Below are 72,089 nucleotides of genomic sequence, written 5' to 3' on the forward strand. Positions count from 1 at the left end.
TTGAGTAAGTACCCAAATGCTATGTTGAGTATGCCGACCGGAGAATGCTAAATACGAAAGCATATCTTTCTTTTTTGTGAGTTCTTTACTCGCGCTGCAGTCATCTATTACGAAAAGGGTTGATTCTCCTTTGTATTTTTCGTGACATACTCGGAGGCAGTCTTGTAAACGATCGCCTGGATCGACTCTGTGTACCCCATTGTCATTCATTACCCAATCTCTCGATAGGTATGTTTTATTAACACTTATAGTCGGGCATAGAATAATGATATGATTGAAAACGTCCTGATAATGACTTTCTAAAATATCTAGAATAAAGGCTGTTTTTCCACAGCCCGTTTGCCCACATATGATAGCGCAGTGTGGATCTTTAGGTAAAAGATTATCAATAGATTGCTTGCACGAATCTCCCATTCTGTATATTAAGTTGCGCATCCATAATCACGTACAAATATATGTTTAATTTACCAGCTGATTCCTGAAGCTTTGTTATCTGTATGGTGGCACCCTCGCTAGCATTTTCTATTCTCCTCCCACTACCGTGTAGTTGGTCATCATCCGTTGTTCGCATGTCTAGCCATAGCGCGTACTTCGTGGTGAGGTATTCACCCATCGATACACTCCCGAGAGACAGATCTTTCACGACCGCGAGGGAGAACGTTTTATAGAAGGAAGTTTTTTAATCTCATCCCACTGGTGATACGCTAGCATTCCTTGGCTATATAGTTGATTAGGAACTCCCTCGATAGTCAATTCTACTTTTGTAATCTTAGGATTGTAGAACTTCTCGGTATTTCTTTTAAACACATCGGAGGGGTCCTCGAACAACATTAAAATACCCTTCAACGACCTCGTGGGGACGTTTAGATTGATATTCCACATCGTATCTTTTTTATCCCTCGTGATCTTTCGGTGTCGCAGCACGCGATCGTACAAAATAGCTAAACTTCCCGAATACTGATTACGAATTTGTCTAGCTAATTCGGGATCCGTTATCATATCGTACTCCAGAGAGATATTATCAATGGAATATCTAGCATCTTCATTAACAGATCTGATTACTCTACCATAATCATTAAAAGTGAGTTCGTATTCTAACCTATCACCTAGGGATGCTTGATAAAAGGGCATGTGGGAATCTAGTAATTCAAAGTCTAGGGGAACATAGAATCTGTTACCTAATGCGTCGGCAACAGCCTTATCTTTTTCGTTGGTATCAACACCATTTTCAGCACCCACGCGCAGTCTCAATGTGTTCTTATTACAAATACCTTGGTACTGTAAGTTTTCCCGCTCTTTATCCGTTCTCCAGAGATCCATGTAGCAATAGTATACATCACTATCGTCGATACTCAAAACCTCATTACCACTAATTTTAATGGCGATTTTCTTAACGATAGCACGACCTATGTTCTGAACGGGCTCCCTGTTAACGTCTGTAGAAGTCAAACTAATCGTAAATGCTAGTCGGACAGTTCCCGGAACTAACACATCGTGTGCGCCGAGATTAGGAAAGCGAACCAGAAGGGTTTGATTCTGATCTATGGTACTAGGGTTATTAGTTATAGTTACAGACTGACGAATTGCTTTGACCCCTAATGGATCTCGAAGTCTACGTTGTGGGTTTAACTTGCGTCCATATTGCGAAGACATTGTTTATATTGAAATTATGTACCTTATGTTTAATATAAAAATGGATAATTTTGAACATAATGACTTTGATCTAAGTACCTTTGATGACTTTGATAACCCAATCGAAGAGGGTACTGATGAAACCAACTTTGGTGCCACGAATCTTAACGATGAACTTTTACAATCATCCGTCAATGATTATTATGATGCCTTAAAAGAAGATACCCCAATAGGTCGTGACTATTCAAAGTTTGAGATAGATAGTAAAGGAATATTGCGACTGCGTGGCGCTCTGGATATTGATCTTATGCATTCTCGTACTCGTAAGCCCCTAGCCTCGTCTACGATAGCTGCTAAACACGGCATCAGCACTGTTCGTGATAAATTAGGTTTTGTGGACTACCGACGACTTTCCGCGAAGACTACTAAGGTTCTTCGAACCGTGCGTACTGAACTCGTTAATACAGATGATTTGGAAGCTGCTTCGATGGTGGCCTCGGACGGACTCGGAGAAATCTTAGATACCTATTACGATAATTCCACGTTACAGGTACCATCCTCTGAGTTCAGTATTAGGGAATTACGAGGTCTTGACAAGGCAATGCGAACAATGCGGGGAGAACTCATCAATAATATAGCCAAGATATCCGAAATCGACAAGCATATAGCTCAAGAGAAAACAAAACTCGAACAGGCGGGCGATGAGTTCAGTAGACGCCGCGTAGCAGAAAGATTGCGTAACTTAGAAGACGAAAGATCGGCCCGCCTCGAAGCTGCTTCCAGTAATAGAAAGGCACTTCGTTCGCAAATCAGTCGTATTCGAGAAACTATCGATCAAGTCCTCAACGATGACACTACACTGGCCGATAAAATTAAAACATTGTTCAGAGAACAGGGAATAACAATTGCCAGTATTTTAACCGCGTTTGGTTTTATTATATCGACTTTGACTCTCTCGTTAACAGGTGGTGGTACAGGTGGAGGTACACCACCCAGCGATAAAAACGGTATAAAAGAGTGGATAAAAAAACATTTAAAAGCATTAGGTTCAGCACTGGGAAAGCTCGCTGAGAAAGCCGCGGCCGCACTTCCTGGTATAATAGGGAGTATAGTTTCCTGGCTATTGAATTTATTAGCTAAGACCACCACTTGGCTTAGTCAAAACTTGTGGGGGCTGATCGTGGCAATTGCAGGGCTGTTGTACGTATTCGCTAAGAACTATTTAACCAAATCATGAGTAAACCAACCGAGACTCCACCCACTACAAGCGCTGTTTTTTCATCGATATGTTGTTGATTTTTAGCCTCAATATGTGGTGGTACTTGTGTGTGTGGGTTAGTAGATGGTTGATCGATAGTTGGTGTTTGTGGCTTGACTATTCCCTTTTCGCCCGTGATCGTTTGCGTTATTAATTCGACGTTAATATCTGAATTAATACCTGGTTTTTGTTGATCGGTAGCGATAACAATTTTATTATTATAGCCTATCACTTGACCGATCTTAAGTTCCATATTACTCGGAGACATGTATAGTCCCGGTGCATAAACAAAGTCCACTTTGGATTGAGCGTACTGTAATGCATCTTGAAAACGTTTTATAGACGATGGTATGTCAACTGATGAATTAATGGCGTCCTCCACGTTTGCGACAAACTGTTTTTGCGCATCGAGCGCCGTCCCAGAACCGATAATGGATGTTCGTGTTTGCGATTGTGCACCGAGAATTGCCCATACATAAGTTCTTATCGATTCATTAAATCTTACAAATCCTGGGTTAGTAAAATTATTTTCCGTTTTATCATTAAGAAATTCATTCCAAGCGTCTCCAGGTGGTTGCTCAACCTTTTGGATGGTGAAAGCAACACCACCCTTAAAGTTAATACGATCATCTCTCCACTCGTTACTTGAGAGAGCAAAGCTCGGAAGTAGCCGACCCCTTTTCAATAAATCATCGCTGACTTCTTTAACAGAGTGTGCACCAGCGTACGGAATACCTAGACCATGGTTTGCTCCTTTAATACGCCAATCTTTACTCGTAGAAACATTAAATTCATTACAAATACGTTCATACACCCCCCTATTATACGGATTATTTGATACATTCCACGCTCGATCTTGTGGTAATGGAGCATTAATTTCTTTAAGTATACGTCTAATCTGATAATACACATGAAATAATAAAACAGACTTATTTAGCATATATCCTGGAGCATTAACAGATACACCACATCCCGTTGTGGCACACCATATGGCAAAGTTTAACTGATTCTGCCAAAATTGCATCGGATTGTGAAACCAATCGTGCACCATTTTATCGCTAGTTGCCGTGACCCTGTACTTTTCAAAGATATCTGGGAATTTAACGAAAAATTCAGAACCGGAGGCAGTTACTATAATCGATTGATTAGTAATATATCTCGATTTCATATTTAAATTATGATATAGTATCATTGTATATTTAATATGTATGTTACACTCCCAGGAATAACAAATGGTCAGTCTATTGAACTGCTTCATACTATCGATAACTCGGATGGACAACTCGAAGTAGCTCTATGCGATGTAACGTATTACCCACGGTGGACCAATATAAATGCTGCGAAAGAAAATAATGAATTATTAATAGTTGAAAATGATATTCCTAAAATCATTACTATACCTGATGGGTATTACAGCGTATGCTCACTCAATGATGAATTTTTTAAACCTAATGGATCTAGTCTCACACAAAATGAGGCGAATGGGAGACTGAAATTATACCCTGGAGAAAAAAAAAGTGTATTTCCTTACAATAACTTAACAAACACACTTGGATTTACACAAATATTAAAAATATCCAATACATTAAAAGATGGAGAGACATTACCCGATTTAGTTCCCTATAAAGAGTTGTGCATCCATCTTGATCAAATCAGTACAACAAATAATATTCAACTAGAAAGTCCTTCAACTCTGCTTAGAAGTGTTCCAGTGAAAGATGAAAAATATAATAGCGGTAGAACGGAATCTTTCTCATCATTACAATATAAAAAATTGAAGCGGGGTATTATTTCAGACTTCAAAATTTCTGTATTAGATGTAAAACATCAACCTGTACATATAGGATACTTAAGCGTAACACTCCATATTATAAATAATGGTTGATGCATCAGGCCCTGGAATAGTAAGACAATGTAATACAATTGCGCTTTCCGATCTCGGAGACACGGAAGGATTTGGTAAACCCGGTACCAATGGTAAGTTATACGCTTTACACTTACACGATAATGTATACAAGCGGAAAGAAGTCACATTCACGGGTAATCTAGAAGATTTAAGCGATATCGATGTAAGTAGACTCCTTAAAAACACTTCGTACAATATTACTCACAACGACGATAATAAATGGACTATGATCGAAGCAAACATCGAGTGGCTACTGAATATCATCATTACCCCACCTTATGTGATGATGGGTAAGGAACATAATTTAACTAAGATAATAAATAGTGGCATCGTACTCGCGGCTTATATCCCATCAAAACGAAAAAGTGTGTTGGTCACTCCCCTGTCAGAAAACCCAGGTCATATGTTATATAGTCGTCCGTCCTTAAAAAATGTTACTTTAAATTTGGTTACTGAATTCGAAGAAATTAAAGTTAACCTGAGTGCAATACCTAATCTTTCTACGCTTATTATTGAAGTCTTGTTCGGAGATGCACCGGAAGATGCCTTCGATATATTACCAGGTCTATCAATTAAATGGCTTAAGAAACACCAACGTCAACGTTGCAGTATTATTCATATCGGAGCATCACCCGTTGCAACCCTCGAGGGGGTCCAAATTATTAAAAGTGGTAGTATTTCTCTTACTAAGATATTCTTGCCGTATAATATACATTTGATAAGATTGATGTATACTATCAAAACATTTAAGCAAGACCAATTAAAGACTATTATATGATCATAATATACACTATGAGTTTATATCCAGCGCTCGGTGAAGCATTTGAAAAGATGGAAACTGTTGATGGATTTCGATTACATCAAATAAAAGACATAAAACATCGAATAGGGAAGGATAGGGAGTTGAGACTTGGATTGTATAAAAAGTATCGCAAAGTCGTGAATGCTCTGGACGGAGTTGACACCGCGCTTGTAGTATCTGGTATGGGACTCGGTGTAGCGGGTATCGGTTTACTATCAACTATAATCGCCGCGCCTATCGTGCTCGGCATGGAAATAACCGCTGGAGTCTCGGGACTGGCAGGAATAGCGATAAGATTCATTTCTCGTAGGTTACAAAAGAAAGCATTAAAACACGATAGTATTCGGATACTCGCCGAAGCAAAGTTGAACAGCATTGAGGATCATATTTCAACAGCAATGGCCGATTGTAAGATATCCGAGGATGAGTTTCGTTTAGTGCTGTCGGAACTCACCAAATACAACGCAATGAAGCAGGAGATTCGATCAAAATCTCGTAAGACCAGTGGTATTAGCGAAGACGAGAAAAAAAAGTTCATAGAACAGGGGAGGCAACAAGCGCGTCAGTTATTCCGTGTCAAAACCAAAGAACTGGTTGGAGATTAAAAATAGATTGCTTACTATCGTTTGATCACATTTAGACTCATCGTTGAATCACATTACCTATAAAAATTTATATCATTGGCCCCAGGTGGTGGTGAACTGGAGCCAATTTAACTTAATCTCATGACTATCATTAAATCACATAATTCATTTTGACATAAAAAATTCCATCTGTAGTAGCAGTATAGGTATATAAATCCAGCTACAGTGGAAGTGGTCCAGAACCCCCATTACCTATACTACTATCTGCCTAGAGTCCTATGCCAGAACGCCTTGGCTCATGGGCCAATCTGGCATTATTGACCCCCGGGTTCTATTTGTCATCAGATCTAGGGCGGAACCAGCCTGACTTTTATCCCTGTTTGACAATAATAGCTACCTGTGTCATTTTTGCTTGAGTATAGCACCCTTGTAGCCCTGGTGATTGTAGTCGGCTTCTACTACATCACCGTCCTTGTTGACACTCCATGGTGGGTGGGGAGCAGAGGTGTCGAATAACTTTCTTTCATTATGGCTACCCCACACTTTTCTGGTTCTCGCTCAAAAAGTAAACGAAGGCATATTGATTCAGATCCTGCAATATCTTCAGATGAGGATTCTGTACCCCATGCTTATTCTTGGCCACGTTTTCTGGTTGCTGAAGGTGTTGATGGTGAACCCCTCAAAATCAACCCCTTTGTAGTTTCTAAATATATTGAAGGAATATGTGGAACTGTTAAAAATGTCACTCGCCTCCGGTCCGGTTCATTGCTTGTGGAGTGTGCACGGAGACAACAGTCTCTAAATCTGCTCCAGGCACATCATTTTGCTGATACTGAGATTATTGTCTCAGTTCACAAAACTCTGAATTCCTGTAGAGGTATTGTTCGCGACTACGCAAAATGCCTTTCTGATATGCATGAAGAGGAAATTGCTGCAGCGATGAAAAATCAAGGTGTAACTGCTGTTAAAAGATTCTCTAGAAAAGATGGTGATGCATTCATAAAAACCAACACCTTCCTTTTTACGTTTGCACTCACAAAGCTCCCTTCTTCTATCAAAGCTGTATATTTCAACATCGGAGTGGATGTTTACATCCCAAATCCACTCCGATGTTTTAAATGTCAACAGTTTGGACATGGAGCAAAATCATGTCGCAACACACAAGTCTGCCCCCGCTACAGTAAAAACCACGATGGCACAGAGTGCACAGATAACATCAAATGTGCAAACTGCAGTGGTGAACACATGTCCTTCTCAAAATCATGTCCCTCTTTTGTCAGACAAACTAAAATTCTTAAAATCAAGTACAGTAATGACATATCATTTGCTGATACAAAGAAGTTACTAGAGAAGGAGTCATCCCCTTCCCCTTCTACTCTGTCTTACGCTGCAGTTTCCTCTTCACCTCTCAAAGTAGATCAGGGTTGCCAAACAGCAGTTAACTGGGTCTCTGCTGTACAGACCATTTTATATCAAATTGATGCTACCGTCACCAGTACTTCCTCAACATCAGGTTCACAAACTGAGCCTTCAGCAGAACCTCTACCAGAATCTGAACCAGAATCTGAACCAGAATCTGAACCAAAATCGGAAACTGTGCCTGTGACTGATACTCCACCCGAACCCGTGGCTGTATTGAAACAAAATGTAACCATCACTAGAAAAGAAAAGAAACAACAAAAGAAAAAGGAATCCAAGGCCCTTACACATATTGAGATGCCTTCAACATTGACAGTCCCTCTGGAGGTTCATAACCCCTTTGAACCTCTAGATATGGAAGTCACTCCATCTCCGCCAATTTAACAGAGAGGGTCTTCCTCCGCTCACGATCTCCAGTTGAACCCCCATGAGTTGCTCTGCTACCTTAATACAATGGAATTGTCGAGGACTTCGGAACAATTTTAATGACCTACAGCTACTAATTCAAGATTTAAAACCATCAACAATTTGTTTACAGGAAACTTTTCTCAAAAGCACAGATAAATTTGATTTACGACAGTACGACTCCTACCATTGCTTTTCCCCTCTGGGGGATAAAGCAACTGGAGGATCTTCTGTTTTGGTGAGGCAGGGCGTCATTCACAGTCTTGTTCCTCTCAATACCCCTCTTCAGGCAGTTGCGGTACGTGTAACATTAAATGTTGTTTTTACATTATGTTCTTTGTATGTACCACCATCGTACTCTCTTCGACAGTCTGATCTTCAGGCACTATATGACCAATTCTCTAAGCCCTGTGTTATCATGGGAGATTTGAATGGCCATAACCCACTTTGGGGTAGTAATGACACTAATAATAAAGGAAAAGCACTTGAGGATTTTCTCTTCAATAATGATTTGTGTATTTTTAATGATGGTACTTACACATATCTACATCCTGCAACTGGCACTTACTCTTGTTTAGACCTGTCAGTTGTAGATTCTGATTTACTTAATGAATTTGAATGGTCAGTCCACGATGACCTATGTGGAAGTGACCATTTTCCTACTATATTACAATCTGTGACACCATCTGATGTTTCTCCGTCATCACGATGGAATTTTACTAAGGGAAACTGGGCGTTATATGAAGTCCTTTGCACTAATCATCTAAAACCTGATGGTTTCCTTGATGTTTCCGACCCTATAAAAAGAATTTCTGAGAAACTAAATAAAATAGCTGATGAATGTATTCTGAAGTCCTCTTCAATCCTCACATACGTAGACCATGGTTCAGCAATGATTGCAAACTAGCTAGGAAGGCAAGGAAAAAAGCTGAACAATATTTCCGTCGCCATCCTTTGGTCCACAATTTAAATAAATTTAAAATATTAAACGCTAAAGTCGCTTTTAGCGATATTCCAGCAATTTCACGGCGGGGGACACCAGAAATGGGCTTCACACATTGTACCCATGTCGAGAATCGAACCCGGGTCTTCGGCGTGACGAGCGAACGCTTTAACCACTAGGCTACCCGACCGCCCTAAACGCTAAAGCACGGCGTACATTTAAAAAAAACAAGCGTCAGTCTTGGCAAAATTATGTCTCCAAGATAAATTCACGTACGCCGATATCTAAGGTATGGAACATAATTAAGAAAATTAAAGGTAAGGGTTCTAAATCTAGTTTCCACCACCTTAAAAATGGGAATGAATTATTAACCAATACTTCTGATATTGCTAATAAACTTGGTGAAACTCTGGCTCAACATTCTTCCTCCTCGAACTATGCCCCTAAATTCCAAAAATATAAAAAGCAGCAAGAAAAGAAACCTATAAATTTTAATTCAGATAATGGGGAGGATTACAATGAAATCTTTTCCATTCATGAACTCAATACTGCCCTTGGGCAAGCTCATGATACTGCTACAGGGTCTGATAATATACATTATCAACTCTTAAAACATTTACCGCAACCCTGTTTAGAAACCCTCTAGATGATATTTTATAAAATCTGGACGTCAGGAGAATTTCCTTCTTCATGGCGTGATGCTATAATCGTTCCCATACCTAAACCTGGACGTGATCATACTGATCCTTCCAATTATCGACCAATTACATTGACTAGTTGCGTTTGCAAAACCATGGAACGCATGGTCAATAACAGATTAACCTGGTACTTGGAATCCAATAACTTAATCACAAATATCCAATGTGGATTTCGTAAAAATCGCAGTACCATTGACCACTTACTTCGACTGGAGTCATTCGTTAAGAATGCCATTGTAAATAAGCAGCATGCAGTGTCTATCTTTTTCGATCTAGAAAAAGGCATATGACACGACATTGAAGCACGGTATTTTAAGAGATTTACATGACTTTGGATTGCGAGGCCGTTTGCCTCAATTTATATCCAACTTTTTAACTGACAGACAATTTCAAGTCCTCGTGGGTTCTACCCTATCTGATCATTACAATCAGGATCAGGGTGTCCCACAAGGCAGTATTTTGCCTGTCACATTGTTCAGTATCAAAACGAATAGCCTATCTAAGGTTTTTAATGATTCAATTGATGGATCTCTATTCGTGGATGATTTTAACATTTCATGTCGTGGTAAAAACATACATACTATCAAAAGACAATTACAAATGTGTTAAATAAGATAAATAAATGGTCATTGGAAAATGGTTTTAAATTTTCAAAATCGAAAACAAATTGTATGCATTTTGTTTGTAGGAAATACAAACCTCATAAAGACCCTGATCTAGTTTTAGATAGCACTCCAATTATAGTTGTAAAAGAGGCTAAGTTCCTGGGTATTATTTTTGATCACCATTTAACCTTTTTACCACACATAAAATATTTGAAAAATAAATGCCTGAAGGCCCTTGACCCACTGAAAGTTGTTTCAAATTCCAAGTGGGGAGGGGATCAGAAAACCCTCCTTCAATTATACAGAGCACTTATTCGCTCTAAACTGGATTATGGCTCCATTATCTATGGTGGAGCCTGCAAAAGCAACCCTAAACTTTTGGATACTATCGATCATCAAGACTATGTCTTGGATCTTTCCGAACTTCTCCTATTGACAGTCTGTACGTTGAGGCTGATAATCCATCTCTTAAACAACGCCGAATTAAATTATCCTTACAGTATGTCTCTAAATTACGCTCTAATAACTCGAATCTAGCATATGTTTTTAACCCCCTTTATGAAAATCTCTATAATCAAAAATCATCGGTTCTCCCCCCACTTCAGCCGCTAAAATTAATCTTAAAGATATAGCCCCCACGCAGCTTTTGTCTTCTTCACCTTGGCAGTTAGTGAAGCCAGAGGTGGATCTGACATTAACTAAATTAAAGAAATCGGAAACAAATCAACTTATTTATCAACAAAAATATAATGAATTAAGAAACACATATAATACTTACAAATCTGTATTTACAGATGGATCCAAGGATAGCGGCGCTGTTGCCAACACCACTGTCATTGGATCCAGGACTATCTCCTCCAGATTACCCGATAATAGTTCTATTTTCATAGCAGAGGCCAATGCCATTTTAACAGCTTTACAATATATCAGTAAACAGTCAAAATATGAGAAATTTATCATATTTTCCGATTCTTTTTCTTGCCTGCAGGCTATCCATAACATATCATGTCAACATCCACTTTTAATCAAAATTATTGAATTATATAATGAACTTGCTACTGGCCAATACGACATCGTCTTTTGTTGGTTGCCCAGTCATGTGGGCATTAAAGGCAACACAATGGCTGATTCTGCAGCAAAAGCAGCATTCAACAAATCTGTGACACCATTTCTTATCCCATACACTGATTATAAACTTGTAACCAGATCTTATATTCGTGATCTGATGCAAAAGAAGTGGGACACCCAAGTAGGTATCAATAAATTACATGAAATTAAACCAAATATCGGTTACACCTACTTGGGTTGTCAGTCAAGATTTGAAGAGGTCATTATGCGAAGATGTCGTGTTGGCCATGGTAGATATACTCACGAATATTTATTGAAGGGTGAGGATCCTCCATTTTGTATCCCTTGTGATGAAAGAATCACGGTCAAGCATGTCCTGCTTGACTGTATTGATTTTTCTATCACAAGGGAACAATATTTCAAATCATCTTCTCTAAAGGATCTTTTCACTAGTATTAATTCTCGTTTAATTATAGGTTTTTTAAAGGATATTGAACTGTTTGAAAATGTTGATTGATATGTTTTGTATAAACGCAATGTTTTAAATTTGGTAGAGTAAATTAACAACTGCGATTGTATCCACGAAGGGGGTTAAGGTACTGTAAAATTATTGTCCCCATGAGAGGATAGGTAAGCTCCATATCTTTCAAAGTAAATTTAGAACTACCACGTTTTTAATCGTAGAATATGTGTCATTTTAATATGTTAGGCTAACTCTGCCAATAATCGCCAACACTTGAAGGGATGATGTTAATCCTGCTGGGATCCATGCAGGAAGCAAATGTACTGTAAGTCCCCATGGTCCCTAGTATGGTGATCTACCTTCAGTTGCTGGCGATCTATAGCCCGTTTTTATCTTATATCGTTATATATAGTGCTTTTCTTTTTAATGATTCCATACTAGTTTTATATCTTTTTTCTGTGATAAGTCTAGTAATTTCACTGTCCTTCGTTGGCAGGTTTTTATATAAGTTCAATTGTATTGATTATGCTTAACTCTTGATAGTCCGATATAGCTGAAATATTGCCGCTGTGACTTAAAATTTTAACTCACTCACTCAAAGTACCTTTACAAAACAATGTTTTTTTCAGCATTGTTGCCAAATTGCTGTGAACATTTGTCACTTATAGTGTAACCTAAGAGTTCCAGATAATTTTTGCCATTAAACAATATAATCACGTGACTAATCACGGGTCCGGGTACTCCTGTGGGTACCTGGGTCGTACTCAGGACCCAACCGACCCGAGCACCCGAGTTACCCCTCCCAGCCCTACTATTCCCTACCCGGATCGTCACGGGTCTTATGTTGTCAAGGAGTTATCCGATAGTAGCAAAGTCGCTGTAATCCCCAATTTGTGGTTTACAATAATATTTCCAAATCGGATAAAACATCAGGGGACTAGACTGGATTTGAAGAATAAGAGTAACTCATGGCGACACCATCTTTGCTGTGTTACATTATTCCAGTACAAAACATGTTTCAAGCCCTCATCATATCTTAATAGCCGCCATTTGCAATCTGTAGTAACGAGTCTTCATTCATTCATTCATTCATTCATTCATGTATCATTCGTGACCAACTCGTGTTATTCCGGGACAAGCCGGTTACGGAAAGGGGCGAGTGGTGACGAATGACACAGAGTGTACAGCAAAAACCCAGTTTCCGATAAACTACGAAATGAAAACCATGACATTAAATAACACCTTAACTGACTAGATGATTCGTAGAAAATACTAGAAATAAATTAATGTTGCCTAGATAGTCATGCCAGTTTTACGGAAATGCAGATAGGCAGCAACTTCGAACATTGCGTGTTTGTTTTAAAATAAAACTTTCAAATCTTTGAGTAACAAGATTGAGTATTTTTCTCAATCTTAAGGTTACTGATACTTACTTGATATGACATTGGATTATATTCCTGGTCAGATTATTTAACGGCCATAAACAGAGATTATTAACTAAAAGTGTGACTTACCGTGAATGGTATGTATTAGGAAGAAAAAGTCAAACCCTTGATGAGCATAACACAAATTTAACTCTTACATATACATGGATGTGAACCGAACGGTATTTACCGCTTTGTCGTGTAATGTCACTCCTAACATGCTATCCAACTCTTAAATAAGATGTCACTCTTAAATCAGACGTGTTTCCTCTCACTGAATTACCTCTAAAAACCTGCTGGGGATTTGAGGGGTCAAAAATATTTATTCATTCCAGAGGTCAAATTATAAACAACATGGTAAACAATGTTTGTTTAAATGCTGTGTCGTCGTTTAATCCGATATAGAATGTACAATCAGACAATGTTGTTATAGCCTCACAAGAGTTTGCAGTTTTTGTAATCTTGTTTTTATTATTATTCTAAAATGCTAAATGTATTTCAACTGTCTTTATATCCTTGAGAATATTAATAAAAGAATGTAAACATGTGTGTTGTTGTTGTTGTTGTTGTTGTTGTTGTTGTTGTTGTTGTTGTTGTTGTTGCATGAGAGTTTTGGCACTGAGTTCAAACAGACAAAATATATGAAAAGTTATGATTTAGGGCGCTTTATTCTTTTATTGTTGTTGTTGTTGTTGTTGTTGTTGTTGTTGTTGTTGTTGTTGTACCTTGAGCAAATTGTCAATGGTTGGGGAGCTGTTACTTTACACACTAGTTGCAAGATTTCTATCACCAATGAAAATGAGTACCAGTCAGTGTTAGTTCCCCAAGAGGTTGATACACGAGGGCGGCTGGAAGGTTCTGAGCCTGACTATGATGGACTGCGTTGATGGAGTTAGTTTATTGTTCAGCATGTTCCCACCGAGGTCCACACACTACTATCAACAATGCTGGAGTGCCTGGATCCCGCGGGATCTCCACAGGAGACGTCATCTCCATTAATGTTGCAGAACGTTACCTGGCAGCTCGACGTCATCTCCATTAATGTTGCAGAACATTACCTGGCAGTTCGACGTCATCTCCATTAATGTTGCAGAACGTTACCTGGCAGCTCGACGTCATCTCCATTAATGTTGCAGAACGTTACCTGGCAGCTCGACGTCATCTCCATTAATGTTGCAGAACGTTACCTGGCAGCTCGACGTCATCTTCATTAATGTTGCAAAACGTTACCTGGCAGCTCGACGTCATCTCCATTAATGTTGCAAAACGTTACCTGGCAGCTCGACGTCATCTCCATTAATGTTGCAGAACGTTACCTGGCAGTTCTTTCTCCAAGTTAGAGAAGAGGTGGAAATCTGACGGTGCAGAATCTGGTAAAAACGGAGGATGTCCAAAGACATCAATTCATTGCAGCCATAGCGACAAGAGACTTGACGTCCGGTGCATCATCCCGGGGGAACAAGCACCTTACTCAACGCTGAGCATGTATATTCTCGTGCAGTTGCCTCAGCAGATTAGCACTATACTGGCCGTTAATGGTCGATTCCTTTGGAATCCCAGAAAGCTGAAAACACCACCTTTCCAGCTGATGAGACACACTTTGCCATCTTCGGGGTATAAAGACGTCAGATGTGTCCACTGCTTTGACTGTTTTTTAGTCTGTGATTGATAGTGGTGAACCCCAGACTCTTCCATGGGTTCAAATTGCTGAACAACATCAGCTCGTCTGTTTCAAAACGACGTACATTCTTCCCGTAGACAACGGGCCTTGGGCGTTTCTGATCAGGAGTCCGTGGAACCCAGGGTGATGAACCTTTACCATGCCTAGTATATTGATCAGAATGTCCTCAACTGTCTCATGAGAGATGTACTGGCTACGTGATGTGTGTCGATCATCCTCAATCATGTCTTGTATTTTATCCACCATGTCCTTAGTGGTGGCAGTTGAAGGACTTCCCGATCTTGGATCATCTTCGAGACTCTCTCTCTCTCTCTCTCTCTCTCTCTCTCTCTCTCTCTCTCTCTCTCTCTCTCTCTCTCACTTGACACCATGTCCGCATGGATGGCTGTTGGAGGAGATACTTGATGACAGCGTGGTTGCCAATTTTGTCTAATTTCATCAACAGAGAATACCTAGTCACGTTGATGCCTACAGAAATATGCTGCCTGGTTGTGTATCTGGTTCAAAAGCAGCGTGGAAGCAGGTTGTACTTAATACAAGAAAACGGATAAAGGGTACATCTCTTGTAAACAGCCGGGCAAAAGAAAGTGAACACTGTCGCTAAAACATATGTGGCAACCCTAAGGTCCAGAATACAACTATGATACCCGTATTAAATAAATCACCATCGAATAACCATTTTTTGTTCGTTTCATTTTTAGCCACCATCAAACATAGATGGATACTTCCTTTTCCCTGGCAGTTTAGTTAGGCTCGACCCGTGAAGATCCGGGGTAGGTCAGGTCTTCAGCAACCCATGCTTGCCGTAAAAGGCGACTATGCTTGGCGTAAGAGGCGACTAACGGGATCGGGTGATCAGGCTTGCTGACTTGGTTGATGCCAATTATACATTCAGGAAACAATTTGCGTTTGTATGTTTTAAAATTGTTCTCCAAATGTCCCAAAAACTGATTCAGTTAAATATGTTTACACGTCGACATGAGTTTTGGCCAACTTAGTGCTAAGGCCGTCCTAAATCCGTGTAACATACATCGTCTTAGCGCTTGGATTGGTTTGTGCGAGTGGCCCAAGGTCATCTTATCATATTTTAAGGTCAATAGATGAAATGCGACACAATCGCACATATGTAGTCATATATCGAGCACAAGAGAAATTGTCGGGATTTGACATATTCTTCAATGATCAAAAACAAAATACAGATTAAGCATTCGCCGTGCGTACATCTTGCGATCGAAATAATATGCAAATAGACAAAGACAATAGAAAAATATCATTCCCTCATATGTCGGACTATGCATCTTGGCAACCGATATCTTCGGAACAGATATTGGGTATTTACACACAACAACCTTCAAGTCATTGTCTTCAACATTCGGACCATAAGACAGTAAAGACATTATGTACATAGAAGAGCAGGAGGCCCGCCATACACGAGGATCCTGGAGACGCACATGTCCTTTATACATGGGATCCTTGAGCCATGATATACACAAGTCTGACATACGCGGTGATCCTTGAACCAGGAGATGCAGAGGTCTGTCATACACGGTGATCCTTGAACCAGGAGACGCAGAGGTCTGTCATACACGGTGATCATTGAACCAGGAGATGTACATGTCTGTCATACACGGGGACCCTTGAACTAGGAGATGCAGAGGTCGGTTATACACGGGGAGCCCTGAACCAGGAGACGCAGAGGTCGGTTATACACGGGGAGCCCTGAACCAGGAGACGCAGAGGTCGGTTATACACAGGGATCCTTGAACCAGGAGACGCAGAGGTCGGTTATACACGGAGATTCTTGAACCAGGAGACGCAGATGTCTGACATACACGGTGATCCTTGAACCAGGAGACGCAGAGGTCTGTTATAAACAGGGATCCTTGAACCAGGAGACGCAGAGGTCGGTTATACACAGGGATCCTTGAACCAGGAGACGCAGAGGTCGGTTATACACAGGGATCCTTGAACCAGGAGACGCAGAGGTCGGTTATACACGGAGATTCTTGAACCAGGAGACGCAGATGTCTGACATACACGGTGATCCTTGAACCAGGAGACGCAGAGGTCTGTTATAAACAGGGATCCTTGAACCAGGAGACGCAGAGGTCTGTTATACACAGGGATCCTTGAACCAGGAGACGCAGAGGTCGGTTATACACAGGGATCCTTGAACCAGGAGACGCAGAGGTCGGTTATACACAGGGATCCTTGAACCAAGAGACGCAGAGGTCGGTTATACACGGAGATTCTTGAACCAGGAGACGCAGATGTCTGACATACACGGTGATCCTTGAACCAGGAGATGTACATGTCTGTCATACACGGGGATCCTTGAACCAGGAGACGCAGAGGTCGGTTATACACGGAGATTCTTGAAACAGGAGACGCAGAGGTCGGTTATACACGGTGATCCTTGAACCAGGAGATGCATTTGTCTGTCATACACGGTGATCCTTGAACCAGGAGATGTACATGTCTGTCATACACGGGGATCCTTGAACCAGGAGACGCAGAGGTCGGTTATACACGGGGATTCTTGAAACAGGAGACGCAGAGGTCGGTTATACACGAGGATCCTTGAACCAGGAGATGCATTTGTCTGTCATACACGGTGATCCTTGAACCAGGAGATGCAGAGGTCGGTTATACACGAGGATCCTTGAACTAGGAGATGCATTTGTCTGTTATACACTGGGATCCTTAAACCAAGAGACGCAGAGGTCGGTTATACACAGAGATTCTTGAACCAGGAGACGCAGAGGTCTGACATACACGGGGATCCTTGAACCAGGAGATGTACAAGGTCCGTGATACACTGGGATCCTTGAACCAAGAGACGCAGAGGTCGGTTATACACGGAGATTCTTGAACCAGGAGACGCAGATGTCTGACATACACGGGGATCCTTGAACCAGGAGACGTCCCAGATTCAAACCGATGTGTTGAAACACCAAAGCACATGTCATCTACAGGTTGACGGTGGCATGAGAGAATGAACCTCAGAACACCGTGGGAACACGATTTGATTTTATTCCAAATGCCCTTACGCTGGAATACAACTCGTACGTCAAATAATCCGACTGGAGACGTGGATCTCATGGTATACAAATGTACCCACATTGAAACTTTGTGTTTATCTTACGTTGATATTGATTTCACACTCACGCATGACAGGATGCCACTAACTGATGAATCCAAGGACAGATAACTCACATCAGCAACCTTCGTGTAACATATCCTTGAGTTGTGCTTGCATGTTGTACATCCGCCCTTGGTGCTTCAGAACTTCGTCAATGGTCGAATTAGGCTGAAGTTGGTCACTGCTACTTCTTCTCGACTGTCGGGCAATGTTATCGAATGACCGTCTCCCGGCGTATGGTCGTTGAGTTGGTCTACGGTCAACGACAACGTGGGGCTCATTCGCAGTGACGTTCACGGTGTCCGTGAAGCGTACGGTCCGTCCTTGACATTTCTTCTTGTGTTCAACGTACTGCTGCACCTCACTCTCTAACTGGAGACTTCTCCACGGGTTGTAGGCAGGATAGAGTCTCTGAACGCGGTACACTTCACCAACTAGAGGCTTATAATGGGGTATCCTTGGGTGGAATGTTTTTCCGTTGCCTGGTTGAAAATATAGCTGCGTACTTGATGATCGGAAGCTATCAGCGGACTTTCCAATTGGTCTTGCGCCATGGAGCACTGTCCCCATAAATCCTATATGAGGCGAACTTGATGCGATACTCGGCGTTTCAGTCTCCCTTTCACTACCGTCCTCGGAATAGGGGATGAAGTTGGAACTGTGGTCAGTTTTGGCTCTATTCTGCAGTTCATCAGCAAATCGGTCGGATACAAGGACGTTTGATTTACTTCTGCAGAACCAGGGAGGAATCTCCGACCATTTAGCATATTCCACAGCATATCTTGGGTCGATGTAGTCAGACCCCGTCACAGAAGCCGGTAGGCAAGGGGCTGTTGCTTTGGGGGCTCGGAATCTTGTAACAAACGGTCGTTCACCATTTTGCAATGGTCGAATGTTCATCGTGGTGCTCAAAGCCCGCTCTGAAACTCGAGACTGTAGTTTCCTGGTAAATCTCGTGCCAGGAGCGAAAGATATTCTCCCAGTCTGTACACTGTACGTCGCTGACGGGTACTTCACCAGACTTTGGGGCGATGGAAGATGCCTCGATCCGGCATCCATGGTCGCTGAAGGTTTCCTCGAGACGACTGGAGTGGACATGATGTGAGCCTCTCGTTAACTACAACTTCTACCCCTCATCACTCGATAACTTCAAGCCGGGACGGCCTGCACAGCTCGACACGACTACAAAAGCATGATATAAATTTCAACCCGACAATACACACACCTATTCAGCCCCAACGTGGTCTACCTCACCCGGCACTGAGTAAGTGAAATCTAATGATCTCATAACAAGAAAAACAGAGAATAAGTAACGCGAATGATCGAACTGAGTCTGCCATTGTCTCGCTACACACACAGTCAACGAAAGGGAGGTAACTGTTGCTGGTCGGGTATGTAATAAATGTCGATTGAAGCAGACGACAGTTGAGAGCGCCCCCTAACGGCCCCGTGTAAACAGTTCCCGTCATTTTCATTATGCCTTTATCCGTTTCTGATAAGATTCTTTCTAAGCTCCAGTTAGGATTTCTTCTTAAGTTCGTAATCGCCTTGTTGGGTGAACAATTGTCGATTCATGTGCGAAAAACGAGCATAACAGATTACTGTGAAAGAAAAATCTGATTTACAAGAGGCCATACATGCTCGTTATTGAAACGGGCAGAGTGAGATCGTATAAACCAGTAGGTCTTACATGTTGTTGTGTGCGTATTTCATTGGGGCCATTGTACCCAGTTGATTAAGTCAGATTACTGAGCAAAACTAATCACTTCTATATTACCCTTTCAGTTTCAATTGTTGGTTTAATACATTTTTGCACACTTTGAAGCCATAACGTAAAGCGTTACATTGACAGAAGTCATTCATTGTGCAGATCGGCTAAAGGAATGTGGGGAAATGCGAATACCGAATGAAATGTTTGTTTGTTTGTTCGTTTAACTCCGGACTCAACAATATTTCAGCTGTATGGCGTGACCAGATAATCCAGTGATTGATATTCGGCGCAACGATCCACGCTGTGGGGGTACGTGACATCAACCGTGACCGCCCGAGCCACCGTCACCCAGTCAACACCCATACGTTGCAATTCTTACACGAAATCCCCCGGGTTTCGAAGGGATAACATCAGATGTGCGTATGTTGTATTTATGAATAACCAGTCACAACGGATATCAAAATCTGTGTTTAATGCCATCTAATGTCCTACTAAAAGTTTGCTAGGCACAAAAATCAAAACGAGTCCATTGTATTTTGAATCGTGAGTGAACGATGCACACCAAATACGCCTCAATGAAATCTGATTTCCATCGTGTATATACACACAATATTAGTGACATTGACCTTTGATGCAACATCCTCGATTGTCCAGGGTATTATATCACCATTTTATTATGGTAAATACCCTGGACCCACGCCACCATAGGTTTGTTACGGATGTGACGTCACCATTTCAAAATCATTTATCACTAACTTGAATGGACATAATGTTTCTCGCACATGAGTGTAATTTGATTGGACGGCTCTTTGTCATTTGGAATCAGGCTTAAAACGAAGCTATATTTCCGAATGGATCCGGGGTATTTGTCATAACAGAATGGAAGTTGTTTGTTTGTTTGTTAAACGCCGCATTCAAATTAAGTATGTTTGTTTCATAATTTGTTCATTTCAGTTTCAGTAATCTTGACATTCTTCATTGTAGTTTAACGCCGCACTCAGCAATAATCCAGCTATATAACGGCGGTCTGGAAATAATCGAGTCTGAACTAGGCAAACCAGTGACTGACTTCATGCGCATCGATCCATGCAGTTGGGATACGATGACATGCCTCAGCCAAGTCAGTGAGCCTGACCACCCGATCCCGTTAGTCGCTTCTTACGAAAAGCTAAAGACCAATTCTAACCCGGATGTTCACGGGTCTCCTCATTGAGTAGCATATACGGTTGATATTGGCCGTAAGTTTAATATGGCACGGCTGGTATAATTCATAAGTAGACAAACTGTGACAGAACACGCATATACATTGTGTCATAAGCCGCCTGTACAACAGGGCGGCGAGATGAAACGGGGTTTAGCGTCACGTTCAAGATTATATAGCGACATGTGTGTGTCCGTTAGTGTTTGTGTGTGCGCTGCATGTTCTAGTCCGGACTAATGCCGGTTTTATACTGCTTGTCCACTGAGAATACCCCACTCCGACAAGGTATACCGACTCCGAGCTCCTCTTATTGTTAAGCGTCAGACAGGCAACAACAAGCATCATCTTTAACGTAACGTATTTCTACTATTAGAGACCGCCTCCGTGGTCTAGTGGTAGAGCGTCCTCCCTGAGAGCGGAAGGTCCGGAGTTCGATCCACAGCCGCGTCATACCAAAAGACGTGTACAAAATGGTACTTGTTGTTACCCTGTCTGGCGCTCGGCATTAAGGGGCTAAAACAAGGACTGGTCGGCTCGGAGTCAGTATACTGTGTCTGAGTGGGGTATTCATGTTAAACTGCGGCATGGTATCTCAGTGAGCTAGCACTATAAATCGGCATCAGTCCGGACCAGTACAAGAAGCCACACACACACACATACACGTGCATACACGTCGCTATATAAGTGCAATAATCTTGGACGCGACGTTAAACCCCATTTCACCTCACCTCTACTATTAGACGCGTAGGACCATGCGTCTCCTGGTTACCCGGCGTATATCCTATATGTTGAATATTGGCACAGTGGCAACTCCCTACCGTACTGAATCCCAAATTTTAGTAATACAAAGTGTACCCCTGAAGGAAACGGTCATAAATAATGTTCAACATATCACAGTATTAGAGACATGGCGTCTGATTTTGTTTCTTTGTTGCTTATCGCCGCACTCAGCAATATTCCAGCTATATGACGGCGGTCTGTAAATAATCGACGACTGACATCATGAGCATCGATCCACGCAATTAGGATACGATGACATGCATCAACCAAGTCAGTGAGCCTGACCACCCGCTCCCGTTTCATGGCGTCTGAAAGAGGTCCGGCTTCAATTATGTGAACAGATCGCATGGTCCCTCGTCAAGTAGAGTCCGGCGTATATTGGAGACCAGGCGTGTATTGGTTCTAATAGAGGAAATACGGTATTTTGGTATTCTGCTCTCCAAGCACTCCACCACAAAGCGGTCTGCACATGAAACACAAGTCAGCATAATATTTATATGTTTTATTACACCTTTCAGAGCCATGTGCTAGTGCAAATTAGAATTAATAACATGAATACGATACTGTTGATATACGAATGCACCTGACATTTAAATGATTCACTGCACGATTGTGACAGCATTGCTAATTGGACTGACAATGCTAAAAGCAAGCGACTGTAAACTTGACAAAGGTGATGAACAGTAATTGTAAACTACATAAGGTACTCTGTATAAAATAGATATATAATCCTTATATACTCGAGCACAGAAATAACGGTCATCATAATAATTTAACGAAAAATGAAAATAAAATATGATGATGATATTGACTGTATGGCTTTGCAGTGTGACAGATGTCCTGTGTACACCTATCAAAAACAGGGTAACTTTATGTCGTTTTTAAGCTACTAAAGTTCTATGTTTTACCAGAAACCCAGTACATGTATACACATTAAAAGAAAGTAATAGGCAATTATACAGGGCATACAGTAATGGTACGAACACACCTTAATTGTTTTATAGCCTGGTGGTCAAAGAAAAAATCAAGCTTCAAAATGTTCTTTCCCTCTTGAACATATTGAATGAAACTAACCAATCATTTAAAAGAACAAAACTTGCAAGGCAGAATTCGATATGAAATTTTGGATTTGGTTTAAACTTTAGAAAGCGTATAGGTCCTTATTCGCCAACACTGTTATACATTAAATCTCAAAAAGAGTTTTGAGATACTCTTCTCAATATTCGTAAGAACGTGGCCGTTTTTAGGTGTTTGAGTATATAAGACTTTAATTTGAACCACAAAATGTTGACTACATACATCGGTGTTATTTTACACGTAAACAACATACAATTGGACGACGTATAGTTAAACAATTCTTAAATCCGTGTGACGAAAACATTCTTGGCTCTTAAAAACGCCGTACAAATCCTACCGCGATGGCATTTGTCAGTTTAGACCTGTCATATTATGAACTGTATGTTAGAAAATGTCGTCGTCAAAAGCAACTACCCTGCGGGGAGCAGGTTGGTTAGGTGCATTCGACGATGAGAGCCTCGTCTCAGTGTCTGGTACACACAACACCGCGGTCTGGTCGTGGATATACCAGGTGACGTGGGTGGAAACTGTCCCAAGATTGCAGCGGGGTTAACCCACGAGGTCACAATGCAATAAACCAGTGTCATTGTCTTGTCCTGAATTATAGGCCTGTGTCGTCACCTAGTGATCGAGGAGTATACCACCGCTGTAGTAAAGTTCGGCATCGCCCTATCTCACATGGATCGACGAGTCGTAAAATCGGTGAAGACCTACCTACTCTTTATGTTTTATAAGCTACGGTGTTGATTCTAAGCATTTAGTTATTTCCTGAATTGGCACACGTAAGGTCTGTAAGCCATTCTTTCTCAGCAAGGCCTCATATGGATTCCGGATTAGAAAAGGTCCCGGGCAACCTGTTTGCCATGCGGGGCAACTTAATGATTACGTGTCATCGTAACCCGGAGGCGTGGGGCGTTGCTCATATTATCAACCACTGGTATGTCTGGTCCAGACTCGATTATATACAGGCCGACGTCATCTCGCTGGAATATTGCTGAGTGTGGCATTTAACAGAAAAGAAAGAAATCGCTGATCATATCGTCCTGTAAATTACGCCTGTAAAAAGAATTACGCCCATTTTGTGTGAAATGCTTGTCGGGGGATTAGAGCGGGGGCCTCGCAGTGGAGTAAGTGTTAGGATCAGATTTCCGTCTGCCTGCTGTCAACAAGAAACCCAGAGAAAGGATATCTTCTCGAAATAGGGATCTATGCGATGTTGCTGTGGTACGCTTTCACGACATAACCCTTTCTTCAATTATTCTTGGTTGTGTTGCCGTTTTCAAATCAGTTTTCGTTCTATTAAGCGGTCGTAGCTCTACGATTATCGTAACTCCTATGTACGACTATCGCAGTGGTGAAAGGGGTGGCCCTGTTGTCTAAGGTGCAGTAATTCGCTGTGCAGTAATATAACTGCGATACTGTTCAAAGCGGCGTTAAACCAAACTCACTCACTCCCACGCGAAGTGCCGCAACCACCGAACTCCCATATACGAATTCACCTGCAAATATTGGTGAACCTGAGTACGTAAAAAAACAGCTATTGTAGCAATGTTTCCTCACGCAATCCTGAAATAATTTCAACACAAAAATGAAGTACGATTATATACATGAGAATACCGTGCTACACGAGGTTAAACTGCCACGTTTTCCAACTTTTAAAATAACATTGTTAATTTCCAGTTTCTTTAGCAGTGAGGTGGACACAATCTAAATCCGAATGCCTTCTAGCATTGACGCGACGTACAATGTAATTTTGGGTTTGTCATTTCTGTACTGTCTCCACAAGACTAGTTATAGCCGTGGGCGTCAGGAGGCCAAACGATTCTCCTTTCACGGAAAGTCTAAGATGCATGTAATCTACCCAGGTCATTAGCTTGTGAAACGATTGACACTTATTGAATCAAGTTGTGTTCGACCTGCAGTGTGATCTTATGTGACAGCTTATTGAATTTACAATTACCCACACACTCCGTATCAGTGAGATCATAATTACTAATCGACCTTGATGTCACTTGATTGATGAAACCATACTGTGCAGCCAAAATTGGTCAGAAAGTAGTGTGTTCTTGTTTCCATGCCAGCCGAAGATGACAAGTCGGCTGGTTTGATTCAAATCCTTCAGAACCCACACCTTCCCTTATCTAAAAATGTGTGATTTATTCAACCAGCTAATGATTACCCAATATCATACGACAAGTCTCAGTTTCACACACGACACTGATAACAACGTCTAGACAGACTGGAAATGGGTACCGAGTTTGGAGCAGAGTCTTCAATGCTGTTGCTTCTGTCACAAGTAACAGCCAGTTGCCTCAGCTCAGAATGTAGTATGTACTCCTTGACTGTGACAGCAAGTTGTGTGGGTGATTCTAAACCTACTCCACTTTTCTCCCAACAGAGTCCTCAGGAGCACAAAATGTCACATCCAAGATTCTTCATGAAAGAAAATTAATTCTGTTAGAGCTACACTCATCATGCATGTTCTTCCAGCAATCCAAGGACAGACCATTCGAGCTGACTTGGTATTACTGCATTTCAAAGGCATGCAAGTTGTTAGGTTGTTAGTTCCTGTAAATGAATAAGAAAACCAGACTCAGGTTATGTGTGGTTGGCTTTATTGACAGGAAGACAATATATACAAATGCAAAACACAGTTGACATGACGATCCTCCTGCACAACCACATATCTGTTAGTTAATCTGGGCCAAGGAGAAAGTGGTCATTTGAGTGACAGGAACTTTCAGAGACCAGCTGAAAGCCCTGAGACTAAGTCACTACAAGATGGTGCCATGTCGGGAACAGTTTCAAAATCAAGTAGCATGCTGTCACATCTCAAATAAAGGCAATTAGGACATGTCTCAGACTTAAAAAACTAATCTAGATTACTTGGGCAGTTTCCTTCGTCACTGACTGACTGAATACTTAACATACTTAACATACATTACCCACAAAAATAAGCTTGCAAATGTATCCTGTGCTTTCAGCTTTTACTATATACACTTTTTAACCACAGGCCAAAAATTACTTTCAACAGCAGCATTAAAAGTATAGCAATCCCAACATGGCAATCTTTATGTTTCTCCATTTTCGTTTGAGACTTTGAGCAGAACCAGGGGAGCATCCAAGAATGGTCAGGGGTCAATATTTTGATTTTTCATAATTTGATCATTAATTTACTGTTGGGAGAAGAGCTAGTAAGAAAGGGGATCTACTTCGTGGAGTGAAAACCCGTTTCTAGAGACAACCAAACAACCAAAATCCTGGATGCCCCTCTAGACTTGGCAGTTGAAAATAAGTGAACACCATTATGTTGTAAAAGAAATTAAGATACAAATTTCACAAGACAAAAAGTGGTAGAAATATATAAATTTGATGAGCAAAGCATGCAAGCAAAATCAAATAAAGCACCAGGTGTTGACACACAATTTCAGGACTTGGGGGTGAGACAACTTTAGCCTTGGCCCGGCATGAAGCAGAGAGCACTTTAGGATGATTTCATTTGAATTTTTGAAACTTAATTAACATGATGATCTAGAGCACCAACTAATCCTACAGTCCAACTAGTACCCTGTCTAATGTAAGTTTGCATGGAGCTGATGATGCCATTTCCAAACAGGTTTTAACTTTTTGGCACAAACATTTTATCGGATGAGGATTAGTTTATTAGTAACAGTCTAATTGCATCAATGACTTCAAATACTACCACCAAATATTTCAAAGTATAGATGCTACATGGCAGATTATTGTATTGAAATAATTTCAGGCTACACTGAATTCCTTGAAATCTACAATAAATTAATCAAAGTTATGATTATAGACCAACAACTAATACATGACAACTAACCATCAATGATAACTAATGATGATAAAATCAAGGTACGTCTCGCTGCTTCATGAAAATCTAGCAAAACCATATACGTGACGATACACTGAAAAGGGTGCGGTTTACATTTCTTAACAAGCTAATGATTCCTTTATAGGGTATTCACAACCAAATCACCCTTTTCCGAGCATCTAAATAGTAAATCGTACAAATAACTTCACAGTGTATTCACAACAATCTAAAACTTATCTTAAGACAGTTCTTGATATCACTCTATACAACAACTATGTAACAAAGTAAATTCTCACAGAGTGGAGTGACAATAATTTTCACAAAACTTTGCACCGTAGAAGAAAAGAATAATGTGTCATTTGATATTCCACAAAAAACTTCCTTTCACATGTATAAAAAGGATATAAGACACTACAGTCTAAAATTCAATATTTAAAATTTCTAAAGACACACTATACCAAACCGGAATGTCAACAAAATGTACACCTAAAATCTTCAAGTCTGGTATAATGCTTTAGAAACAACTGTCCTCTTTCGTAAGATAATTATCACACAGTGTACAATAATTAATAATAAGACTCATAATAATAATAATGTCATAATATGGACCAACGAGAACAACCAATTGCAGAAGGGACACAGGTGCGAACGAACACTTGAATTTAAGCAGGCAGACACACTATGAAGAAGCAACACAGGGGATATCTACAGGATAAGCTGCAATCGGAACATGACGGCGGTTCGTTGGATACATAGTGATGAGACCATTATACTAGATAGTATTCACATTCATCAGTCAGCACAGTCGATCAGAAGCAGTAATGATACCACTTTCATTTCAGTCCAGGCCCTTTGGGCAGCACGCTTTGACTTTTTCAAATGTATCGACTTTGTGAGTTGTTGGACCAAGCCCAGTCGAGCGCATATCTTTGACTAAATTTCACAATTAAAGCCTTTTAGTTCAAAGAGATTTTTTTTTCAATATAATAATAGAATGGTCTCTCAAAATCCAAGATTTGAATGGTCCCATTCCAAGTCTTGTCCATTTGTTGGTACCTTCGGTGGCTCTTCGTCAGAACTTTCTCCGTCATCGTGGAAACTGCTGCCATCGTCGTCACTGTCAGATTCGTCTCTCAATGACTGCATTCCATTATCTTCATAATCAAAAACCTGAAAAGGGAAATCAACATATAGAACTGACTGCCTTCCAGACAAATGCAAACAAGAGCCATCAGAAGATGACATGGTTTTCACCATTTTGCCTCAATTTCAGAGACAGTGATAAGAAATGGGCTTCACACATTGTGAGGAATCAAACCTGGACCTTCGGCATGACGAGAGAACACATTTAACACAAGGCCACCCAACCGCCCCTTTAAACAGGGATGAGAATGGCTTTTTGAAAAACACACTGAAAGTTTGCCTGGGGGGGACCACATGATTTATGTGTATATTGTAATGGCATGTTTCACAACACTGACCCAGAATGTAACAGAATCAGAGGAGATTCTTGGAACATTATCATCCCAGTTCATTAAATTGAGATGAAGGAGGCAACATATAGCCTTACTTCCAGCCATGTCCTGTAAAGCATAAGACGACAAGATAATGTATAAGATGTGCTTGGGGACATTAACAAATGTGTATACCAGACAGAGAAAAGGTACAAATAAATAGGTTAGAGTTATCTCCCCTATACCAGTTGAACCTCAGTGCAGCTCACCTCTTGTTCCATGGGGTTGACTGTGATGTTGAGTGCCGAGTTGTCCCATTCCATCTCACATTTTTCATCCACCTGCACGACCTGGGTACGTCGGTGCGCTGCCCGGATGCGGATCACTCCCAGGATGATCATAAAGAGCAGGAAGCCCACGCAGACAACAATGATGGCTGCCATGCCGAAGTCTGCAAGATGCATGGAAATATTCATAATAAACTGGGCATTGACATGGTATTCCAAGTGGTTATTACCAATTCCACTCGAATACGAATTGATCAAAACTAACTGTTACGGACATTTTCAGTTTTCATATCTAAATATGTTTGTTGTTTAACGCAACCACACATTAAAATTCCAGCCATATGGCAGTTGTCTGGAAACAACTGGAAAATGATAAAAGAAGTCAGCGAGCTTGACCACCCAATCCTGTCAGTTGTCTCTTACGTCAAGCATGGGGTGCTGAAGACCAATTCTAACCAAGATCTTCACAGGAATAATTTTAAGACTTAAATTCAATCAACTTCAAAGATTATGCAAAATTTTAAGTATCTATTAAAATGAAGAAAATTAATTTAAGTAATCGTGTGCGAAACGGTTTTCTACTTACTGGATGAGGTAGCTACGAACTGCTGAGCACTGGCCGATTTGACGTTCTCTAGGGCATTCCTGACTGGGGCGGAGGCTGCAGCCTGCTGGGCATTAGCGTGAGCTTTGACTTGGGGCACCTCGTGGACAGCAACCAGCTGAAACATTCAACACAATGTAGCCTCATCTACACAAACAGCAGACTAGTCTCTACATGGGAAGTGTTTGTTTCTTTACATCAAGTGTGTATTTTGTTAACACTGCCATCAGCAATCACAGCAAATTACATAACAGAATACCTCTCTTTGATAGACATTTAGAATTTGGAAGAGCATGAAGTCATTACACTTTTATGGATAACAACGTGACTAGAACATTTCAGGGCTACTTCTTGCCCCTTCATCCGGTGAATCTGATAATACCTATTCACCTGACGATGGGAAAAAAAATACCTCTGAAACATTGTTCACATCAATAAAGAAGTTGTTTGTTTCTTTGTTGTTTAACACAGCATTCATCAATATTTCAGCTATATGATGGCGGTCTGTCCATAATCAAGTCTGGACCAGACAATTCAGTGACTGACTAGGTATCAAACCATGCAATTGGGATACCATGCCATTCATCAACGAAGTCAGTCAGCCTGACCGAAACGGACTATGATTTATTGGCAAACTCAAGGTATCTCAAAATGCTTTTGTACGTATAACTGAAGCAGACTAGCAAAGAAAATATTGGCAGTGAAATGAGTTAATGAATCAGATATAATTCATAAAAAACCTTACCAAAATAATGAAAACAGCCAAAGAGTTCATGTTTACTAGCAGGGATTATGTCGACAAGACAATTTTGCTGTGAGAATCTATATTTCAGTATTCCCTGGCTGTTGCGATTCTTGTTAGTGCATGAAGGGGTTGACCAGGGGTTTAAATGATCAGCTTCTGAGCTCTGCCACTCCAGGCAATTAGGTCAAGGAGCCCTCCAACAATAGGCAGGTGATTAGGTGGCTGATTGACACAAGCTCAAGCCCTGACACATGCCATTATGTAGCACACAGTCCTGGCTTTCAGAGGGCTGGCTACTGAGTCTCCACTCAACACTGAGTGACATTTAACAATAAGGGCACCTGTTTGGAGTAAGACAACCAGCTAATGAATCTAGGTGAACTGAAGTCAAAACTAGTACGAGGGATTTATCAAGGATACAAGACGACTGGTAAATACTCTTGGCATGCACACTGGGAAAATGTATTATTTCTTTAAACTCCTGATTTTCTCAGGTATCTTAATTTTGTAGTCAATGCAATCATGTAAAATTCAACCACTTCCTCTTTATTGGTGGTGTTATCAGTGTGACATAAGTCACTGAGACCAAGCCATCACATTAGTTTTTCCTATATTAACACTGAGAATTTGGGGATAATAAAATAAAATACTTAAAAGTTCCAACGACCTAACTAAGGCAGGCAAACAAATAACCTTCTTGTGGATACCCGCCCACGTAGGAATATACGATAATGAAAACGCTGATAAAGCAGCTAAACTATCCCTCAAAATCCCAGAAATAAGCTTAAACTTACCCATCTCAAAATCAGAAATTAAAAGTGTAAACAAGCAAAAAATCACAAAAAATGGCATAACCTATATCTAAACTCAAATAGCCAAATCAAAAAAGTGCTCAGCAAACCACTAACCAAACCAAAAATTCTCCATCCATCCAAAAAAATCGACAGAGTAATCACTAAACTCCAAACAGGACACACCAACCTAAATAACCACCTAAAAAAATTTAAAAAACACACTACAGGTAACTGCCCACACTGCAAACAACGAGAAACCCCAGAACACGCACTCATCCACTGCACACACTACCTATCACATCGAACCGCATTACAAACCACCCTCAATCTAAACAAGGCTCTAACTCTAGAAGCAATACTAAACCCACAAAATAAACTAGAAAACTTCAAGGCCTTAGGCGTATTCTTAATAAAAAACGGAACTAATAAATCGCATCTAAAAACACAATAACCTACCAAATCAAAATCACAAAAACAAACAAACATCCACCATACCCAGCTCCCATAGTTCTCCTCCCCAATCCCATCGGCATCTATTCCATCTCAAAATTCCCAAATTCTATATAAGCAACCCCTAAAACCCCCCTCTTGGGTTGCACAGACCACTTTCGCCCCTTTCGGAAACACATTAAATGGCCTGGCCGGGCCCGTGTGCGAAATACGCATCAGTCGGAAAGTGCACGTTAAATCTCCAAAGTAAGTAAGTAAGTAAGTAGGGGATAATAAAGGACATTTGCTGCAGACTTGAGGTTGAAGCTGGTCTAGAAAAAAACATGAGTCCATTTTTCTCCAGTCCATAAGAGTTACAAAGGAAACCGCTGACTGTCAGTGTGGTCTTATGCCGTTTGTAGCAATATTTCAGAAATATCAACGCAGGGGACACCAAAAATGGGATTCAGAAAATTGTGGTGCTGACTGAGAACATGAACGGTTTTCCTTGAAAGTTGTCTTGAACAATGCGTTGTCTATTACCTATTGAGCAATAATATTACTATACGGCTAATGCAATCTGATCATTTTGCTCAACTAAAGCTCTGATCCTAAGAATTAATAAATCTATAAACACTTTCACTTTCTTACTGTTATTTCTGTACAACAAAACATTATTTGCTCAGTGTTCTTGTGCACCAACATTTATAAGAAGGGACCTCAATCATATAAACAGAAATGGTAAATTTTGAACAATAAATTATCAGGCTTCATTCTCAAATTCTGAAGTGTCTTCTATTTGTAAATATTTACCCCACTGCATTAACGCCATTGAAACATTAAGTATCCCAATCGGGTAGAAACTAACATTTTTAGTCCACTAGTCCTTATAATGATAACAAGTAGCAAAAGCCTTATATAGGGCAAATTTCTACTTTTCCTTCTGATACCTTAACCATTGGGCAGATTGACTAGGACTACAGGACTACAGGACTAGTGCCAATTTCTTTTGCTGCCAATACTATGAAGAATCAGACAAATAAATCTGACTAGATAATGATAGTTGGACTGAGAAAACCGCAGCCATAACAACTTACGCCTAAGATTACATCAGTCTACCCAAGGACTTGTCTACTAGCCCTAACTTGCATCCATTGTCAGTAAATGTTAAGCTAAAGCATTTGGACTTGTGTCACTGGAGTCAACAGAAAGAAATTCCCCAGACATCATAAGATGCAATTAGTCGTAATGTCGCGTTTATGATGACTGCACTTATATAACATGTGTGTGTTTGTACTAGTCCAGACTTATGCCATTTTTAATATTGCTAGCCCACTGAGATGCCAAGCCGCAGATTATCATGGATACATGGGCCACTCGGACACATTATACCGACTCCATGCTGACCAGTCCTTGTTTATCCCCTTCTTGCCAAGCACACTAAGTATTTAACAACAAGTACCATCTTTCAACGTCTTTTGGTATGAACACCTACCTCCCGCCCTCTAGGCAAATGCTCTATTCACCAGACCAGTCAGGCGTCCCCTTGACAAGGGCTTCATACAAGAGGATAAACTCACAGACTTTGACATGACTGGCAATAGCCTCATGGCAGCCACTGAACAGGAACAGAGTTACAACTTCAAATCTTGAGTTAGAATTACCTTGACGGTGAACTTGTTGGAGACAAATCTCTGGTTCTGTGAGGAGCAGGATAGAGTCAGTGTACGACTGTTAAGGATGTCCGGCTGGTTGTGGTAGTAGTGGATGTTGCGGATCACGCCAATGTAGCGCTCCATCTTGTCAGCATCTGCAAAAGAAACAACGTAAATATTCCCAAACTACACCTAGTCTTTGAAGATATGGCACTTTAAGTAAGAAGCTTGTCTACTTGTGATTCTTAATTTACAGACAGATAAGTATAAGTATTTTCTCTACCTGTAAGCTGAGCCTGAGATCGCTAGAGACTCCAAAATTGTAGATTATTAACAAGATGTGAAAAGGACCCCTAATTTCAAACACTGACTACATTATCATCACATGACAAAGACATAAAACCATCAGCATTATTTGCTGCAATAATTAACAAAAGTTGGAGAAGACAAGCCAGTTTCCTGAAGGTGTACACCCATGTACAACAAAATCAAACAGGGCCTTACATAATCAAAGTGCAAAGATGAGTGGGTAAGTCTATGTTAAAGTGTGGGGCTATTGTAAGTACCAAGATGGCTTTGTGGAACAGGGTACAATTCCACAAAGCAACCTTAGCACTAACCTTAATAGTAACTTCCATACTTAAACATAGGTTTACGATCATCGTTGCTCTAAGATCACTTTGAGGATAGTGGGTCCTGATCCCAGGTGTTTTCAGTAGTTTTCAGCTCCCAACTTGATCACAACTAATCCCCATTCAAGTCCCCTCAATTACTGAGTGACAACTGCACCACTTGGATGAGGCGTTGGACATACTTGTGACAGTAACTCCATCGTTGGTTTCGCTCCACTCCAGTCCCAGGTTCTCCATCATGTGGGTGGGCAGAGACAGGTGCTCATAGAACAGGTTGAGTGGAGGGTCGGCCTGGATGGTGCATGAGTCAATCAGAATACCATCCTTCAGGTCGGTTTTGGCTTCAGTGGATTCTGGAAATGTTTACGAACACAAGTCAGATCAGTGAGTGAGTTTTGTTTAATGCTGCTTTGAACAGTCAGAGCTCCAGGTAACTTTTTGTGCAACTGAGTTTTTATTCTCGAATTTCTATCTTAATTGGGTTATTACATTTTTCATTGGGTAACCAATATTTTTTCACTATCCATCACTCTATTGTTTTTTTTCAAAATTTAGTGAGCTTTTTAAGATTTAAAAAAAATGAAATAATATTTTAGATGTATATAACTGTTCTAAATATATAGGCTTGAAAGTAAATTAGGTCGTAATTGTGTTTTGGAAATTAGCTCTTTTGTACGCATGCTAAAAAAATTTCATTGGGTATTTACGTGAGCTGTTTTTATGCATTTGAGTTCTTCATTTAATGCATGCGTTTCTGTACACAAGTTGATTGAAAGTAATTGTGTTTTGAATATTTGGGGTGAGGGGGGGGGGGGGGGGGGGGGTATTTTATGCATATACACTGCCTATCTGTAGCTCAGACAGTATTAGTTATATCAGAGCTGTCAACTTGACGGGGGAGGAAATCCAGAAGAAACAGTATGTGGCGTTTGCCAGTTTAATGAAACACACAAGAGGGTGTGGCGCTGACAAACCTGTTAATATTATCAGCATAACAAGTGGTAGAAACTAAAATGTTTAGTCAGCTATATATATATAGCAAAACACTTAAAATGATAAATTTCTACTAATTCTTATGATACCTTGAATTTTGGGTAGTTTGGCAAGGACTACGGAAGTTGTGCCAATTTCTGAAGCTGACAACTCTGGGATTCAAAATTGTGAATTTCATCACCTTAACAACTGAGCCAACAGTGCCCCTTCAGCTTTTCAGAACTTCACAAAAGACATTATCTTTCTAATCTAATTGATAGAACTGTTTGCTAAATTCATTTCTTGAAGATCATCATATTAAGCTTTCTAAGAGATGCAGCTTATTCTTTGTCATGTAGATTGTTCAGTTGAGGTGACTACTTACGGTGCACCATGGACTTGGACAGTTTGTAGGCAAGTTTGGAAGCCTTGTCCTCATCGTCTTCCAGAGGTTCCACATCAACGTCGTCCTCCTGCTGTGTGGCGTAGATGTGGACGTCCTGGAAGATGCGGAGACCCCGTTCGAACTGGTAGATTAGTCGGGTGAGGTTGGTGTCGCCGCCGATGGTGATGATAGGCTTGGGAGGCTCCTGCACCATCACGTAGCTCTCAATGGTTGGCAGCTGCTTGGGAGCTCCGTCACAACTGCACACAAGAACCATTGCCACACACTGAATGATTCATGTCACATTGCAAACATATCCGTCTTATGAGCTTATTTTGTGAAAATAGTCTGATAGATTCAAGATATGCCAAGATCAGGGACTTGTACTTTAAAGTTGAGTGAAACACCATAGTCCAAATTAGTGATGTTGCTTTTGGCCTACATCACTGTGTCCTCTAAGCAATTCTAGTCATTTCTTGTCCTACATGTTGAGGATACGAGCCGGAACTCAGCTCTAAGCATAATTTTCTGTCAATATTAGTGTATTATATTGGCTAATATTTCTAAGCTTTCAGTGAGTGAGTGAGTATGTTTTTATGCTGTTTTTAGCAATATTCCAGCAATATCAAGGCGGGGGACACCAGAAATGGGCTTCACACACTGTACCCATGTTGGGAATTGAACCTGTGTCTTCGGCGTGACTAGCGAACGCTTTAACCACAAGGCTACCTGACCGCCCCTTCTGAGATTTCAAGACCAAACTGAATTTTACTAGACTCGGGCTTCGAACAAGTGTCTCAACTTGCAGATTGACATGATCCAACACGTTTCTTGAAGCACATACAAATATCTTAAAAAATATGATTTAAAAAAATGTTGATGCAACAAACATGTCTTTTCCCATGACATGCATTCCTACACTTGTTTAATGTCACTGCTACTTCAGACCCAGAATATGAAATAGACCACGGTACATGTGGATCATATCTGTGAAGCTACGTGTATTGATGGGTGAATATTCCAGTACTTACACAACAGTGGTTTCGACTTTGAGGTTCCTGCGCCCGGGAGTTGGGTATGTCCTGGCGTTGACATAGGTCACCTCCCGCATCAGTTTCTCCACCTCCGTGACGTCACGGCCGCTGATGCTGAACTCTGTCATCTCACTGTTGAAACTGACACTCTGCAATGACAAATAAAGGTCAGCAATGAAACGCTGAGAAACATATGCAGTCAACATGGAGACTAGCAGAACATGTCACCAAGATACAAGCAATGAGATGCAGGTGGCAATTTCCTTCATTTATAAAAGACACAAGTTACAAACTTAGCAAAATAAAAATACTTTCTTTCATTTGTATACTTATTCTGTATTACTCCTTAATGCATTTACTGGTTTCTTTTGAAAGATAAATGGTGCTGTGTGAGGTCCAGCTGCAGAAGAAGTTGGTCCAACCAATTGTGAGGCAGACTCCATCACACAGAGCCCAAGTGACCACACAGATTATTCGACACAACTTGTCAGTCTGGTGACAAGCAGGAATGTGAAGATGCGTGAGGTCTTCACTTCCGTGGTCACATGGGAGCTGTGTGATGGAGTCTGCCTCACACCTGGATGGAACAACTTCTTCAGCTGGACCTCACACAGCCCTGTGTTTTCTGTCAAAAGAAAGCAGTAGATGCATAAGTCAAAAATTGATATTTACGATACAGAAACACACAATCTCTATTTACCGTTCCACTCTGCATGTCATTGAGGGCATGAAAGTCAAGGTTCTCCTTGCAGTTGTTGAGGCACTTGATAACCCGATCGCTCTCTGTCTTGTCCTTCAGGAAAGACAGACCAGCCAGGTAGCCCCGGAAGTGATGCTCATATCGGTTCTCTCCTCCTGCCAAACGATAATCAGAAACTAGATACAACACCTGAACAAGGCAGGAAGTAAACAAGGCAAGTTCAGTTTTTATTAAGGTACACAATCAGATGCCTATATTTCACAGAAAATCACCTTCACAATGCATAAAAGACACTCTAAAGACAAACAAAGATCTAAATGTCTTGACAATAAGCAGCAAACATTTCAAGAGTAATATTCCAAGAGTAACAATCCATCAGTAACAATCCATCAGAAACAAAATAGTAACACACCAACAGTAACATTGGTGAGTAAGTGAATGTGCAAGTGAGTATGTTTTTATGCCGCTTTTAGCAATATTCCAGCAATATCCTAGGGGGCACCAGAAAGGGGGTTTCACACATTGTACCCATGTGGGGAATCAAACCTGGGTCTTCCTTGTGACGAGTCTTGTTTGTTTGTTGTTTAACGCCGCACTCAGCAATATTCCAGCTATATGACAGCGGTCTGTAAATAATCGAATCTGGACCAGACAACCCAGTGATTGACATCATGAGCATCGATCCACGCAGTACAATGTACAATGACATTCATCAACCAGGTCAGCAAGCCTGATTACCCGATCCCCTTAGTCGCCTCTTATGACAAGCACAGTCAACTTTTACAGCAAGCATGGGTTGCTGAAGACCTATTCTACCCCGGGTCTTCATGGGTCTGTTGTGACAAGTGAACTCTTTAACCACTAGGCTACCCCTACGCCCCATTTCAATGGTAACTGATCACCTTTTAAACCAAAGGCCATGTGTGTGCCGCATTTGAAATCGAGCCAGAAAGTCAATGTTTCCTTGTAATAATGACCCAAGATTTGAATACTATGGGGGTAAACCTCAATGCCCCCAGGGCCCCCTTAATGTGAGCCAGTGGTGTGAGATAGGGCAGGAGCTTACCCTGCCAACAGGCCCCGATGGTGAGCTTGGTGTAGTGGACTTTGTGGGAGGAGTGAAGTGGCCAGTCATCAACAATCTCCAGACTCATCTTGTCGGGGATCAGCAGTTTCCCATCAATGTAGAGTCGAACCTGAAGAAAAAATGGTAGAGATATTATAACATAATTCGCAATCACAACAGAAAACCAAAGCACAGGAAAACCTTCAAGAGGGCACTGAAATTCACATAGCCTATTTCTCTAAGAGTGAGTGAGTGAGGGAGTATGGTTTTACACAGCTTTTTTCAATATTCCAGCAATATGACAATATTGGGGACACCAGATTTCACACATTGTACCCATGTGGGGAATCGAACCCGGGTCTTCAGTGTGACAAGCCAATGCTTTAACCACTAGGCTACCCCATAGACCCTATTTCTCTAAGAACTTCCATTTACTACATGCCAAATGTTAAAGACTCCATTCAAAATAATGCAGGGAGTTTGGATTGTTCGTGTCCAGTACTCACCTCTGGGAAGTCTACACTGATGGCATAGTGGTGCCATTCTCCATCATTGACCTGGGGGATGTGCCACCGCCACTCAGCGGGCTTGAAGATCTCCATCTCCTCTGGTGATGTGGCTTCACGGCGCATCAGGAACACAAACTTCTCTCCATGGACAAACAGGGAGTAGTGGTGGCGGCTCATATCTGTCACAAGCAAACAATAGTAGGATGACATTCTGACTTCGGCCTTCTGTCACCATTCAAAGAATTCTCTCTTCCCAATACACTATACAACATTACCAAGCCATCAAGCCCAGCAAAAGCATGACAAATTACACATAACACATACATTATTGATGTAGTATGGTAAATAAAGCTTGGAGGTATTGAACTTGTTCAAAGATCAATGTTGTGTTAACAAGTAATGGTTCGACATAAATTTGGAATATTTGACATGCACTTTGTGTACGTGGCCATAAATATTAGATTGCTTTTTAAAACATAGGTTGCACTGGTGCATGTTTTACAAAACTAAATCTATGATCTATGATTATTATGAAGCAATAACTTAACTATAAACTGACAGTGATACAATATGTAGAATGTCATTGTACGTACTGGTCCAGTAAAAACAATTTCTGTCCAGTAAACTTAGCTAAAGACTTCTTTGGGGTAATATCTACTTAAACAGAAGCAAAAGTAAACGTACAAATTCTGGCTATTAGACTCAAAATTTTGTCTCAGAATATCAGGGCTACATGAACTTGTCCACAGTTCCATTCTAGTGGTTTGTCTAACATAAGTTTGTGATGATAAAAACAACAAGTCCTTCTAGATTTCCATAGTCTCCTATTACTGGTGGCTTCATGTCTCGTCCTGAAATCTGTGAGCTCTTTCAAGTAACTGTGATTTAATTCTACTCACGTTCACCATCAGACATGCAGAGCACATGTTCCTTGGGGGCTCGGTGCTGGGAGGAGTAAGTCTCCAAGGGCTCATGCTTCATCCACGTGGAAATGGTGAAATGTTCATGGATTGTATGGTTGAAATGTACATCCGGCACTTCTACGGCATTGCTATGGCCATCGAAAGAGAAGAGCTGGTCACTTTCATGTCCATCGTCGGTGGGCAGGTTGCGAGTCCATGCAGCCAGGGAAGGAGAGGGCAGTAGGTCCACACTTTCTCCACTAGCACCTGCAGCAGACACAACATAGTCAGCATCTCCAGTGGGGAGTTACAATACAACGCAAGCAGGTGTAGAAATTAATTTAGAAATTTAATTCATGTTGGGCTTGGGGACATGTTAATTTCAAGGTTGTGTGTGTGTGTGTGTGTGTGTGTGTGTGTGTGTGTGTGTGTGTGTGTGTGTGTGTAACAATAATCAAAACTGGACCATACAATCCAGTGATTGATATCATGAACATTGATCTACACATCTGGGATTTGATGACCTACTGTTGGTAGACAACCAAGGGTTGTTGAACATCAAGTCTAATCCAGACCATTATGGGCAAAACTGAATTGAACATATGTAGAACTACATTTTAATTCCACATCTAAAATATAACATCTTTGCATTCATTGGAATTTACGACACAAGATACTGAATAATTTTATGCATAACCTGTATGTAGCATGACTATGCTGTGTAAGGCCTCTTAGTCCAAGCATAACGTAGAAAAGGCACAAATATGTTTTAACTAATGACAGGCAATTGGTGAGTTAATATTTATTTTGCTACAGCTGGAGAATTTCTTGTTTTCTCTTTTTGAATCGGGTTCATAACAAAGCAAGGGTATTTATCACGACAGCTCAGGGATACACATTGGATAATACTTAATAGAGGATGGTTTAATGCTAAAGAAAGCAAACCTTAGATACACATGGTTCAAACAGCACTTCTTCATGATAATCATGATGATGACAATACTGTCAAGTAGTATTTGAGGTCATTTGAGTGGTATTACACGTACCAGTACAGATAATAATCATTGCTGTCATATACCATGACATATGTAATGACTAAACCCTGATCCAGACTAACAACTATCTCATGGATTTATCAAGGATTCCAAAATAAGCACCCTTGGCAGGAATATTCAAGGAAAAGAAATATTTTGATCAAACTTATTAAGTTCTAATTTTTCATAATTACAGAGGCATTTTAACTTTGCATATAAGACTGCATTTAGAAGATCTCAAGGACCCCAGGTGAGTGGAGGTGAAATGGGGTTCAACGTTGCTTCCAAGTACCATCTTTTAACGTCTTTTGGTATGATGCAGCCGGGGATCGAACCCCTGACCTTCCCCTCTCCGGGCAGATGCTCTACCACTTGGCCACGGGGGCGGTCTTCAAAGGACCCAAGGACCCCCCCTTGATTTGCACACTGTTTTTTTCCTCCTATATCCCATCATGTGTCATCGACGTACATTTCTCTGTCATCAATCAAGTAAGGTAATCATGTCAACTGTTACCAGGTCTATCATGGTAGATATTTCACAATGTTCAGGTCGAGTTTGATATCTTTTTTTCTACAGACCTTTATATTACTATTCTTAACTGAAAAAACAGGGCAACTTGTTTTTAACTAAAATACTCAGAAAAGAACAGTTACCTATATCTATTACCTCTGAACTTTGAAAGTATTCACAGGTTTAATAATTTTAGAAAATAAGAAATTAAAGGTTTTTACACTTAATGCAAAATATTAGAATACTTGTGTTCTATTTTGTCACGAACAGTGGACAGTGGCAAACACCACTAAAAACACATTTGACTATGTTTAGCCAGAAACAAACTGCTCAATAGCTATTTCACTTCGTAGGTAACATGGTTAAGAACTCAACGCTAGTCTGCAAGCCAAGGGCTATTACAAATTTTCCTATTGTTTTAACATCACAAGGATATTTAATCTTACCTGGACTTGTAAAGCTTTCGAGGTTAGTTCTAACCCTGCCATGTCCAGTGGGGATCATTTTAGAAGTTATTCCATGATACACTGTTGTATATCACCATTAAAATTAAGTCATGGCAACTTTTTTGTTCATTTCATTTACCGGGCTCAACCCTATTCTATTAGCATGTTTAGAACTTTTAGTTGCTAACTCAACAACAACTGCTAAAGAAAATGTTTAATAAATATTAGGATTCCACAAAAACCAAAGAATGTCCTTCTAAACATGCTAAAAATGAACTTCAGATGGCTAAGAAGCCTATGTGTACCAGTGTCTTAACTGTGTTCAACTGTGGGACGAGATGACCCCATTATTCAACAATAACACTATAGCTCCTGATGAGAGCCACAAGGACGAATTTTCAGAACTGACTTGGTGTAACGTAAATGGTATTAAAAGATCATGAAAACTTTACTTAGTGTTACTCATGTAGGATAGGATAGGATACTGAGACTTTTCACATAAATGATAAATTAAATGTCAAATTTAAATATATTCATATCCAATGTTCAGTATCTTTTTCTGCATCCAATCCATGCACTTGTGCATACTGGATGCACATATCCGTGTAGTGAAAACAGTTCATAATGTGATGATGATGAACACAGTTAATATCCTCATCCATCATTTCACAAGAGAAAAAAGTTCAGTTCCACAGTTAATCACGCATACACATCAAAGAAAACAATTTGGAATCCTGACTTCTTCAAAAATGCACAGCCAAATACAAAGAAATCTGTGAAAAGTCAACAAATATTTTGCGTATTCTCAGAGACAGATTTTCATCAAATGAAATGTGTGTTCCACGAGAAACAACATATTAAGGGAACTGAAACAGTGTCTGCTCAAAGTAAATCCAACAAGTTCAACACAATGTCCAGCTACCCAACCTGGAACAGGTGATCATCAGGGTTTTACGCAACGCACACGTGCATCCAGTACGCACAAATGTTGAGATTGGATGCAGAAAAAGAATATACTGTGTCCCGGGAGATGCACAATAATATCCATTGTACCTACAGCACATCAAGGGTAGTAATGGAAGGTCATTTCATCTATTAATCTTGACCACTGTCCACTTAATCATTGATTCATAAAGTAATTATCAAAACATACAGTACACAACACCATTTCTTTACTTTACAAGACCCTCATACTGCCAGCTAGGACCCTCAAAATAATTATCGTGGTTCCCTGGACCCCCACTTTTGTAAGTCAGGGCAAAAAGCCTGCGTTCATGTGATATGATCATCTTTATGTCCAGTGTTGTGTACTTCACGTTCACATATTATCCAGTGACTTTCAAATTCACGTCAGTATGTAAACCATACAAAGAAACTGTACAGTCCATCCTCCTTCACTAACTAAATAGTTGTTTACACCTTCTATTGTATATTGTTGTTTTGCAAAAAATTCAATGAGTTGGGGGGGAAAATATTTAAATAACTTCAAATTCCAGATTGCTACTGCTACCAATGAACGAAAAACAAACTTCTAAGTCATGCCATCAGGAGAGTATAGCAAAACGATACCTGAAAAAACAGATTGTTTGTTTTTTAATTAAAATTTGTAAACATATTATACACCATTTCTTGTAAAACGGTTGGCCCCAAAACAACTCTAAAAAGTTTTAGGGTTTTTTTTCTAATTTTCAATTTCTTTGGTCAGTCGGTCTTGTAAACCAATTATTTGAAACAAACAAGACCTTAGCGATATTGCAATACCTCTCTGTATTGACAATTGACATAACACATTGACTTGTAGAAGTTGAATAATCAAAACTACAAATTATGAATGAAGTAAATTGTCTGCAAAAAAAACATTTAGAATAAAATTACTGCTCAGTTTAAGTAACAAATTTGGGATATGCATTGCACAGTGACCTTTTGACCTCCAACATGTTAGATTCACCGGTTCTAATGAACATAGCACTGTTCTCAGAAACAAGAGTCTCACACAACAATGAATCATACTCCACCACTTCAACATACTTATAACAACATATAATCCAATTCTCTCCAGAGTGTCCTGTTTGATCCAAGGAGAACACAAAACACAAGCCTCCATATCTCTCACAGGCCATTGATCAAACATATTTCCATCTACCATGATAATACTTACCACAGAGCTTTCTCTGGGATGTAATAGAATATGTATCACGATCACAGCCCTTGCCGATATGTTTTGTTGCTAGGGTCATCCTTACGGCTATTTTTTCAGGTGTGCATCCCTCTTCACAAAGTTGAAGACGAGCATGATCGGCAATTTTTTGCCTGCCACTTCCTGCGACATATGGGATATGGTCCCGCACATCTTGCCAACCACTACGGCATAACTCCTCCACCACAATGTTCACGAACACAGGTTTCGATCTTTTCTTGCCACAATCGCTGGCTACAACCTTAAGAATGTAATTTCGGTGAATATTAAAATCCAAAGGCTCTGTGTTTTTAAGATTTCCCTTATGATCGATTTCAAATGGAACCTCTGGCGTAAGGATTTCATAGTCACAGATTCCCTGGTAATCAGCAGATCTGTCTCCATCAGATGCTCGCAAGGACACGATGCTGGTGTACATCTTGCCTTCTTGCACAGTGGCAAAGTAGGAGGAGTTTTCGAAGGTTGGGGCAAACTCGTCAACATCTTTAACTTTGATCAGAACAACAGCCCTGCAAATAAAAAACACAACAATTAGAATAGTGGTCAACAATACTGCCTCAAGTGTTTGATTTGTTTGTTTGTTTGTTGTTTAACGCCACACTCAGCAATATTTCAGCTACATGACGGCGGCCTGGAAATAATCGAGTCTTGACCAGACAATCCAGCAATTGCCATCATGAGCATCAATACACGCAATTGGGATACGATGACATGCATCAACCAAGTCACCAAGCCTGACCATGCTGACCACCCACCTGTTACAACAAGCATGGTCACCTATTACGACAAGGATGGGTTGCTGAAGACCTATTCTAACACGGATATTCCCTTGTTTCAACTGTTTGAAATTAAGCCTGAAAGTTAAGGCATCCTTGTCACAACCCAAGTTAAAGATTTAGAGGGTCCCAAGATTCAAATAGTAAGGGCACAATTTAATTTCAAACACTGCTGACAGATATCCTGAACAATCAACGTTGCTGAAGCTGTAAAAGTCAATAATTTTAGTATGTACAGACATAACTTCTGCCACAGAATGTGTATCACAAGCTGTTACATGTAAGATTAGTGATACACCATTACTAGCATATAAACAGTCCTGGTCCCATTGTATGGCAATGAAGAGTAAGGATCAATTTCTCAGTGAACATGTGTTTAAAGCTGTCATTCTGTCCGCTCAAACAAATCAATGTTTTCAGTTAGCATAGCATTATGATCATGGACAGGTGGATGAATACTTGCTGAATCGGATTAGGTATTACATGAGTTTGAAAAAGCAATTAGGGATCAAATCATCGATCCTGAACAATGAAAACAGAAAATTTGTACATTTACATCATTGTCATTATCCTTCATTGAAACAACCAGATATTGAAATAGCAAAGAGCTTAAACGATATTATACAAGACTCTGCAAACCAAACAACTCAACCAGGAAACATTGCAAGAGTAACAGGCCTTGAAATGTCAGACATCAGGGCTCAATTTAGTTACATAAAACATGCACCAGTGCAACCTGTAATTGTACAATGCAATCTAATATTTGTGTCCACATGCACAAAGTGCACGTCCAAATCTTTCAAATTTATGTTGAACCCTTACTTGTTAACACAACATCGATCTTTGAACAAATTTAAAACCTCCAAGCTTTATTTATCATACTACATCAATAATGCATGTGTTATGTGTAATTTGTCATGCTTTGTGGGGCTTGATGTCAAACTGTGGGTCCTTCAAGATCAAGTGCACGTTTCTGTATTGAAATTTATGAAACCATGGTACAACCTGGTTTTGTCTGTTGCAACAAGGTTTCATGTCACCATGCACCTGGTGCAAGTTACATCAAGTTCCTTACATCGACGCCTGGACATTGTTTCCTTCATGTTGTACTTAGTTTCCTCCATAAATTCATTAAATGAAACAACAACAAAATATGAAGAACTATATTAATCTGAACTTCACTTAGTTAAATCAATCAAGATTTAAGTTGACATAATTAGGCCACAATAAATTAATTTTCATCTAAAAAATAAAATATCTGGCGGGTGGCATATAATTGTTTATATACAAAAAAAGTATACTATTATCAAGACATCTGTGTACTTTAACTAAGGGTGAAACGATACACCTATATTCCGATGCATCACGATACGATATACAATAAACGTGGGCCCATTTATCGATACGCCACGATACGGAACGCAAATCTCAAGTACAGCGTTTCCTCGCTATTGTGCCTTTCAATAAACCGCTCACTTGGTTATAGCGCGCGGTAAACGCATGGCTCCCAAAAACGTACTTAAATTTTTAATAAGCTCAGGTTTTACACCGACAGATGTTTTTCCCCATCTCATAAAACATTATCAGCTGATCCCCGCAAGCACTTAACAATGGAAATACAAGTCAGCAAGTCCGAACTGAAGTACGCAATTCAATACCATTATTATACTATCTTGTTATTAAAACGTGTTCATTATATATCTGGACTTGTGTTTGTAATATATTTTATTAATTTTACTCAAAATTTCATTTAATATTGTTTTCATTAAGTTAGATGAAATCGTGTGTGAAGAGATACAGCAACCACGGTCAGATTACCGCTTTTGACGCATTGAAACGAACTTTAGTTGCTAGAGAATGGATACATATATGAAAAAAGGCCCTACTTTGACTCGTCAAAAGTCATATTTGTGGCAATTTGGCTAATATATGTCAACATAACGTTTTCGCAATCGAAAAACATGTAGCACGGGAAGTCCCTAGGGTGACTGGTCAAATTGTTCCATACGTAAAAATATCCTGCAACAGCAATCACCAGTACCAAAATGCTACACTTGTGGTTCTTATAATTTTAAATATATATATAGTAAAAGCTGCAACTAAGGTAACACGATATTGGAATATATTATTCCTGATAAAACAAAAAATTCACATACAATTTCTTCGACCATTGCATCAAAATTCTTTGACGTTGTATCACTGGTGGAGCACATTAATTATTATCTGGGGTTTGAACTTTGAATTGTTTTTAAGGAAAGTTAGAGAAAGTTCCACTTTGAAGCTGAACAACTTCAGTAGTCTAACGTCAGTAGTATAAAATAATTTTGACTCTTCCAAAATCACGAAAGGTTCAATCTTGACATGCTTTAAGTCTTGTTTTTTTATCATTGCGTATCGAGATACGTATCGTATCATGACCAGAATATCGACATGATCGAGATGCGTATCGTATTGTGACCTTCCTGTATCGTTGCAGCCTTAACTTTAACCATCAACTGACTTTTGTTCTTTGTTGTTTAATACCGCACTCATCAACAGTCCAGTTGTAGACAGTGGTCTGTATTTTCTTATACAGTAAATAATCAAGTTGAGACCACTCAGACCAGACAATCCTGTGATTGACATCATGAGCATTGATCTACACAATTGGGATAAAATGACATGCATTAACCAAGTCAGCGAGCCTGACCACCTGATCCATTAGTCTTTTTTAACTGAAAACCAATTCTAAGTTACCCGAATCTTCACGTGGCACCATCAACTGATGTCATTCACACAAAGCTAGAATGTTTGGTATGTGTACTGTCAAGAAAGGGAACACAGCAATTTTCTTTGTGTGATGGAATTTGGGAACAATAACATTATGTGATGTGGGGTGTTATATATTAAGGAAAGCACCAATGAAAATCTACAATTTTATTATTATTATGGCCTTATGATTATCATATATAATTTGGCTATGCCATAAATTGTAAAGAACAATGAAGATGTTTGGTTTATTTGACAATAAAACATTGTTCTATCATCACATTTCTTGAGAATCTATTGCGGGAGTCATCATTATTCAAATACAAGTAAATTATTTTAAAGCTTGTACATTTTATCATCATCCTTAAAGATGTTGTATATAATGTTGATATCTCATTGAAGAAATAAACAATCCAAATCATTCATTTCTTAAATAAAGATGATATCATGTACAAGTGGATTAATAATCCCTCACTGACAATCACAAGGTATTATAGTACATCTCCACAAAACCATCTGAAGATCCTGTCCTAAACTTACTCAAATTCCTCAAATCCTTGGCAAATTCCCAATTCATGATAACTCAAGTCCAGAAATAGATGAACATGCATCATTTCCTGCATCTCATCATCCCTGATTCAGTCACGTATCATGTGAATTTATCTGATGACACGACACATGCAAAACTGGTATTACAAGGCACAGAATCTTGCATCCTTCTCACATCAAAACACGAAATAGATGCTGATAGAAGAAAACATGCATCCCATGGGACGCACAAAATGCATCAACTTGACATGTTGATAGTAGCCATGTTGTATATTTATTTAGCATGTGTAAGCAGCATGCAACTCCTGTCATGCTGAAATGGCATGTTACGACTATTTGCAAAACATGATGTCCTCGTCTGGTCGTACATATGGTAAATTCAACACAACATGGGGATGGATCTTATATCACAATGTAACAATTGAGGGGACTGGGAGTGACACTCACAAAATGTAGAACGATCGACCCACAGATACATAACTTAGTGTAAAAATTACAAAGTCAGATATATTTCATGAGGGATTGGAAAGAATGACATTTTAGTTTCCGTAACATTAACTACACACACTAGATGCAGTAACACTTCAATGGGTTTTTTACCAATGTTAGTTTTTACCACAGACAATGTACCCATGTCCAAAATTACAGGGGTTGCACTAGAATACTTCAATCTTGGGATCCCCTTAACGTTTAACATTGGGGTTATTACAAGGACACCTTGATTTTCATGCTAAATTTCAAACACTGCATTAGATTTAGTAATAATCCAAACTGGTACAGATTAGGGTGAATCAATACAGCAAGGTCACGATATGATAGGTGTAGCACAATGGTACGCATATTTATGTTAAATTGCATGGAAACTTCTTGACAATAAATATCTAAGAGAAGGTTCAAAAAGTAAAGTTAGCTGAAGACATGTTAATAGCGGCTATTTTTCGATATGTGACTGACAAAATCCCTGGGGGTCAGAAGGAAGTAATTTATTTCAGCAAGTGCATCATCTTGTATCGATACAGAAAAATCATTTCACCCTTAGTACTGATGGCCATGAACAGTTTCCTGATCCCATAAAAACGTCACAGGAAAGAGCGAACAGTATCCAGTGGTTATATGAAAACTTACACATCAGACAGGCGGGGAGGGTTGCCACAGTCCTTGGCAATTATTTCAAACTTGTAGTGTGAGCGCTTCTCAAAGTCAAGCCTCTCCTTCTCCCTCACTCGGATCTCGGCTGCACCAGTTGTTTTGTTCTTCAGCTCAATAACAAAAGGGATCTTTCCTCGCTTCTTGCTCTTGAGTATTTTATATTTGCAGATGAGCCCTGTAACAAAAAAAGAAATTTCTATATCTATCCAATAATTGTTTCAAACTTTTTTTCACGATTCCGGTCATTAAACCTTGTTCACACATATTCATACAATTTCCTAAACATGCACATCTCAGATCTGGTTTCAAATTGCATGCCAAGAATCTCTATGCAATGCAGATCACCACTATGATGCAATGTTAGAATACTTCTGGATGTAAGAATACAGGAATCTTACAAAAACTCCCCAATTGGGACCAATTTATTTTTCAGAATTTGACCACCAGTATAAATCTAAAAATGATTGCTTACTCAGTCACAGAATACCTTTATGGTTTGAAATCGACAAAACTGTGATAGCAGATGAAAATATTTTATCAAAGGGTTTGTACAAGAAAACAGTTGTATGTGATTATGTTCAATGTTGAGTGCTTCTCAGTTTCAATGTTAATAAGTCTGTATCTCATTATGGACTGGTGGTTGATGTAAAATAACAGATTTTAGCGAGAGAAAAAAGAAGTTCCTTCAGATTTTCCCTAGACTCAGACTTACAGACAAGGGCCATTTCTGTCCTTGTTAATATCATCAAACATGGCTAGCATGGCTGAGGATCATTGCCACAGACAGAATGGCCACTAAGGAACAGTGCCAGGTGAGACCCATCTTTCCCTGTCATATCTTCTACTTACTTGCTCCACCGATGCTGTCCTCATCATATGCCGACAGTCCAGGTCGGAGATCAACTGTTGTCTCATCTTCCTGGATCTGACCTCGGAATAATGCAAAACCTCTGGCATTTACTTCAGGAGACCTTATCACAGGGTCGAACGCATTTGGTTCTGGAAGTAAATAAACAGGGTTTAGTGTTGGGAACAAATCAAGACTGATCATCACTTTGAATCAAATGACAGAAAATTGACTGTCTACTTTCTATTTTGAGTCCTGCAATAACTATTGACAAAATGTCTCACAATTTGTAGAGTAAAAATAAAATTGATCATTAATGACATTAGACATGTTAGGTACTCAGATCCATCTTGAATTGTTTACTCATCAGAAAATCTTAACTTAACCAGAACGTTACATTCCAAAAACCAATAATCTTGATGATTCAGAAATCTGCTATACAATAATACATGCTTGGACAAATAAGCACAATGAAATAATTATCTTGTATCTACCAGCCAGACTGAATTCATGATTAGCAGACCAATAATTTCCGTAATGTCAACCGTGAGCTAACTCTGAACACCTATCTTGTCCCATCTTCAAACAACATTCACCTTGTTCAGGATATTTGATAATATAAATGACTCCTTAATCATGTTAATATTTCTCCCTTGGTATTTTTTTCACAAAAGCCAGTGCCAAAATAATATTGTTTGATAATACATGGTTACTAATATTTTGGAGGTTTTCAAGCAGAAAAACTACTTTTAAGACTACTTGAAAAGTAAGTGATCAATCCTCTGATATGTGTTTATCATGATGCACATGTATCATCTCGATTGTAACCATGGCATCAATGTCTTTATATGAATGATAATATGACTCTGCATGTTCACTGTTGCATCCCAGCCCTCGTCCTTTAATAAATTTATAATCAAGCGAAACAGCATTAATAATTAAGTTCACTGTCTGCCATGGACATTAGCATGATTAAAAGTACTTTAATGTTGAGGGGAACAACAATTATTTCAAACAAAATATTTATTTATTGACATCGTCAAAACACAATTTTGCATAATATTTTTAGCTTCAAAATCATATCGTGCATGCAATGTTTGAATATATCATAAATAAACTTTTGAGAAGTCAAGTATAATATGAGAATAAGCAGTATTATTTTGGATTTTCTTGCATAAAACATGTAAAACTCGAAGTCTTTTCAGACAAAGGTTCACAGAAAACAAGCGATTATCAAGCAGCCATCAGTGATGCTTCCCTCACCAACTATCAGATTTCTGACAGTGTGTGGCCTAGATATAACTTGCCCCCTTATCTCAGAGTTCTGCCAATCACTGAACTGGGAGGGCTTGTGCAACAGGCTTCTTCTGTCGACACTACTGATATTGATAAACAAAATATAACATTTCCATTTCGAGACAAGTCCCTGTCATGGCTTGAAGCCAGTTTTTCAGAGATGGATAAGAACAATTAGTAAACTGTAATGAGGTCTCGTATTGACCTGTCACAATTGTTCTGTGCCTTAATCACTGTTTGTGATACTGGTCAATATGTACTGGAGCCTTGTGAACATGGTGAAGTGATGGGACAGATGCATAAGGAGAATCAGCAAGTTTTCATGCAAAATCAATAGCCATGTTCGTATTACTGGTAAGAATGAAAGTCAATGGCCAAAAGCCAATCCCAGACAAATTCTGCGACAAAATTACCAAAATTCTGTAGTAAAAACATAACCATTTCCCTCTTCAAAACCAAGTCTTGTTTCCTTGATTCCACATTTGAAAACAGTAGAAGAGGAAAGGTTCTTTTGAAAGAAAAAAAACAATTTCTATAATACACAGAAATGTATTCATCATAGACTAAATGTTAGTCTAGGGGTAGCCCAGTGCCAAGAATTAAACACTGTCAGAAAACTTCAAGGACCCTTCGTCATTTCCAATGTGGACTTCAAATACATGTACTGGAAAATAGGTTCACAATATTCACAATTACTGTACTTCTTTCAGTGTTCAATATTCTTCTCAGTTCATATTTTTGTTGTATTAAACAACACAAACAATAAAAATATAATTCCTCTGGTCTAACTTTATAAAGGTGCAAGATTGCTGATGTGGTGTTAACCAATATTCACTCACTCACTGGTGTAACATTTCTGTGTATAGTATACTGTATACCATACTGCTGTCGGTACCAGCTAAGTATGATAAGGGGACACGTTTTGCAGGGGGAACGGCTTTGGATCTGAATCCTTTGTAAAGTATTTTCACTTGAGACTGAGCATGCTGACAGCATGGTGCGTGGTCCATTCGCTGTCAAATTTACCAATACCTAAGTCTCTGAAGATTTCTTAAAAACAAAAATAACATCAACTTTGCTGATCACTGTAATCTGTATTTAATCATACTCAAGTATGAAATTGATCATATTTTTGAGAATGCTCAAACGATGATTCATCAGACAAGGTAGAAACAATGGGAAATGCGACATTGCCAAATCTGCTTCGAGGGACTAGGGAGGGCATCAATGGTATCTTGAATCAATGCATTCTCACAGCGCTTCTCAGTGTTCAAAATTAAGAGGGATCCTGGGTTTGAGGTTTTCTATGGTATTTGAATCTAGGGACCCCCTAAATATTTGAATCTAAACATTAGGGTTATGGCAAAGGGCCGTTGGACTTACGTGCCTACAATTTGCCTCTTGTACCGGGAATAGTTACACATCATATCTTTTACATTCTCAAAAGAATGTAGATTAGTTGTTTCATACAAAGGAGTGTTTTAATGTATGTGACCTATTTTTGGCAAGATAGTGTGGTATACGAATCCAGTCAGCAATACTCATCATGGTCAGTAAAACAGAAAGAACATGTTCAAATCATGAGAATATAACCATTTTTGTTATCACGGTCCAGTGTTTTTTTATGTATTAACAAGTAGTGGGTATGCTTTGCTTTGAATAGTAGCCTCATTGTCCTCCAAGCTCAATTATCACCTACCTCCTTAACGAACTTGAACAATTGTTTATTCAATTCCGACAGCTCTAGATTAGCTAGTAATTAATCTTTATCCTGAATCCGAGCACAATGTGACCAGTCAACCAGTAAATAAACAATGAACTACCATTAGAGCATCCACAAATCTTTTGTGTAATTATTCACATGGGGATTAAGATGAAGCCAGATGTAACTTTTAGAATAGTTTTATGATAAAATCTTTCAAACCATAATATTTCACAACATAGACAAAGGCTTATGGATAATATCTGCTGCAGTTTCCAGTGGTAGAAACTAACATTTTTAGTCCCCTAGTCCTTATAATAACATATAGTAAAATCCTTAAAAATGGCAAATTTCTTCTAGTCTTTATGATACCTTAACTATTGGGCTGTTTGGCAAGGACTACAGGACAAGTGCCCATTTCTAATGCTGAATTTCCAGTGTCCCTATTCAAAGTTTCTACATCACCATACTTCAAATCATGTAAACATGCAAAACATTTATCACAAGTCTGTTTTCAGAAAGATAGGAAATCAAACCAATTTCTACATGTTTCCAAACCCTAATCATTTTGCTAATTGGGATTGGGGGTAAATATGTCGTGCTCACAACAAATTTGGAGTTTTCCCAATCTGCCCATCCTATCTCGTGTTTCTCGAACCACTGACACACTGAGCTTCTGAACCTAACTACCAAGGGAGATTTGCCGGATAAGTGTAGGCTCTACATCGAATCATAAGCATATTCAGACGACCTTCCCGTAACATCTTAATTTTGTCATACACAAAGAACGTCTCTTTGTCATGCTAAAAAACAACACAGCACGTTCCACCGGGAGCTAACACTGTAGTCAAGCAAAAACTGCGCATCGTCGCGCCATCCTCTCCTTTTGACATTTCACAACGAACGATGCGGACATTGCTTTATTCCATTGAAAAGACACTGCTTTTGAGCGTATCCATTAATGTATATTCATCCACGTTGTCACAATCCTGACATATATGACAAAATTACTGTTATGAGAAAAGCCTTCGGTCAAATTTGTAGTATTAATTGACACTATCTCATTACTCATTCAGAGAATGTGTCAGACAGCCACTGTAGAAGAATCACACACATGTTCAGGAATGAACCACGATACTCACCTGAAAAACCGCAAATTAGCGGCAATAATGTCACTAGAACACATATTATCCGTATATCCTCCATGTTCCTATGTGTTATATGTACAACATTGGCTTACAGTCCGTAGAAACGCCAACTGTAAATTGGTAACCAGATTTTCCCCTGTGCACAAATAACAAATATGGCTGACTGTGCGCGTATGATAATGAGATGCGATGACGTAAACAGACTTCCTGCTGCGGAACACACAGAATTCCGACGGAAAAACCCTCTATTGCCCCCCGATACTATATATTCGTTTGACTTATCACTACTTTTAATATTTTCATGACGCTGAGTTATTTTTGTAGTTGTTGCATTTACAGGGCATTGTTTGTGTTTATTCCACTGTGAAAAGCGTATTAGCAAATTAGTGCGACAGTGGTGATAGTATATTCCTAAAAACATATTTACTGAGTAAGACTTTAAGTTTGGGACAGCTAAAAACACAGGTTTACCAAAAGATATAGTCTTACTATCAGTACGCACACTGTTGCACAGATATTTATTTTGAAAGTATATCACACGATTCTTGTAGTAGTGATCATGTCAGAGTTCACGGATTTGTTGTTGTTGTTGTTATAAATCTGTAATCATAAATATATACAGTTTCTCCACACCTGCGTATAAATCTAAGCAAACTACATGTTGCCGTCTTTGTTCAAACAACAATGGCATTCAAATACATGTCACCAAGACCCTTCCTTTTCTTTCCTGGATGTTGAAACTTGATAATTTAAAAGGACCACTCTTTTCAATTCGGTTCTTCAAACAAATTATATTTTCTGCTCGTTAAAGTAACTTGGCATATCACTAACAAGAGAAAACCAAAGGTATTCACTGGGTTTGTTTAAAAAATTTGACCACTAAAATAATAAAAACAATTTGGCTCTTATCACCAAGTTTAAGAAAGGAATACATTAAACCCCACCATATACTTGTTTTTGCTTTGCCATAAATAAGATACCACGGATCTAATTATATATATCTACATTGGGTTTTTATCACGAATCGCAAGATCATGCCGTTCTTATTTTAGCGATATGAAAAGGCTGTTAGGTTAGCAGTATCTTTAAACCGGAAGTGCTTTAAACTTGCCTGCTGGGACCCAAAACTTTCTGTTTACAGTCAAAGTTATTGCAATGGAGCATCAAATACAATGGTATTTACACAGATATGTTCTTTACGATGTATACCTTATGTCATGGTTATTTGCTTCTGGTGATTATATGATTAATATAAACTTTAATTCACCAGGAAATGTTATATTTAGCCTCGAAACGTCGAATGAGTCAGATTGTATACAAGTTCCTTTCTCTCACAATCGCATTCCTCGAGTCACCAGGAAATAGTTTTATTCCCACCTTCAGAGTGAGCGTGTAATATTCCCGTGGGTGGAATGGTGGCCACTTGATCACTATTTAACTGACGATGGAATTCAAAGTAAGGGGATTCTATTGACAGTCGTAATTCTATCTCTTGTCTCAGCGATGCGAGATCGAAATGTGTCTCAACTTGTTGAACAACTTCAGAGTGAAGAAGAAATGTTTTACGATACGAATATTGTACAAGAACACTTCATAACACCTTCACTTCTGATGATTGAATGTTTATACTTTCTTGGACTTCCTTTAGAATTGTCTTCTATCATGGTGGCAAATTGCAATAACACAATCATGGCATTTGTGACATTGACAATAGATTCTATCTTTATCAGTTGTTCTAATTTTAAGATGTCGGCAACAATGCAGTTTACCGGGCATAGCCCGAGCTCTACCATCCGCTCAATTACTGCGCTATAGTGACACTGCTGTCTCGTTATACTGTTACCGTGCCTCACGCCCTGGTGACTCTCGCTTCACGATCCAACACCCGTTCTCGGTCTTAGGGAAACTTACACATCTTTACGATCCAAAACCCGTTCCCGGTCTTAGGGAAACTTACACGTCTTTACGATCCAACACCCGTTTTCGGGTCTTAGGGAAACTTACACATCTTTACAATCCAACACCCGTTTTGGGTCTTATGGAAACTTACACGTCTTTACGGTCCTTAGGGTTAGCTTGCTTTGGGCAAGGGTTAGCCATAAATTCTTACCTTTTCAAGCGTTAATCCCATTGGTCGGTCATGTTGACATAAACAATGGTGGGTGTGGTTTCAAGAAAAGATGAATGGGAGAGCAGACCGTGACGTCACACGCATGCGCAATTCATTGTTTACTGAATTACGCAAGCATGTTAATTCGGAGTTTTCTAATGACCCGTTAAACGAGCACTGTTTACATGTGATAGCGCCTGAGGTCCAGTGGTAGAGTGTCGGCTCATTTATGCATTAGCAGAGCCGGTGAGCTGGCATAGCGAGTTCGTACCCCCACTGCGCTAACTGGATCTGAAAAAGTGTGCCCGGTAAAGTGCACTACTCCCAAGATGTCTAATACTTCACAAATAGTTTACAAGAAAAGATCATGCGTCAAAAGTTGCTGGGACACTTATTGTGTGTTTCTTCCAGTGCAACTTTCAAGTTTCTATACAGTCAAGAATGTACATCAAGTAGATAGTGTCTGTTTGTTCTGAAATATTGTTTCCATTGTGGTCTATTGCACATGTAGGATGTCATTAGTTTGTCAGTGTACTGTTGGTTATCTTAGCAGTTAAGTAATCACACTCATATTTGATCGTCCAAGTTGAATGTAATTTGTCGTAAGAGTGTCCCCCTGCTATGATACATAGAGGTTATTATGTGAGTGTGTTTTGGGATGTAAATATCTTGTGTTAGGAACAGACAATGTATTTGGCAGGCCATGGCAAGCTAATATGCTTGGACAGACCAGAAACCTATGATTGTGGGTTCGAATCCCAGTTCGCCTCGATTATGTTTCTAGGTTTGTCAGCACCATACCCATGCCTGTGGGTTCACGAAGGTGGTAAACATCTAAGACCTGCATCACTTTGGACTTTCCTGCCACACACTTTGATGTAACTGGAATGCTGTTCAAAGCAGCATTAAGCCCAACTCCCTCACTCTATTTCTCAGTTACTGAATTATCCACTTAAACTTATTGTTCATTGTCTTTGGAGCAAGAACCAACTCCTGACAAATTATTTCTACTTTGATGTGTTCCAGGTGTTCATAACATGAACAGAGATGGTTTCTACACCAACATGAAAAGGAAACGAACGTAACACGTCTTCCAATTTGCCCTATTTTGACCGACCATCATCTACAAGATGGAAACTCCAGAAACAATCCCACACTTGATCCTTTTGTTTTCTGTCTTGGTCTTGGTTTCAAGCACATCAGAATGCCCTGAATCCTGTACCTGCAATCTCCAAATCTCCAAATCGTGGGTGTCATGTGAAGGAAATGATCGCTTATCCCCGGCAAAAACATGGTCCGATTTAGTGCATGTTGTGATACGATATCCCTTACTGAAACAACTTTCATACCAAAGAGGATTGACTGCACTTCCCTATCAAATACCAAGATTTGATGAACTAGAAAAGCTCAACTTATCCCAGAATTATATCACAGAGTTGCAGTCAGATGCCTTCACTGGAATGATATTTCTTCAGATTTTGGATCTTGGTTTTAATGGAATACAGAAAGTTGACGAATATGCTTTTCGTGGTTTGGAAAATCTTATGACCTTGAACCTTGTTCACAATAAGATTGCCAGTCTTTCAGAAAACACATTTGAAGATCTTTTTGATTTGAGAACACTTATCCTCAAACAAAACAGAATTACAAGTTTGCCTCAGGGAATATTCAGGAATTTGCAAAATCTGGAGATTCTTGATTTGAGCTACAATTCCTTGACTTATCTTTCTTCCAAACACTTCACACCTCTTCGGAATCTGAAGGAGGTACACCTTAACAGTAATCTTGTACAGTCATTCCATGTGGACACAGTGTCTGCTCTAAGTCACATTCCAGTCTTAGACCTTTCAAACAATCCCCTCGATTGCTCATGTGCAATGAGTGAGCTCAAGATGTCTATGGCCAAGAGGACCACCAGCCTTATCAACCCAAATGCAACTGTTTGTGCATCGCCACAGTACTTATATGGGCAGTCTATAGAAGCTGTAGCCCTGGAAGATCTCAATTGTACTGATCCCCAAATATCCTTAATATCAGAAGCCCAGGTTATACCATATCAGCAGGATCTGTACCTGCCATGCCAAGCTGAAGGTTCCCCCGCACCAGCAATATTATGGGAAACGCCCTGGGGCGACACCTTCGCCCGGCCCTCCAGTTTCAATTTCATAGGGGATGACGGCATTGGATATCATTCACATCATGCTTATCAAGCCAAAAATGTAATCCTTGTATCTCACGTAACTCTTTTTGAAAACGGAACTCTGTACATTTCAAAATTCAGGGGCTATTTTGCTGGCAATTTCACCTGCATTGCCGTGAATCCTTTGAGTAATAGCAGCGCAACAGTCCACGTTGAAATTTTTCATATTTTGAAACTTACATTTTTCCAAAGCTTGTTTATAAGTGCATATTGTTCTGGTGGCTTTTTGGTGTTTGGGATCATTGTTGGCAGTATTAAGTTGATAGTTTGTGCAATTCAACGCAGACTCAAAGCCAAGAAGGTCGAAGACAAGAAGGAGTCTGAAAAAGCAGTGACTGTTAGTGATATTGTTGTTGTCTTTGATGAATCTGATGACCGTTCCGATCCATCACTGCCGAAAACCCCTCTTATTTCTCCATACATGAGCACCCCGAATTCACCGCAAAAATGTACAACACCAACCGAAGAAGTTGGATGGCTGCCTGCAAATATATTTGACACTTTGGATGAAGCACGCTGGAGGTTACGATATGGAGTTGGGCGTCGGATGGAGAAAGTACGAAGTCACGTTCAAAACCAAGTGCAGTCTATACGAGAAAGCAGTACACTATATATGCAGAGTATCCGAGATTCTAGTAGCAGTGCAGCCAATCGAGTCCGGACCGGTATTGTTGTTGGTGTGGAGACAATGAAATATAGTGTCCAGTCAATTCGTGAGTTCTGTGGTACCGGCGACATGAGAGGACAAACGATATCAATGATATCAGTATCAACCGATATTGATACTGATCAACGCACTGAAGTCATCCGATCAGTAACATTTGTTTGAATTACTATGTCTCAACTTCTTTTCTGCTTTAGAAATACAGGTATCAGGATACATTTTAGTACATTTCTATTCAATTCCAAAGTTCAATACATAAATTTTTATTTTTTTGTATGGTCATGATTTAAGTGATATCTTACTGAATTTTTTATTTCCTTACATGCGGACACTTGCCCATATTCAAGAATGGTAAGGTATAACAGCAATACGGGATCATGTTGGTACATTTATGGGACATTAACAATTAATAATTATTTTACACTGATCACTGGGTGGGGTGCAGTAGCCTAGTGGTTAAAGCGTTCACTCATCACGCCAACGACCCAGGACCCTCATGGGTACAATGTGTGAAGCCATGTGTTGATGTCTGGTGTAAATCAAATTACATACAAAGACAATCTCTTTTATTGGGATAATTTTGTTTTCAGAGTAGTCACAGATAATTTGAAGACACTGAGCTTCAGATAATTATATTCAAAATTAAAAAAAACATATTACTGATAACCATTACAGTTAGCTTATGTATTTAATTTATTATTAACTAATATGATTAAAAAAATAATGTTTGCATAGTCAGAAGATCAATCTTCAAAGACTGCATATTATAAATACCACAGATCGTTGAAATTTATGATGAAGATCTAAATTGTGAAAAATCAGACTATTTTATGTTTTACAGGTTTTGTAAGAGTGAAATTCCATGCATAAAGCTTTTCATGAAGAAAAATGGAAATTTGTGCTTATGGGTTAAAAGCAGGTTCCGGTATAAACAGTGAAACCATGGTGACTTGAATTCTGAGACTGTTGTTGTGCAAAGTTATACCAGATCATTACCAGCAGAGTGTTGATAATAAGAAATATGATGAACTGAATGTGCAGATCTGCATCATCTGTAAAGTTGATGATAACAGCAGGGTTAGAAGGTTTGCTCATGGCTGTCATTGACAAATATGCGTACATGGTGAAGATGTATGGTGTTTTAGGACTCTGATTGGTGGGGTAGTCATGTGTTTAATGGAACCAAGTTAAAGGAATTCAAGTTACAAGTTTTCTCTGTATCATGTATACATACCTCATGTAACATATACCCATGAAGAGCTGGTTATCATGTTGTCATAGGTAGGTTCTGTGTGTCGGATCTATAAATTTTTGTCTTTGAAATCCATTGTATGTACAACACAAAAGACAAATGCTATTTTGATAAGATCTTTTGATAAATTTTCTTTGAACTGTCAAATGAATGGCAGTGATGATATACAGGTATGGTTGTGATGTGGAAATATTTGGCTATATTTTGGTAGAGTTTTTAAATGACAGTGGTTACATGTTCATGAAATTATTCATGAAATTCCAAACATAGAATAACATCTTATGGCAATAATATCACAAACTTTTATCTGCTTTTCATAGAAAAAAACACAAAATTTTCAACACCATTATGAGCTCATGAATATCAGATCTATTACTCTGATACGATACTTCCTGCATGATGATCTGATAACCGTTCAAAAAAGGTCGTATCAGGGAACTTTCAAATCACCTGCTCAACCACAGTGTTCTAAATTCTTGATGCTTATGAGTGATGTATTCAGATCAGTATGTTTGATTTCTGTATCTCTTGAAAATGGAGTTAAAGGACCAGTTCCGAACGTAAGTTATAAAGGCCATGACATCGTTTCTGATTGATTCTGATGGCATCTATACTGCATAAACTTATTTTGTTCACTATATATAAACATTAATCATTTATATATATGCAAACAAAAGTCACAATGTTATCTTTTTGTATTGTACTCTTCGTGGCACACTTGTTTTGTATACCATTCATGGTTATTTATTTAGCTTCCAAAATTTCTGTCATGTGGATGTATAATGAATGTCACATCTGTGTCCTGAATATGTTTTTGTGGTCCTTTTGTATGTGAAACTGGGACAATATATCAATGGCATTGTTTGTTGTTAATTTGATGTACACAGCTGTCACACTCATGTTTAATTACCCTCTCCAATTTGAATACAGAAACAGATATAGACTTAACATATTACATTCTTAAAAACAGATTTAGATGTAACATGTATGCACGTTCTTGCAAACTGAAAAAGACCCGTGAAGATCTGGGTAGAGCATCAGTCTTCAGCAACCCATGCTTGCATAGACTCTGGACTGGACTTTCATAGTCAGTTAATGACTTTGCCTGGGGAAGATGGCAGCACTACTGCAGGACCTTTATGCCAAGCCAAATTGATCAACACTTTACCGGAAACATACCTGTAGAACAAGGAACGTGCATGTCAGTACCACGAACACATGCTGCTAAACATTCTTATGCTATAACATTTTATGTAGTCTAACAGAATTTAATGACATCTTGTGAGATAAATGTATGTGGCATTTTAGAAGCTGTAGTGACGGTTAAGACAGATCTGTCTTGGAGATTTCAACTTCTTTGTTCTTTCTGTGTGATGTTTCGGAACAGATGCTGGTACCTTTATGAAGCAAGCACTTGATAAGGATACAAGCACTGCACCGAAACACCACAGAAGGAACACAGAAGTTGAAGCCCATCAGTCAACCCCGTCTTCTTCGTGAGTGTGAGAGTAAGAACAAATACTACTCAAAAGAAGTTAAAGAACACACAATTGTTTCATGTAACTGTAGTTGATCTGTCAGGGCAGTTAAAGAACACACAATTCCTTCCTATTACTATAGTTAGTCTTTCATGGCATGACAGATTAACTACAGTAACATGAAAGAATCCAGTGTTCTTTTGAGTCGTATGTAATGTTTTAACGTGGGTCTATCTCTTCATTAACTGAAAGATGTTGATCAACAGAGGTTGGCAATAAGACAAGATAAATAATATTTTATTGTCCCGAAAGAAATTTGGGCTACGTAAAAGCATAGAGAAACAAATAACAGGTTCATGATTTAAGTTAAGTACACCTGTCTGACACCTGGTGTGTTAAACCCTGCTTCAGTTTATCAATAAAATGGAATTGCTTGGGGACAATGAGCTTGTTTAGTGAAAAGGTTTTTAGAAATTCTTTGTCCAATTTAAAATGTGCTTGTTTCTAAACCCTATTGGACTAGATTTGGTGTTTTTGCTTCTAATTATCACATCACGTGACCAAACAGTAAGCTGAGATCTTCATAGAATGTTAGTGTTTTTTTTGTTCCCATTTGTATATTGATTTGACCTCACGTCAGACTATACACATTTGTTTTTCCCCGTTCTTGTTTAAATATTGACAGATTATATCCATAATACAAGAAGTAGTTCTTGTGTATGAGGGATGTGTAATATGTGTGGGGCATGTGGGGTCCAACTTGTATTTCCCCCACCTGACTGTATCCTGAACAACTTTCACGAACCTTAGCATTATGTTTCACGTGTGCCCTTGTCTTTCACGACTGCAGACAGCAGGATTGCATAAAGTTGTATGTATTTTTATTTTGAGATTTGCAAGTTTCCATGTGTGTGTCATATGAGGTGCTGTATTTTGTAAAGGTGTTGAAATCTTAAGGGACCAGTTTTTCAATCTTGTGTTTCTTGTAGTAAATCAGCAGATATTGATGTCAGTGTGTTTGTGTCCGAGTTCATTGTTTGCTTGTACATCATAACATTGATGTTAAGTCTCTTAGTGTTGATGTGCATGTCTGACTGAAGGATGAGACATGACTAAGATACCACAAATAATTGAGAAAATATCCAAGCAGCAACCATAGAGATGGGTGTATGTGGATGAGTTGTCCAGCTTGAAGATGTGGATCAGTTGTCCAACATGGAGATGGGTGTATGTGGATCAGTTGTTCAACATGGAGATGGGCGTATGTGGATCAGTTGTCCAACATGGAGATGGGTGTATGTGGATCAGTTGTCCAACATGGAGATTGGCGTATGTGGATCAGTTGTCCAACATGGAGATGGGCGTATGCTGATCCGTTGTCCAACATGGAGATTGGTGTATGCTGATCCATTGTCCAACATGGAGATTGGTGTATGTGGATCAGTTGTCCAACATGGAGATGGGCGTATGTTGATCCGTTGTCCAACATGGAGATGGGTGTATGTGGATCAGTTGTCCAACATGGAGATGGGCGTATGCTGATCCGTTGTCCAACATGGAGATTGGTGTATGTGGATCAGTTGTCCAACATGGAGATGGACGTATGTGGATCAGTTGTCCAACATGGAGATGGGTGTATGTGGATCAGTTGTCCAACATGGAGATGGGTGTATGTGGATCAGCTAGCCATCATGGCTGTTTTGTGGATCAGCTGGCCATCATGGTTGATAGCTGTGTGGTCCAGGTGGCAATCATAAAAGCATGTGTATATGGATGAAGTGATCTTCTTGCACCACAGATTTGATTTGATTGCTATGTATTACTCACAATGAAGTAAGTTCCTATTTATGTACAAATTGTTACTTCATGTGTCATGTAAGCTTAACAATATAACCCTAGGAGATAAGTCCATGATTTACGGTTATTAGTTTCAGGACATTGTAGCCTTAGAGATGTGTTGTCAAGTGTATGGCTGAGTACCTGAGTATTGCTGCACCCTTGTGTATCATGTATATACAGAACATTATTGTCATTATCGTTGATTATGCAGAGCGCTGTGTGCTATTTATGCAGAGTCCGATCTATTTTTTCACAGCATGTTTTATTTGTTCACATAAGTAATATATATGGAGGAATATGTTGAGAATGTGAATGAGGTCATATGAGGACATATTTGCATCATTGTTCGTCACATCCTGTTCACATGAGCCATGAGTCAGAAAACAACAAAGAGTAAAACTTATTCTGTGACCCAATGTTACTCTACATAATTCATAATTCATAATTTTGACTGAGCTTCTTCTATTGCAGTGATGTGAGAGTAGATTGACTGTAGTCTTGGTTGAGCAGATATGAATTGATAGGGAAGAGTGACCATCACGTCGCACACAGCTGGCTATATGCCTGGAACCTAATATGGATATACATTTTTCATGTTTCTACTTTTCTCAATGTAACACCATTTTCAGAAGCTTGCGCTGAAGAAAATAAATTGTCTGATGTAAAATAGCTGTATATAAGGAAAATATTCAGATAAAAATATTTTACTGATTAAAAACCTAACTTTCACCACTAGTGAATTCTTGATTATGTTCTAAAAAGAAACCCCAAAACAATAAACTTTCATCCCAAGCTAACCACCACCCATTTGGACATGTATGGCCATCTATGTGTATCACACCAAGACCACTCAAACTAAATCAGATAACTGGGAAAGTACCAAACGTTTTCTGCTATACTTTGATAGTTGATTGTACGATATCCTAAGGGTTGATACAATCTATAGCAGGAATATGTTTGCAATTCTTATCAAGATTTGCTGTCTGCCAGGGTAAGGTTCTGGGTAAGAGTTGTTATTCTGTCGGTTTGACTTATTATTCCAATTAAGTGTTGCCCAGCTGAACCTCCATTAAAAGCATTGTGGTATATTTTATCCTGGAAAGTGGTTGTATTTTCTGTATTTACTGCAACCTTCTGCCCCATGTCAGTATAGGTTATCAACAGCCATGCATTGTTCATTATAGTCACCCATCGTGACATCCGTGTGGACCAGGGTCAATAAATCACATAGAACATCACTCTGTGTTGAGCTTTATCTTGTGCTGCAGCTGCTGCTGCTGCTACTGCCAACTGAGGCGTAGTTCAGGAGTTTCATCATGGCGCCATCGGTAAGTCACGGTTGTTTAGGAGCCAGAGGTTGTCTGCAGGCCACTCTGTTACCTAATGTGTGGGTAAGCTTGATGTATGAACATGCCATTTTATGGGATATTCCCCTGAAAGGGATTACTGGTTGAAGAATGTCTTTGAAGCCCGTCAAAATAATGAGTTTATGGTCACAGTGTTGTCCAATGTCAATGGCTCATGACAAGACTTTGTATCTGCTGTGTCAATGATATGGCAATTTGTTGACACTTACCATCTTGGCAATAATTAATATATCAAGATCTGCATTGCCTTTGTCTGGGGATTCAGGGGTAGAATTGGTCCCGAGCAACCTATGCTTGTAAGAGGTGACTAAGTGGATCAGGTGGTCAAGTCCAGTGAATTGGTTGACTGCATGTTGTCGTCGGTTAGTCTGATCTAGACTCCATTATTACAGACCGATGGTAATTGGTATTGTTATGTATAAAACAACAAACACACAACCTTAACTTCATACTGACATACAAATACCAGAATGGAAAGAACATGAATAAAGTTGGTGTCTCTTATTCTCTTGAATCAAAGTTCTGCTTAAAAAGTGAAATTATATCCCAAGAATCTGTATATAACTAAACACATTTACCTCCAACGATCCTGTTCCTTAGTTTTTCAGAAGCAACCCAAAAGGTAGCATAAAGTACAGGGATGTGAAATCTCCGCGGAAACGCGGAAAATCGCGTTTTTTAAAACAGTAGTCCTCGGAAAAAATCATCTTCCGCGTAAAAATTAAATAAAAATTTCGAAAAAAAACACTCCGAAAAATATGATCGAAAACCGGACAAGCATCGCGGATTGTCCTGTTTTCGATCAGAGCTTTCACCAGCATAGGTTTTCGGACATCATACGTTTTCTATCACGAATACTTGCACTATAACGAGGGGTGTGGCGTCACACAGAAATTGTAAATACTCAGAGTCAGCTGATGGCTTGTTTTTAAGATAAAGTTGTCTTTTAGCCTGTAAGTGAATGAGATGTTTTACAGTTGTTAATGTGATTAGCGAGAAAACTATGAATGTTTCTTCAGCGTCCAAAACCCCATAACATGGGGATATATGTTGTATTAATGTCTTATGTTTGCAATGGAGTTTTGTTTTTTTCATCAAAAGGTAAGTACAAGGTAAGTTTTTTTTCAATATGGTTCAACATTGGGGAAAGGGTCAGACATTGCACGCTTGTGACAGTTGTCCTTGTGTCTGGGGGATGGGGGTTCAAGTTTATGGCAGTATTGCTCCCAGACCTGGCGGGTAGCCAGGTGCGCGAAAGCTATGCCCAATTTTATAAAAGTACTGATTTAACTTCGAAATTTTACTGCATCTGCCATCTTGTTTATTTGACTTATTGACTTTTTCCATTGACTTATTACATTTCTTGGTGTGAATGTTTTCCAAACTGCACGAAATTGCTTAAAATGCAATCAAATGTTTAAAAAATTTCTGGGGGGGGGCATGCCCCCAGGACCCCCCTAGACTTTTCCTCTTTTTTTGGGGAAAACCTGCTCACATCCCTGAAAGTATGTCTGCCTATTCTTTTCTTCTGATGCTGAGGGAAATTTACAAACACGATCACCGTAATACTTGGCTAGCCTTGGTCACTTGTAATAAAGTGAACAGTGTTTTCAAGACACCCTCCAAGCAAACGTTGGGCAGTAGGGTAGGGTGGTGGCTAAAGCTTCTGTTTGTCACAACGAAGGCCAGGTTTGTGACCCACATGGGTACAATAAGAGAAACCCATTTTGGTCCCTTCCCTGATATTGTCCAAATAGTGCTAAAAACAATGTAAAACCCAATTTACTAACCCAAAGCAAACGTCTTGACCATCATCTGCATGCCTTGACCATCAACAGTTTGACCATGGCAAACACCTGTATAAGTAGGTCCAATTGGGTTAATCGGGATCACCTTTAACAGAAGGGATAGAATTAAACCACGGAGGTCACCTGGCTAGTGATGAGATGGGCACATCCCAACAGGAGCAGGAATGAGCCTTCGCTCTGCCTTGATTATTACCCACGGCATTGCTGTATACAGTCTGTAGTTACCTTGGGCATTGATAATTACCTATGGCCATTAGCTTTTGCTCATCAGTGACAACCAATCTATTACTCCATGGAGTACAAGGTCTACAAGGTACCTTACACAAAGTAATTGGAGTGCGAACCATTAGAAGACAGGTCTTTGAACACAGGAACTCTAAGAGCACCATGTGGGACGGTCTTGTTTATATTTACGAACTTGAACAGCTGAAAGTCACCTTCATCCCATGTCTCAACATGTGCTGATGGTTCAGACGGTGAGATAGTGACACCTGGTGCGATGTCCAAAACATATCCTCCTCATTTCCCACCCTCGAGTCAATGATCATCAATTCCCCTTGAAACAAACTAAACATTCGTTCAATTTAGAAAAGTTTGAAATGGCTGTGATTTCTTCTGATTCCTCATCTTGTTGGCAATCCACCAAGATAGGCAATCTGGACCATTGACTTAACTCAGTTTAATCGAATTGCATACTTAACTATCAAAATCTCAACACGATTTCGTGTTGCCCAGCAATATTGGTCTTCGTGGTAGAACAGATTCTCAACAGTCTAGCCCTGGAACCGATACGGTCCAACACTGCACTGGTTGTAATTTGTTTGGTATTTTGGACGCCGGACTGCAATATACAGACGATGGCCTGTAATTAATCGAGTTAAGATCAGACAATCCAGTGATTGATATTGTGAGTAATGATCCACGCCGCCGGGGTACGGTGAAACGCCATCAGCTAAGTCATCGAACCTCGGAACCCGATCCATTAAGTCGCTTCTTACAATAAGCATAGGTTGCTGGGGACCAATTCTAACCTGGAATACCCGGGAGGTTTGAAACAGGACATGACATTTTGGGGAGAAAAAGGGGAGGGGGGACCAACTGTACCCCCGTATAAAAGCTAAGCACTGCTTATGTTCTATTGACACATGTAATATTTTGTTTTTAATTGGAATCAGTATTAATATTCAACGAAACATTTATTTACGAAGTGGGGGCGGTGGGGTAGCCTTGTGGTTAATGCGTTGGTGCGTCATGTGAAGGCCCGGGCTCGATTCCCCACATGGGTACAATGTGTGAAGCCAATTTCCGGTGTCCCCCGTCGTGATAGAGCTGGAATATTGCTAAAAGCGCCGTAAAACCATACTCACTCACTATTTCCTAAGTGAGATACTACTAAAGAAATACAGAAACCTGAATCGATGATGTATCGCCATATCGCTGTTCGGGCTATAGATAGCTAAAGATATTTCACTTTCTATTTCTGTTGTTTCTTTTAATCATATATGATCCAGTACCAGCGAGCATCTGGAAGAAGACAATCTTTTACAAACTGTTCATTAGTGATCAAAGGTATCTCTGATACTTGTTTCCAGTGACGTACTGACTAGTTGAAGTCTGTTGCTTGTCGTGACACCTGACACCTGTAGGTGTCCAATTGAGGGGTGTCCTCTTGGGGGAGAAACAAAAGGGACACCTGTTCTGACGTGACTTTTCCAAAAACATTACCTTAACACAACTGCCAGAGTGGTTGATCCTTGGAAGTATTCCGTGTTATGAAAAACCCATTTAAATTGTGTAAATAAAGAAGTGTTATAAACCACGGAATCAAACAAATCTCGTGCTGTAAGTGTTTTTTCTCACATCGTTTGAAGATGTTTGACTCAAACTGTTCCCTGCATTCCCAGGGCACACTCCTAGCCTCCTTGGTTTCTTCTTGTGTGAAAACCTGCCCCGCAATCACGGGAGAGCCCCGGTGCTGACATAATTGTCTCCGAAGAATTCCAGCGTCAAAGCAAAAAGTATCGATACACGGCCAGGACATAAAAAAAAAACATGCTTGTGGTAATTGCAAGAGACCATTATGTCAGCGTGGTATCGATGTTTACCCTGTTACAAGCTTCAATCAGCACTTTTCACGCACCAAACTTTGATTTTATCAAGCTAATGATAACGCAAGGCGGTGTAGGGAGCTATTTAATCTGAAGCCCGTGTCCTCAGCGCTCGAGGGAAGTACGATTCGGGTCAGACGTCAGTGTCCGGTAAATTCCGGAATTCCGAGTCGACCTTTGTGTTGTTTATGGAAATATTCCGTGATGGTGTATGGATTGCGTGCGAAGGTTTGTCACTGGAGAGTGAAAAGCATACGTTGGTCGCACGATTTAATAACTTATCACGAATGGAAGTATTATTCCATCCTCGATTGTCCAGGATATTATGTCTCCATTTTATATTAATTAATTTATTTATCTCGACCCATGCATTCACCACAATTGCTTCGTTTCGGGAGTGGCGTCACTACCTCAGTGGGTGCTCTCTCTGATCTAGCACATATACTCTCCCAAAAAAGAAACGCAAAACGGATATGTTTGGCCAGAAGAGAAAACTTAGCGGACCAAGGGGTGCAAACTGAAGAGGTTTAATGTGTTATAGTGTCAGTGACAAATTTCCCGGATCAAATGATCACAACAAGGGCATGCAAATCGTTAGTCGGGAAACACGTACGATTCGGAAGAACGCACCCAGTGCATTAACAAAAAGGCCATGGAACTGCACGTGCAGCAGCACTATGAACGGTATCAATTTTTGGGGTTTTGATTGCCTGGCATCTGCGTCAATCGAACAGTGATAGTTCAACAACAGGCCAAGATTAACAGAAGTGCAAAGAAACATTGTCGGAGGCAGGGGAATCCCGATCAGCTGTACGAAACCGTTAAAGAGCAGAATGTCTTCGAGCAAGACGTCCTGTTCGACACGTCATACTGAGTCGACAACATCGTCAACAACGACTGCATTGGTGTCGTCAACACAGCGACGAATCAAGATTCGTCGAGGGGGTGGAAGAGCACGGGTCTACAGACGTCGGTGAGAACGTTACGCCGGAAACTGCGTACATGATGTGGACAGGTTTGGTTGGGGTAGCGTTATGATGTGGGCGGATATCTCTCATCATGGCAGGACAGGTTTGGTCCGTATCCAGGGCAATCTTACGGCATAACGATACATCAACTAAATTCTCCTCCCAATTGCAGCCAACGGAAGTGGTGTATTCCAGCAGGATAATGCACGACCGCATACAGCACGGATCACAAGAGCCTCTTAAGATAAGAGTATATACAACATTGATGTTCTACCCTGGCCCTCCAGATCCCCGGATTTGAACCCGATAGAGCACCTGTGGGATGAATTGGATAGACGGCTACGTCGACGTCGACCACATCCACAGACGTTGCAGCAGTTCGCTTTTGCGTTGCAGGCCAAGTGGGCTACCATTCCCCAGGATGTGATTCGCATACTCGTCTCTTCCATGGGCATTATATGTCAGGCGGCTATCGATTCCAACGGGGGACATACGCGTTATTGATGGTAGCTGACCTTCACCTAAGCCTTTTCCTATGAGCCGATAACTGAGATGACTACAATCACCAAGTGTTCTCTCAACAACATTTTGGCTCAATGCCTTGTACGGTTCTCGTATAAATGAATTTTTCCATCTCACACAAATCTTTCTTGCGTTTCTTTTTTTTGTAGAGTATACTTTCTGCCGTTAATGATAGGAGGTTATTTGATTAGGGCTTTAAAGCCATGGTGGCGAATGGGTTTCCAGGATATTTATTCTTTCACTTTTTTAATACAATGTTTTTATCATCACCTTCGACTTCGGCTTGAAATGGTGCAAGTGCACGTTTCCGGAGGAGATCTTGAAAACCGCACAATATTTCTTATCCAAACTTGGCACATAGATAGGTCTAGTTGTGAACTGTGCCTTTTGATGGTTTGGGATTGAATAATTAAACTTTTTTATAGTTCCCATGGCAACAACCTTCATATATTTATTCACGACAAGTATTTGCCATTGCGGGGGATATTGATGATTTTGTCCTCATGTTGTACATACATCCTATCACAAGTTGTTATTAGGTACAATAGGTGCAATACTGAAGGGCTGACTATACGTTAACGAGCTGTATTAAACTTGTTACGCTGATCAAGTTAGCTGAAAGTGTGATTTACAACACGTAAGCACAGCTTGGCGGCGTTTGAGACACCTGGTTTCATATCTGATGAAGATATCAAGGACGTCTTAAGATATATTACTGCTCAATAAATCAATTAAAGGTATAAAACATGATATCGGTTTGTGCGTCAGCTGGAAGGCGTTTTCACATATATACTGAGGGTAACAAATAACGGAACAATATAGAAAAGTAATTGTGTGAAGTAATCAGCTGGTTCAACGTAAATGCTTTATATATCAACAAAGGTCTGTTTAAAATGCCAATCAACCCTAATCCGATGGTCACGTCGGCCATTTTACCGTTGCTCTATTTTTTTCCTTCAGCATATGTGGTTATTTGAAAAGGGATTCCGCCAAGGACTGGGCGTCGTCAAAACAGGATGATAGGGTGAATACCAATCTAACCGGTCGGTTCAGGGGACAAGCTAGGTCGATCCCCGCTCGTAGAGATTCAGAATTAGAAATGACCTCAACCGCCTATGTTTGTCTAAAGAGACGACTAGATGGATCAGGTGGTCAGGCTCGGTGACTTGGTTAATTGCTTGTCCACATTCCCCTTCGTAAAGGGGCGTTGCTCATAACATCAACCACTGCCGCAGTTAGAAATACTCCACCTATAAAACGACGTACGTTTTCGACCAGGCAAATTGATGGTTGATAGCATGAACACCGATCCAGACAATCGGATACGATTACACGCAATCACTCTGACCACCCGATCCCAAGGTATTGGGGATCTATTCTGACCAGCAATCCCACAGGACAAGGAACATGGATGAAGCATTACGTCATTGACGAATAGCTTTACACTAGTAGACAGATTTGTTCGTTTACTTTTAACATCGACTTACCAAAGTCGTGGCACCAGGATCGATGTGGTGAACGGAGCCCTGTGCCATTACGTTTCACAGTCAAACCGCCAATAACAAACAGGAAACGCCCGCATTATTCTGTTTAACACTGCATGTTTTTATCTCAACATAATCGAACCAATTTATTCAGACGATAACAATATAAGAGCAGTTTACTCGAGTAGAAAATCGACAAATGTTTCCTGTCGATTTTGTAACTACCCAAAACCTATCGAACACAGCGTCGCTTATTTGGTCGCAAACACTAAAAGTGTACTTTACTTTCCACCCTTCGCTGTAGATAACAGTTAATATTGAGTTGAAAAAGATAGCAACAATAAATTACAGCATGCAAACACACCACGAATTAAAAAAAACGATTTTCAAAGCACGAAATTAAACTTTGATGTTGTTATATCGCTCCGCGTTCATAAAACAGTTTAAAGGTCTGATAAGAACGCAATCTGACGTCGCTGACATTCTAGCCTATAATTTGGTGTCAGTATTGTAAAACAAGTGGAAAAAAGTTAAGTATACTTCCTATGAATGTCCTTATCGGGTTGTGTAACTGTATCTTTTCTTAATTTCATGACAAAACACAGTTTATATGATATCTGTTTACAAAGTGGCATGCTCATATTGAAATACAGAAACTCAAATGGATTATCTCATGACATGTTTTGTAACAGCTCCACGGCAACGGTTATTTGAGTACCATCTCAAGTTTTTCACCCTCTTCTTTAAGATATGACTCATCTGCAATCATCTGGTGTCACCATCTGGTGGAACACGGTGTTCTTGTACCAACTGACCCAGTCCTTGTCACCATCTGGAGGAACACGGTGTTCTTGTACCAACCGCCCCAGTACTTGTCTACATCTGCAGGAACACAGTGTTCTTGTACCAACTGACCCAGTACTTGTCACCATCTGGAGGAACACGGTGTTCTTTTACCAACTGACCCAGTCCTTGTCACCATCTGGAGGAACACAGTGTTCTTGTACCAACTGACCCAGTACTTGTCACCATCTGGAGGAACACGGTGTTCTTTTACCAACTGACCCAGTCCTTGTCACCATCT

At 39.8% G+C, this 72,089-nt stretch overlaps 2 protein-coding genes across 3 annotated transcripts; one reads left to right on the forward strand and one right to left on the reverse strand.

Moving 5' to 3' along the window:
• Nucleotides 1-22,209: 22,209 nt before the first annotated feature.
• LOC124132230 (calsyntenin-1-like) lies at nucleotides 22,210-53,387 on the reverse strand. 2 transcript variants are annotated; one of them, XM_046496014.2, is made up of 16 exons: nucleotides 53,200-53,387; nucleotides 49,062-49,211; nucleotides 48,189-48,387; nucleotides 42,952-43,499; nucleotides 38,800-39,069; nucleotides 37,898-38,079; nucleotides 37,392-37,521; nucleotides 36,326-36,480; nucleotides 35,623-35,774; nucleotides 34,592-34,851; nucleotides 33,417-33,587; nucleotides 32,612-32,757; nucleotides 28,962-29,097; nucleotides 28,358-28,539; nucleotides 27,691-27,804; nucleotides 22,210-25,367 (listed from the first exon to the last, which is right to left on the reverse strand). In XM_046496014.2, exons 1-16 carry the CDS (start codon nucleotides 53,261-53,263, stop codon nucleotides 25,353-25,355), a joined length of 2,874 nt encoding a protein of 957 aa, XP_046351970.1. In that variant the 5' UTR covers nucleotides 53,264-53,387; the 3' UTR covers nucleotides 22,210-25,352. The 2 variants fall into 2 exon arrangements, with proteins under 2 accessions (XP_046351970.1, XP_046351969.1); XM_046496013.2 differs by lacking the exon at nucleotides 22,210-25,367 and having other exon boundaries at nucleotides 25,398-27,804.
• An 893-nt stretch (nucleotides 53,388-54,280) lies between these two features.
• On the forward strand, nucleotides 54,281-63,986 carry LOC124132231 (immunoglobulin superfamily containing leucine-rich repeat protein-like). Its single transcript, XM_046496015.2, has 2 exons — nucleotides 54,281-54,380; nucleotides 56,342-63,986. Exon 2 carries the CDS (start codon nucleotides 56,446-56,448, stop codon nucleotides 58,342-58,344), a length of 1,899 nt encoding a protein of 632 aa, XP_046351971.2. The 5' UTR covers nucleotides 54,281-54,380; nucleotides 56,342-56,445; the 3' UTR covers nucleotides 58,345-63,986.
• The last annotated feature ends 8,103 nt before the right edge of the window (nucleotides 63,987-72,089 follow it).

This window comes from Haliotis rufescens, unplaced genomic scaffold (assembly GCF_023055435.1).
Source record: "Haliotis rufescens isolate VD_foot unplaced genomic scaffold, xgHalRufe1.0.p SCAF_13, whole genome shotgun sequence".
Classification (NCBI taxonomy): Eukaryota; Metazoa; Mollusca; class Gastropoda; order Lepetellida; family Haliotidae; genus Haliotis; species Haliotis rufescens.

Coding starts and splice junctions, on each gene's coding strand:
- LOC124132230 (XM_046496013.2), bottom strand. CDS start 53,263: ATGGAGGATATACGGATAATATGTGTTCTAGTGACATTATTGCCGCTA. Junction 43,500..48,188: donor CCTCCCCGCCTGTCTGATGT/GTAAGTTTTCAT, acceptor TTTTATTTGCAG/GGCTGTTGTTCTGATCAAAG. Junction 27,805..28,357: donor TCAACCCCATGGAACAAGAG/GTGAGCTGCACT, acceptor TTCCCTTTTCAG/GTTTTTGATTATGAAGATAA.
- LOC124132231 (XM_046496015.2), top strand. CDS start 56,446: ATGGAAACTCCAGAAACAATCCCACACTTGATCCTTTTGTTTTCTGTC.